This window comes from Falco punctatus (genome assembly GCF_963210335.1).
Source record: "Falco punctatus genome assembly, contig: scaffold_22, whole genome shotgun sequence".
NCBI classification, from domain to species: Eukaryota; Metazoa; Chordata; class Aves; order Falconiformes; family Falconidae; genus Falco; species Falco punctatus.
This window is the reverse complement of record NW_027660223.1, coordinates 56,839-109,634: the sequence shown is the minus strand read 5'-3', so window position 1 is coordinate 109,634 and position 52,796 is coordinate 56,839. Positions and strand designations below refer to the sequence as shown.

Below are 52,796 nucleotides of genomic sequence, written 5' to 3'. Positions count from 1 at the left end.
CAGCACCTTCAAATCTATGTCCTAAGAGCGAGCTTGGGGCTGAAAAAAAGCAGCCCCTGAAAGGTGAACTATTCCTTGCACCTCTGTGTGATAAACACGGCAGGAGCTAGAGCACCATACCCATCGCCTCTCAAGAAAAGGAATGGGAAGGGAACAGATGACACAGCCTGTAATCATTTGCAATGATGTATCTTAGTGCTGAGTTAAGTTCTGCACCCTCTGCAGCAGACTCTGGCTCCCGGGAGGACTCAGAAATAGTTGTTGTTCTCCTGCTGCTAGCAAAGAAAACGGGGTCCCTCTGCCAAACTGTCAGGCACAAAGAAAACCAGTGCATAAGGAGTAAAGATATGGTTAAAGTGAACAATCGCATCCAAAACAAAGGAAGAGGAGGGTTCTTCACCCACTGTGTAGTTAACCTGCATTAATGACATTAACTTATGGAAACCACAGTGGATGCTAAATGTTTGCACAGCTTCAAAAAGGGACTCTAAAAATCAATTGAGGAAAAGGTTACTGAGGCCTTTTCTGCTTAATGGTACAGTAATGCCAAAGACACTGTTGGAGCCAGGACAATGAACTAGAGACACCTCTCATCTTGATTCTGCTGGGCAGAATGTTCTTAAAACTGCTAAACTAGAAGGTTGGTTAAATACATTGTTTTTCCATTTGAAGGAAGCAGATAACCTATTTCAGTGATTTATGGTGCTGCAGAGATGGGCTGGCAGCTATGGAGGGAAACCCTGGGGACGGTGTTTTAGTGAAAGGACGCTTGTCTTTTCTTGCTACAGAATAGCTGTGAAATGCAAAGAAGTCCAGTCCAGCTCTTTGGAGGGAAGTAATGCCTTCTCCACAAAGGCGGGTTTGATTCTTGGTGTGTTTTTACTGATTAACACCTTGGGTTGGGCTCAGAGCTGCTCCCAGTCACTGAAGTGACCCTTCCCCCTTCGTTATGTACCACATTATATTGGCTCTCGCCGTGTGGCATCTAGAACTCGGTGTCACCCCGTAACAAAGAAAAGTGAACATGTCAACAGCCTACTGAAACAGATGGAGCAAAAGCCTTTTCCACAGCAGGGTATATGTATCAAAGTGCAGGCTCAGAAAACTTGCAAAGGAGTGCCCAAAGGAAAACAGGAAAACAGACAGAACTCCAACACACTCAGAGGGTAAGTTGCCAAGAAACACCTGGAAATCATCGTGATGCATTTTAGCACAGACAGATTAAGAAAGAAGTTGTTTCCAAAGTCTCACAGAGGACAGGAGGTGCTGACAGACAAAGGTGTGGTCAGAGCAGCAGAAGTCAGCTTGCACTTGAGCCTGCCTGCTTCAGGCTTACAGCTGACATGCAGCCGACAGGCTACGCCAGCCTGGAGGTTTGTATCACGCACCCAACTGACCTTGGGCTAGCTTGAGCCTGATGACGTTTGGCTCAGGTGTGCTGTCTATCTCTACGCTTTACACGCACACCAAGCCTCAAAGGTACAACAGTGGAGATGCAGGCCTGGATGACCGTCACATTTCCCAGAGAGCAGACTATGCCAATTGTTGCTAATGAGCGTTAGCATAACAGTGTTTCATCCCTGTGGAACAATCCCATGGGAATGCTTTCCAACATGTTCCTGTACATAACTTTACAACTGGCACATTAAAGTTCCATATAAAGATATGAAAGCTGAGAAGTTTGCTAATTATTTGTGATACCAGGAAGTAATTGAGCAAGAACTCTCGATTCTGTGTTTTAAACAAAAGCTTGTCTTCTTTCAAGGTGGCATCCGACCTTTTTTCTCAGCTTCCTGACAGAAATACTTTATTCCTTACCTAAATGTTTGAAACTGATGGGCATTATGAGTTGAACTATTAATTAGCACCATGATCTGGAATCTAGAAACTACCCTTTGAAGTGAGCAACAGCTCTTCAAACTCTACCATCAGCTTTTTGATGAACACCTGTGAGGGAAACAGCTTCTTAGAGACTTGCAAGCTGAACCAAATTCTCTAGAATGGATCCCAAGTACTTTTTGTGTCCTCTTATATCTCTCTAATCTGTGGACGTTTAGGTTTTTCCTTCAGTTACTAGATTTGTGAAGTTTTTAGCCTCAGATACTCTGCTGCTTGTTTTTCTCATGTGTTTCAGGACACGTATCAGACTGGTACAATGTATTCAGTGATCTGAGACAAAGAGTTCAGACTTCTACACTAACTTCATCAGTTTGGTGGGTTTTGCCCCTGGAACTTCCATAGTTACCTCCTTACTCAGTGTTTCCTTCACAGCACTGTCGCCCTCCAGCAAACACAGCTATGGACTTAATCTCAATATTGTGACATCCAGGTTTCTGGCACAACTCCCAGAACTTCAAGTTTTATTTACTTACATAATTTATACCCTTTCCCACATCAGAGTAATTAGCATAAGTGTATCTATAGAAGTGTGTTGGTAAGTACACTAAGAGGTTGTACAAGTTTAATATTTTAACTGAAGGAACAATGGGGTACTTACACGGCAGGCAACAACTAAATTCTTCTACTCTCCGCTTCCTGTAATAGGTAGTTTCAGAGTAGCTGTCGCCGTAATCTCTGAGAAAACGTAGAATCTTTCTTACCGAGAGAGTTGCCTGTGTCTGAACCGTGTCTTTTCCTGGAGAAAGATTTTACAGATGAATCTGTCTGTCCTACAGATTCGTTCACAGGCTCAGCTCCTGAAGTGAATTGTCTCTCTTCTGTCTCCGATGTCCTGGGTTCACTTTTAACACTAGTATTCTCCTTAAAAAAACACAACACAACATCAAAAGAAATAAAACCAAAGATCACTCAATGTTATCTTATAATAAAACTAATATAAAACCAATAAAACAAAATAAAAGCTATTCTTCTCCAAAATATCCTCTTATATTCATATCCTCTCCAAAATATCCTCTTATATTCATATCCTCTCCAAAAGGGCATCTAACAGGTGTTGAACACTGCCTAGACAGTTGACGTAGTAAGTGTTTTTAACTCAGAATTAAGGCTGCTAAATTGAAACAACCTCTTACAAAACACTGTATTAAGCAAAATATGAGATCAGAAAACTAGAATACACAAAGTTAGGGTACATGTCCCCACAGTGAGCTTTGCCCTCAGGTATCAAACTAGCTGTAAGAAATAAGCTGGAAGAAATACAGGTGCGCTCATTGTTACCAGCACGTCTATTAAAAAGAACAGATCTAGCTCAAAGAACTGGTTCTGTTCCGGTATTTGAACTCTGATTCTGTTTTGGTATTTGAACTGCGATTCTGTTCCGGTATTTGAACTCTGATTCTGTTCTGGTATTTGAACTCTCATTATGTTCCGTTATTTGCACTCTGATTCTGTTCCTGTATTTGAACTCTGATTCTGTTTCGGTACTTGAACTCTGAGTCTGTTTTGGTATTTGAACTCTGATTCTGTTTTGGTATTTGAACTCTGATTCTGTTTTAATATTTGTTTTAATATTAAGGTAATATTGGAAATCCGTGCTTTAGTTGGAAGACTGAAAGTTTTGATAATTTGGAGTCTATCCGTGTATGTAAGATTAATACTTATAGGATTATTTTTACATTTTTACTTTTTTGATGTTGGCAATTTGAAAACATTTCTGTATAATATGAATGTGGGTGTGTGAGCCATATTTTCAGCAGACTGTCTCAGCAAAGGCTCTTTCAGTTATTCACCAGTTTCCTCCTCCCTTTATTCTTTGGACTTTTAGGTACCTCTCACCTGTGCTGCTGTTTTTAGCTTCAGGAAGGAAAAGCTTGCATGTCTCCCCAAAGCCGAACTGTCTCCTTACCCAACTCTTTCCTTGTGTTTAGATCTATATTTCCGTATCTAGCACCTAACAGATTTCTCATAAGAGTGTCCCTTGCAGAAAGGCACCTCATCAGAGACAGCTTAGGACTGGCATCTGCTTGTGGAGGCTCTTTGCTTATTTATGACACTTGATCATTCTTCACATTGCTTGCAAACTGGAAAAATTCTTCTGCGCCTGTGTGCAGCCTGTCCTCTAAGGCAAACAGGTGGGGATGGTGCAAAGGAGCTGCAGAACCCACCTGCAGAACTGAGGGAGAATTGTGATGTAAGGAGAAGGGATGTGAGTCCCAGGGGACAATGAGAAAAAGGGTGGTCTTGGGGACATTCTGAGCAAGGTTGTCCATCCTGTGTCAGACCTCAAGGGACTGCGTTTCCTACCAGTCCAGACCTCCTCAGGAGATCCTCTGCATCATTATCACTTGGAGATTGCTGCTAGAACCTCCCCTCTAACCTAAAAAGTAGCAAAATGTAACCTATGAAATAAAATATAATTATTTTCAGGTGCACTTTGAAATCTCCTTTATCTACATGAATGGAACAGATTCAATTAGCTGCACATGTTTGAAGACTTGAAGGAAATGACAAAAAGGCAAATACCTTGTGAGGGCATTGGGGGCTCCTGCCATGAACCTGAGCTACTGAGAGCAGACTGAACCAACCACTCAAGGAATGTAAGTCAGAAGCAACACTGAAAATACCTTCAAACATTGATGGGTCCCGCTGAGGGCCATTGCTGACAAAGCGTCCCCATGGACTCGTTAGAGGAGCTAATTACAGGCCAGAACTGCAGGTAGGCAAAGGCACTGTGTCGGTGGCTGTAATGCTGCAAAACACATTTGGATTTTTTTTAATGAAGCAGAAAGACCAAGCCCCAACCCTTGGAAGCTCTTGGAGAGCAGAACAGAAGACCCTCCAAATCAAGTTCCATGTCACAGGCCTAGATGACATGGGCAACTGCCATTGCCAAGTGGACAAATCCCTCAGCCCCCAGTTGGGCCATTCAGCCTTGCCAGCCCTGGGCCATCTCCACTGCAAGTTGCCCTACACTGTCCATGTGGCACCTCTTTCCACTCTGGGGGTTGGACTCTTCCTTGCCTTCCTACCCAGCACTCACACCCTCATTTCTCTGCCTTTTCTGAAGTTTCTCCCCTCATCCCTGCTTGTTCCTTGAAACTCAAAGCCATGGGCTGATCCAGGCTCCCTCTGGGTGAACTCTGGCATCAGAGGGCAACCCACCAAGGGACATTTCTTTTTCCTCACATCCAATCTTACCCTTCCAAGCAGCACTTTGTGCAGGTTTTCTCTTCCTGCCGCTATCAGGAATCACTCCCTTATCTCTGACATCTCTGACAGCCCCCTTCAAGCAGGTGCATGCTACTACTGTAGTGCCTGAGGATCCATTTTGTCGGTCTCAAGAAGCCCAGCACCTTCAGACTCTCTCCACAGACTCCAAACTCCATCCAGGCAGGTATCCTCCACAGCCTCTCCAGTTTTTCCCCACTCCTCCAGAATAAGAAACCTCAAAGCCCAGGCACAGATAATCTGGATGTGGCCACAACAGTGCTCTGTCAAGGGGGATGATGCTGAGTCAAGGGGGATGATGCTGAGTCAAGGGGGATGATCAATCCCTCTTCTGAGTGGCCACCTATGGTGAAAACCTCCAAAGAATCACCAAAGGAGGACAGACAATGGCCAGGGAGGAAAGGGAAAGGAGGGGTGGGCTGCTTGCGTGGGAGGATACAAGGGTAGTCAAGGAGAAGCAACTGTGCGTGGGAAAGGTGGGGAAAAGGTAGGAAAGGGTGAAGAACAGGAATCAATAGGAACCAGCCAAGCAGCCCTGCATCTGAGCAGCAAAGCTTGGAGTGGGAAAGGAGCATTGCAGGTCATCCGACCAACTTTCTGTTAGGCTTCAACAGCCGCTGGAAACCTGAGTGATTTCCCTCCCTTCATGAAGGCAAGAACCATGGTGGATGGAGATCCAGAATCATTCATGCTGGAAGGGACCTCCCGAGGTGTCCAGGCCTACATGCTGCTCAGAAAACGATCAGTTATGGGGTTGAAGCAAGTAGCTCAGGCTTTCCTTCAAGTGGGGCTTGAAAACCTCCAAGGATGGACATGGCACAAGCTCTGTGGGACATCTGATCCACTGCTTGACTGTCTTCTTGGGGAAGGACATTGTCTTCCCTTGCTTCAGCTGATGCCCATTGGCCCTCACAGTCGCATCACGCACAACAGGCAAGAACCTGGCTGCCTTTTCCTGCTGATATGACCCAAGAAGATATGGGAAGGCTGTTATTAGGTGTTCCCAGACCTCCTCTTCTCCTGATTTCCACCTTTCAAACAAATAAGGCCCACGGCATCCTGGGCTGCATTAGGAAGAGCACTGCCCAAGGGTTGGTGGAGGGGATCTTTCCTCTCTACTCAGCCCTGCTACAATTTGTCTTGCTGACTTGCCCTTGATTTCTACTTTACCAGCGTCACCCATACTTGACTGAAAGGTGCCGTCCACATTTTTCACCATTCCTGCCTTGTCTTTCTGTTCAAAACAAGTCCAGCAAAGCATTTCTGCCATGTTGGTGGGGGATCATCTTCCACTTTCCAATCAACCTAACCCTTGAATTAAACCTATTTCTCTAGCGGTCTAAAGGAGATATCGTTCTCCTTCTAATCTTCATCAGGAGGTTGAGAGGATCTGAGCAGAAGACCTTTGCACATGGAGGAGTTAGTGATGAGTGTCACAGAAAATCTGAGCAGGCCTTTGCTGTGCTCATGTACCTCTTGGCCTTCAGGCTGTGCTGTGCTGAGTGTGTCCCTGGGTTGCAGAATAAGCCATATTGGAAGAAGGAATCTGCAGGAAGATGCTGGTGAATGGCCAACCTCACGCCCTTACCTTTGTCTGGGACTGCAGTTACCAATTCCCAAGTGAACACCTCCTCTTAGAACACGAGAAGTGATGACTAGAATGGGTTTCCCTGGCAGAAAACACTTCAAGAGCTGACAGGAGACAATGTGGGATAAGCCTTCTGCAGGCAGGATCTGCACCACTTGCTGCACCACTCTCCCAACGCTGGAAACTCCGTGTTCCCGGCCTCGGAAGGGACGGCATACAGCTGACACGGTTGTCTCTGTGTGTAGAGAGTTTGCTCTAACCAAGGCCATTTGAAATGACACTTTGTCTCAGAGTCCAAGTGCCTTTCTTACTGCAGCCATAACCAGCTGGGCTGCTGATGGCCCATCCCCCAAGGAAACTGGACAGTCCAGGGACCTCAAACTCACCTTCATGGCCACGTGCCTCCTACTGGCCTATGAGCTTCCCAGATGTAATGGGTGTCATAATGACAGCCCAGATCATCAGCCTTCTTGTGGCCTTGGTTACTCCTTGGTCAGCGGTTCCTGAACTGGAGAAGGCAGTGATAAAGAGATGCGCAGCAATGGAAGAGATGGGCAAGGACCCTGCAGGTGCCATGAAGGCTTTGCAGGAAGAAGTGTGAGGAATAGCCCCTATAGCTGTGCAAAATGGAATGGCATTAGATATGAAGCTGGCGTCTGAAGGCAGAGTCTGTGCTGTTGTTAATAGCAGTTGTTGCATATACGTAGATCAAAGTGGGAGAACTTCTACAGATACAAAAAAAGATTTGGAAACATCCTAATATTTGTCATGAGTCCCAGGAAGTTCACACCTTCTCTGGAATTCAAGACATTGGGAATACGCTGACGTGCTGCTTTCCTGATTTACAGCTCTGGGTTAAGAAGTTCATCCCCAGATGCCTTTCTCCTCTTCCTCTGTGATCACTCCAATCCATTCTACCGATGTAGCTTCTGCTTTAAGGTTCAGAGAGGAAAAGTTGGACTGTCTTTCAGTATTGTCTCTAATATTCCCTATGGGCAACTCTTCAGTTGTGGCAATAGACCTCATGGGGATCTGCTTGAACTAACAATTATAGAGCTGAGAAATGTATTTTTTATTTATTAATTTCTATAACACTCCCCCCCCCCCCCCCCCGATATGTAATCCCTCTTTTATTCCTGTTTACACCCCGTTCTCTAAGGAAAGCAGGCAATAATTACTGCCAAGAACTTGTTATATTCAGCTGCAGAGTTGGTTGAAGAAGTCTGATGTCAAGTGATGTAAGTGCCATGGGGCTGAGGAAAAAAACAGTGGGGCTGGAGAGCTGAGGAGCAAGGCTGTCCACACAGTGTTTAGCTCCAGGGACTGCTTTTCCTACCTGTCCACACCTCCTCAGGAGACACTCTGCATCAATAGCAATTGGAAAAGCCTTCTATCACTTCTCCAAAGTGCGCATTACCTGCCTTCCTCTTTCACTGTATGGCTGAAACCTAACTCATTAAGTGTAGGAGCCAAACTTGAAGACCAGATGTCCCTGATGGAAGAGATACGGCTCGTAAGGGCTTTCTGCCTCGTAATGAGCCCAGGGTGTCTGTGGTGCTGTGAACTGCAGGTGTTCAGAGGAGATTGAAGAAACCTCTCAAGAACACCAAGTCAGAGGCAAAGCCCACAGCTCCTGGAAGCGTTAATGGGCCCCGCTGTGGGCCATGGCCGAGAAAGCCTCCCCATGGCCCTGTTAGAGTCCATCCTTGGAGGCTGTGAGTGCAGGAAGGCAAAGGTGCTGTGCAGGCAGCTCTGCTGCTGAGCAAAGCCTTGGCTTGCTTGATGAAGCAGAAAGGCCAAGCCGTGACCTGCAGCCTGTGGGGAGGTCAGTGCTGTCCGTCACAGAGGGCTCAGGGCTCTTCCTGGAGACCATGGAAGGTGGGCATCCAATGCCCAGTGAAGGACAGCAATGGCACAGAAACTTCCAGCTTCCCGGTGGGGCTGCAAGGAGGCAACGATGCCCCCGTGCCGTGAGGACATCATGTCTTGTCATGGCCCTCAGAGGCAGAGACAGCTGCCTCAGCCAAGGGGACACAGACCTGGGTTCTACTGGTGCCTTCCAGCCTTGCCAGTGCCCTCTGCCATCTCCACCACAGGCTGTCCTACATGGTTGGAGCCCTGCCCCTGTTGCCCTGCAGGCTGTAGGCACCATCTCGCTGCCCTGCCTTGCTCTCACCCCAACATTGCCATACCTTCGCTGAGGTACCTCCACTCTCACCGGCTGTTCCTTGAAACACAAACCATGGGCTGATCCAGGCTCCCTCTGGCTGAGCCCTCGCACCGCAGCAGGACCCCTGGAGTGACAGATCTTCCTGCTGAGGTCCAGTCTCTGCTTTCCAAGTTGAAACTTTGTGACATTTTTTCCTCTCTCCTGCTGTTTTCCACTGCCCAGGAAAGGTTTACCATCTCAGAAAATACCCTTCCCGCGGGGAATGCAGCCAGGAAGCCTTTTTTTATGCTCTGCTCTCTCACCAGAGAGAAGGAATACTCCCATGGTCTCCCAAACCACGTAACTGCTGCTGGCCTTTCAGCTTCTCCCTGGGACGTGACCAAGCCATGTGGCTGCTGCTGTCCCATCATGTCCCCAGGTGCAATGGACGTGACAACCCCTATCCCAGCCCTTCTCCTGGATGGGGCCTATGGGGTCCCTTGGCAGAGGGACTGTCCCAGCCACGTTCCTGATGCTGGCCTGTCACCTCCAGAGGCAGAACTGACCTCACAGGCCCCTCACAGCCAGGCACGTCCTCCTGCATGAGGAGTTCCTGAGACTGATTTTCCCTCCCAATACCACACCCCTCCATCACCCTCATCCTGGCCCAGGTCCTGACCACAGAAAAGCATGCTTGTTTCATCAGATTTGTCAGATATCTTTCCCGCAAGCCATTTCCCACAAGCTCATCTTCAGCTGAGCCCCTCTATTTGTGTTGACACATTTTATATATGCCTTTATAGCTCTATGGTGTTTTTTCAGGTTGGACTGACCTTTGGAGGTCATCGAGTCCACCCCTCCAGCTGAGGCAGGGTCAGCTAAATCAACATTCTCAGCAACTCGTCTAGGTAGGCTTGCGATATCACAGAAGCACAGAAACAGAGAATCATTTAGCTTGGAAAAGACCTTAAAGATCATCAAATCCAAATGTAAACTCAGGACGGCCAATTCCATCACTAAATCATGCCATGAAGAACTGCATCTACCTCTTTTTGAAACATCTCTAGGGCTGATGATTCCACCAGCTCCCTGGTTCCAATGCTTGACCACCCCTGCAGTGAAGATGTTTTTCCTCATATCCAATCTGAACCTCTCCTGGTGTAACTTGAGGCTGTTGCCTCTTGTCCTGTCACTTGTTATCTGGGAGAACAGTCCTACCCACCCCATCTACAACCTCCTTTCAGGTACTTCTAGAGAGCAGTAAGGTCCCCCCTGAGCCTCCTACGATCCAGACTAAACAACTCAAGTCCCCTCAGCCACTCTTCATCCAAGCAGGGATCCAGACCCTTCACCGGCTTTGTTGCCCTTCTCTGGACACGCTCCTGGACCTCAACGTTTCTCTTGAAGTGAGGGGCCCAAAACAGAAACATGTTGGTCGAGGTTTGGCTTCAGCAGTGCCGAGTGCAGGGGATCGATCACTGCCCTGGTCCTGCTGGCCACACTGTTTCTGATACAAGCCAGGATGCTATTGGTCATCTTGGCCACCCCGGCACACTGATGGCTCATGCTCAACCATCTGTCAACCCTCACCCTCAGGGTACTTCCCCACCAGGCTTCCTTCCAGCCACTCTGCCCCAAGCCTGTAGCGTTGTGGGGGGCTGTTGTGACCCAAGTGCAGAACTGGCACTTCTCCTGGTTGAACTTCATACAGTTGGACTCACTCGAATGGTCCAACCTGTGCAGACCCCTCTGCAGAGCCTTCCAGCCCTCAAAGACATCAGCACTGCCACCCCACTTGATGTTGTATGCAAACTCACTGAGGGTGCACTCAATCTCCTTGTCTGGATCGTTGATAAAGTTCTGAAGCAGGACTGGCCCCAACACTGAGCCCTGGGGAACACCACTCCTTATGGGCCGTCACCTGGATGTCACTCCATTTACTCCCCCTCTTGGGGCTTGGCTGTCCAGCCAGCTCTAACCCAGCGTGGAGAACACCCACCGAAGCCATGAGCAGCCAGTTTCTCCAGGAGAATGCAGTGGGAGATGGAGCCAAAAGGCTTTCCTAAGGTCCAGGTAGGCAGCATCCACAGCCTTTCCCTCATCCACTAGGCAGGTCACCTTGTCCCAGAAGGAGATCAGCTTCATCAGGCAAGACCTGCCTTTCATAAACCCATGCAGGCTGGTCCTGACCTCCTGGTTTTCCTGCACCTCCTGTGTGATGGTGCTCAGGTTGATCTGCTCCACAACCTTCCCTGGCACTAAGATCAGGTTGACAGGCCTGTAGTTATCCCAATCCTCCCTCCTACCCTTCTTGTAGGTGGGCACCACTTGACTAACATTCAGCCTTCTTGGGCCTCCCCAGTTAGCCAGCACTTTTGAAAGTCATCGCTGTGGTGAGGCAATAGAGAAACAGACCAATGATTTTCAAAGTGTTCCTGCATCACGGGATGTCCATGGTCAAGGACACAATCAAAAGCACCTTGTCCTTTCTGGGTATAAGGTTCACCGGAACCACATGTCCTCTGGGGCTGCAGAGGCATCGCTGGCAGCAATGCCTTCTCCTGCAGCACTGCACAGTCCAGCCCTGCATGTCTCTGGTCCCAAGGACAGCGTGGATTGCTCTCCTTAGGGACATCTCATTTCACCGTCACAGTGACCTCTGTCCACCACCCCAGCATGCGCTGCAGCAAAACATTTTGCTTGCGTGTGACCTTGGACACTTGGTACCCATTATTATTTTCGTTGTTACGTGTCTGAGCTTGGCCCAGGTGACACAGGTGTGGTTCGGGGTAACTGCTCTGAAATAACCTAAATCAGGGAGGGGAAGGGGAAAAGTCTTATTTAAGCAGCGTGAGGAAGCCTTAGGATCAATAACCTGACATCTTATTGGGGAATGTAGAGATCCTGTGTGTTTACATGGCCAGGGTTTGGGAGCGGTTTGGAGGTGTTTGTAGGGCTGGCAAAGGTGAGAAGAGATCAAGCGCTGACTCCATGGCAATAAATCCACTTTCATTTGACTCCAAAATGGACCAGCCCCTGCCCAAACCTGAGCCAATAAGCAATTCTAGTGGCACCTCTGTGATACCCTATGGCAGAAAGGACAAAACACAAAGGGAGAGGGGTGAGAATTATGTGAGAGAACAACCCTATAGACATCAAGGTGAGTGAAGAAGGTGGGAGCAGCTTGGTGGGATCCTGCCAGTGGTCAAGTAGCCACCCACTGACAGTCACAGGACAGCACAGTGACAATGCTGCTTTAGGTGTCTGCAGGTTCTTTGCATGGGCATTCTAGCACAGTTGACAGATAGGCCAACAGCTGTGATGCTCACCTGGATCTGAAACCCTGCATCATTTGTGTCCACCTTGGTTCTAGGAGCTAAGAAATGGTGGAGTCTCATCTCCCAGGGGGAGTGAGGCAGGAGAGCAGCAGAGTGCAGGCCCCAGGTCACACACTGGCAGGCTGTGGCCTGTGCAGAAGGAGGGAACGCTCCTTCGGGTGCCCTGGAATTGCCCCACAAGCATAAACTCCATTTTGAATGTTGGACCTGTTGGAGGCTGCTGTCCTTGCCCAGCAGCTGTGCTGAGCTCTGCCACCTGCCTTGGCACTTGGTTCCCTCAGTGTCACAGCTCTGTCTGCAACAGGACGGGCTCCAGCTGCCTCCGCATGGGCCCCTGGCTGAGGGCACTGCTGCACATCTGGGCTGAAGCCCCCCAGCTGTGGCACCAACCCAGCTCTGCCTGGACATAAGGCAGCCGGGTACCAAGTGTCCCCGAGCCCGTGGGTGCAAAGGCTTTGCTTCAGAGCAGAGACGTGGCCCGGGCAAGGGAGAGCTGAGTCTTTAGCCCTGAGACTACAAACCCAGAGCTACATGCCTGCACTGTGTGAGAGTAGCTGAAAACATCACACCCCAAACCCCCACACTGGAGATCTGAGCTGCTTTCATGTGAGCTTCCTTCTGTACTGTCTACTGAAGGGTTAACAAAAGGTGACACTCATGCTGAAAGCTTTTTTTTCTAGTAGGAGAAATTCCACTGCTGGAAATAAGTGTCTGCAGAGCTGAGAGACAAACATCAGTGACTGCACCATCCTGCTGCCCAGCAGGTTCCCCTGCAGCCCCAGGGACAGCTGGAGGGAGCCCAGAGGGGCAGAGGAGGGAGGCAGGGAGAGCTCAAAGGCTGGTGGGAGGCTGCTGAGAGCTCCCTGCTGGAGAAATGTGCAGAGCCCTTGAGCCGGTAAGTGTGTGGCTGCAGGGCAATGCCTCTGCAGTTGCTAGCCGGGTCTGCAGCAGCTGGGCCCCCCCCAGCCTGTGGGACCGTGTGGGAGCCTTTTGCTGTGGAGGAGGCCAGTGTGCTGCAGAGCAGGGCTTCCCTGCTGCAGCGTGGGAGGGCCAGGGCATGTGGGCTGCCTTGTGCCAGGGCCGGCTGCAGGGCTGTGAAGGTGGCTGTGCAGGCAGGGGTGCCCAGGGCTGTCCTTGCCAGCAGGGTCCCTGCAGCCGCGGGGGCTGTGTGCTGGGGCAGGGGCTCTGCCGCCTGCCAGGGGCAGCTCTCAGCCTGCCGGGGGGCTCCCCACAGCTCTGGGGGCGTATGGACTGAGCCCCGAGAGGGAAGGATCTCTCTGCTGTTGAGAGTGTGCTGCATGGCTGAGCGCTGCTTACAAGGATAGGTTACCCTCAGAATATGTCTGGACGAGACTTTTCGTATCGAAGGTCAGCGCAGGGATTGCTGTGATAAATCCAGGGCTCTCCTCAATCTGTTTTTTTCAGTTTTCTGTTGTTGGGGGCAGGAGAGCGAAGGCAGAAATGTTAATGGAGATCTCGAGTTTGAAGATGTCCCTGAGACTGCCAGCTGTAACTCTGAGTGATGAGGAGGTCTGCCAGGAGCCTCCTGAAGTGCCCTCAGCCACTCCTCCGCCTATGAACAGCAGCAGCAGCACCTTTGCTGGAGCCATCAGGGTCGTTCTGAGCTGCCCTTTTCCCCCTGCGGACAGGACCCTGCGCCCAGCCAGTGCCCTGACAGGCAGGTTTGTGCGGGGCCAGTGCACAGAGGCAGAGATGTGGTCTGTGAGCGCTGACAGGGAAAGACCTGGCACAGGGAGATACCTCCCACAAGGAAAATCTCCTGACATCCAGGATATTGCAAGGACTGGTAGGAAACTTCAGACAGAATTGTTGTTGAAAGGAGAATCAGAAAGCTCTCTCTGACCATGTGCAGTGCAGACCCCTTTCTCTGAGGCATCCCCCTGGCTGCTCTGCCCCCAGCAAAGCCTCTGCCCTCAGGGCTGGGGGTCCCGAGGTGTGAGCCCCCCCCTCTGCAGCCAGAGCTCCAGCAGAGCCGCGGTGCAGCTCTGCAGCCACGTGCCCCGGCCCCTCTGCAGAGCACAGGGGCTGAGAGCAGCTGCCCGGCAATGTTGGTGTGGGGGAGGTGGCGAGCAGAGCTGGGCAAGGGCAACGCTGCCCTCAGTGCCTGGCACGCTCGCCCTGGACACTCTTACCTAGACCATCAGTGCAATTTTACTTCTTTCTCTGCCTTTTGGGGTTAGTTTTATTCTCTAGCTCTTGCTGTCAGGCTCTCTGGGGATGGGTGTTTCAGCTGCAGAGTCACACTCTGACCTTGTGGGTCCTCTCCTGCAGGTGTGTCCATGGGAACAAGTGTCCCAGCTTTCCTCTCACCTGTGGGGCTGTGGGCAATGCCCTATGTGGGGCTGGGCAAGGGGCTGGCTCTCCCTCAATCTGATGCTCTTGTTAGGGCACTTGGCTACCTCCTTGAAGTTCCCTTCCAAGCAGTGAGTTGCCCTCCAGAATGGAAACCTGTCCCCTCGCACCCATTAGTGATCTGAAAGCCCCACGTAGAAGCGTAGAGTTTCTGTGATGGAGAAAACGCTGTTGGGGAGGGTGAAATGAGCTGTGTATCCTTTGCTGTGGGTGGGATGCTGAGTTCTGATGAACGTCTACAACCTTTACTGGTCTGTGGTGGGTCAGTCTGTTCTCAGCAGTGCCTTGTGGTATTTCAGGGTAACATGGGAGTGTGGCCACCATTCATCTCAGGAAGGTGCAAGCCCACAGAAACTGGGAACCAGATGGACAGACCACCTCCCCTCACTGGGCACTCACCCACAGGCAATCCTCTTGCCTCACAGACCTCACTCTGTTCCACCGGAGGGCAGCCAAAATGCTCTGCTTTTCTGACATCCGAGAATACTCAACAGGAGAGATGGGGGGGAGCTGTGAAAAAAACTAAAACTCTCTTAAAATGCCTTCACCCTTCCCGTTCCTTAGCACTGGCGCTGCAGACGCTGACCAGCCCTTCTGCGTTGGCACTGGTTTCACAGGACAAAGTTAAACACCAGGACTGGTCCCTGCCCCCACCCACTGCTGCAGAGTGGGGCTGGCTGGTCAAGAGCCCGTGGGCAGATGCCCTGCTCTTCATCGCCCACACGGCCAGCACCAAGCAGGGCTGCAGCCACACAGCTGCAGGAAGGTCTCTGAGAAAAGAGAGGGATGTCTGTGTGTGACGGGGGGATGGTCTGTGGGAAATGGCTTTGATTTTGCTTGCAGAAGTCTCCCATAAATTATCACTGTCTTTTTCTCCTGTGACAGGACCATATGCCCAGAGGCAGCAGATGTCCAACAGCAGCTCCATCACCCAGTTCCTCCTGCTGCCATTGGCAGACACACGGGAGCTGCAGCTCTTGCACTTCTGGCTCTCCCTGGGCATCTACCTGGCTGCCCTCATGGCCAATGGCCTCATCATCACCGCCGTAGTGTGCGACCACCACCTGCACACCCCCATGTACTTCTTCCTCCTCAACCTCTCCCTCCTCGACCTGGGCTCCATCTCCACTATTGTCCCCAAAGCCATGGCCAACTCCCTCTGGGACACCAGGGACATCTCCTACTCAGGATGTGCTGCACAGCTCTTCTTGATTGTCTTTTTCCTTTCAGCGGAGTGTTCTCTCCTCACCATCATGGCCTACGACCGCTACGTGGCCATCTGCCAGCCCCTGCACTACGGGACCCTGCTGGGCAGCAGAGCTTGTGTCCACATGGCAGCAGCTGCCTGGGCCAGTGGGTTTCTCAATGCTGCGCTGCACACGGCCAATACACTGTCACTGCCGCTCTGCCAAGGCAATGCCCTGGGACAGTTCTTCTGTGAAATCCCACAGATCCTCAAGCTCTCCTGCTCACACACCTACCTCAGGGAAGTGGGGCTTATTGTGGCTAGTGCCTTTTTATTCTTTGGGTGTTTTGTTTTCATTGTTCTGTCTTACATGCAGATCTTCAGGGCTGTGCTGAGGATCCCCTCTGAGCAGGGACGGCACAAAGCCTTTTCCACGTGCCTCCCCCATCTGGCCGTGATCTCCCTATTTGTCAGCACCTCGTATTTTGCCTACCTGAAGCCCCCCTCCATCTCGTCCCCATCCCTGGACCTGGTGGTGACAGTTCTGTACTCGGTGGTGCCTCCAACACTGAACCCCCTCATCTACAGCATGAGGAACCAGGAGCTCAAGGGTGCAATGTGCAAACTGATAGCTGGATGTTCTTCTGAAGCATTAACATTATGAATAGCGTTTATAATGTAATTCATCACAGACCCAGACTGTCTTCTGAATTTTTTGCATTTGCTTGTGGTATTTAATTTCTGATAAAGTGGCCATTCCCATTCTAATTTCTTCTGTGATTTTCCTTTCTGAAGGTGCCCTGCTCTCTCTTTGTCTAACAAAACCAAAGGGCCATTAAGCAACTTCAATTTTCCTGGGATTCTTCCTTCCAAGGCCTTTCTGGAGCTGCAGGGACAGTTCCTGAGTCCACAGACGGAGGGGAAAAGTTCCTGGCATGGCAGCACTGCCAGGGAACAGCAGCCCTTGGCTCTCCAATACTGTCCTCCTTCTACCTACACACTCCCCTTCTGACCCCCTGCCTTGGTGTAAGGCCTGAGTGCTCTGGCAGCTTGGTCACCGCCGTGCCGCGTGGCAGTCCTGTGAGCGCAGGCAGGGGCAGGCAACGGGCACTCTGTGACGGTGCTGGCCTCCATAAAATGTTCTGGATTTGTGGAAGCCACCTGAATGCAGCACTGCAACGTGCTTCCTTGAACCGAGGTCCCCGTGCCCATTGCTCATGACGAGGGCCATCTCCGCGAGGTGCCGAGCAGGGCGCGACACCCCCGGGCTGAGGTGCTGCCAGCCTCTGGCAGGGGCAGCAGGAGGCCAGGCAGTCACTGTGCCCGCTGCAGTGCTCTGCCTCTGCATGTGCCAGGGACGGGCTCGTGCCTCTGAGCCCCCCTGTGTGCATGAGGCTGGGGTTCAACCACGCCAGCAGTGCGTGAGGCCAGCTGAGGTGGGGACACCTCCCAGGGCACCGCCGTTCCTGTGTGTGACTGCAGGAACAAAGGCCACTGTCCCAGGGAGATTCATCTCACCCGCCTTGGGCAGGCTCATTGCAAGTGCCTCTGTCTGATCACGGCACCCTTTCTGGATGGTGCCCTCAAATGTGTCCGAGCAATCAGGGAGGTTCTGGGGTCCTGGCAAAAGGCAGACATCCAGCCTTTTGGGATTTCTGCACCCATACGTATTGAGGAAAGAAGGGGATGGTTTGTACCTGGACCTTTGCAAGGGGTTTGACTTTTTCTCCTGCAGTTTCTTCATAGGCAGATGGGTGACTTCTGGAGTGAAGAAATGGAGGATGCTGTGGGTGGGAAGTTGGCTGGGGGCTTGTGGCTATGTCTCGAGCTAGCTCAACGGCGTCAGGGAGCAAAAACCGACCTTGGGAGAGAGACACAGTTATGCTTGTTGGAAGGAAGCCATGGGAGCAGGAAGAGGAACTTCAAGATAGGGAGTGGTCTGCAGAGCTCGTGGCCTTGTAGATAAAGGGAGTTGCTGAGCTGCTGTGTCTGTAATAAAAAAAGAGCCAAGAGTGGAAAATTGCTGAGCACAGTCCCAGGCTGACACGTCAGCCCCCTGCAAAGGTGTAAAAGGCTTGCTTGATTTTAATAAAGTGTCTTCGAGGTGTCTTCGTGCCTTTGATCCGCTCCTAGAGTCGGTGCATCATACGCCACAGGGGCTCAAGGCCAGATGTCACCAGTGGTCAAGTCCTCCTGGTGGCCACTGACTCGTGGCATCTTCCAGTGCGAGCAGTTGGGCCAACTGTGTTGAATGTCTTTATTGTCTCCCAGTACAAGTTGACAAAGTGGCTTTTCAGACCCTTCTGTGGATGATGCCAAAGTGGGCAGAGCCCTTGAGCGATGCCAACCAGTTCACCCTGCCTTCAGCAGGACAGCTGGACAAGGGCATTTACAGGGGCCTCTCCCAACCTGAGATATTCTAGGACTCATCGACTCACTTCCCTGGAGAGCTCAGTTGGGATGGGATAGCAGGGGGAAGAAAGGAAAACAGAGGCGCAGAAGCAGAGACAAAGCATGGTCCGGCAGAAACAGAGCAGTTCCCCTGAGGAATGTTTCTCCACCCAAACTGTGGGTAGGAAATCCATGAGATAAATTGGCTGAGAGAAGCTTCCCTTCATCTGCTGGGTGCTGGGCCATGGGGAGGGTGACGGCTGAGGACGGTATCTCGTGGTCAGTTGTGTCTCAGGGACTCACATCCCAGCAGGAAGCCAATGGCTGTGACGGGGGCAGTGAGGCCAGTTCTGCCTGCGGAGGGGACAGCCCAACAGCAGCAATGTGCCTGGGAAAGGGGCGGTGGGGTCACCTCTGCCTGAAACAGCGCGTAGGGCAGCCCCTGACTCACGGCTGGGACACGTGCTGTTAAGCTCCATCTGCCCGTGTCTCGGGCAGGCCAGCAGAAGGCCCCTGGGTGGCACGTGGGCTGTGAGATCCCCTCTGCCTAAGGACCTGGGCTCACCCCACCAAGGGGCTTATTTCTTGCTTGTCACGTCGCTGCTGCCTGAGAACATGGCAGCACAGCAGCAGGCACACCGCTTGCTCGTGTCTATGCGAGAAGCTGAAAGGCTCGCAGCCTTGGAAGAGTCTGAGATCAGTCCATGTGTGTGTGTTTGCAGGAACAGCGTGTGAGGGTGGGCAGACATCGGTGCATGTGTGGCAAGGGCAGGGTGAGAGCAAGGTGGGGAAGCCAGATGGGTGCCTGCAGCCTGCCGGGGAAAAGCAGCAGCTGTGGGACGGCGTAGGACAGCGTGAGATGGAAGGCAAAGGGCACGGGCAAGGCTGGAAGTCACCAAGAGAACCCAAGGGTTGTCCCCTTGCGTACGGCCATTGTCTCTGCCACCAAGGCCTATGAGAAGGCGAGTTGTCCTGTGGCCCTGGGCCTCATGGCCTCCTTGCGACCACTTGCACTGAATTCTTCTCCCTTGAGTGATACTGCCCAGTGAAAGTTCCCAGTATCGGCCACAGCCTGCCACCCTGAGGACTGGCACCTGCACTCCGCTGCTCTCCTGCCTCACTGCCCCTGGGAGATGAGACTCCACCATTTCTTTGCTCCTAGAGCCCAGGTGGACAGGGGTGACGCAGGGTTTCAGATCCAGCTGAGCATCACAGCTGTTGGCCCATCTGGCAGTGGTGCTAAAATGCTGATGTAAAGAACCTACAGACACCTAAAGGAACATTGTCACTGTGCTGACCTGTGAACATCGGGGTCAGTGGGTTGACCGTTGGCCTCCATGAGCCCACCAAGCCTCTCCCTCACTGCCCCCCCTCCTTCTTCACTCACTTGGTGTTTGTAGGGCTGTTCCTGTGCCCTGTTTCTCACGCCTCTCTCTTACAAATGCTGCACACTGTGTTATGTCCTTTCTTCCACTGGTTTTTCACAGAGGTGCCACTAGAATTTCTTATGAGCTCAGGGAAGTAGCAGGTCCATTTCAGAGCCAGCTGAATGTGGCTTTCTTGGCCATGGGGCCAACTCTTGACCTCTTCTCACCTTTGTCAGCCCTACAAACCCCATGACCGCTCCCAAACCCTTGCCATGTAAACCCACAGGGTCATTAAAGTCCCCAGTAAGATGTGAGGTCATTGATCCCAAGGCTTCCGCAGGCTGGTTAAATAAGAGTTTGGCCCCTTGCTCTCCCTGATTGAGGTTCTTTATGTCAGAGAAGAGACGCACTGGACCTCAGCTGTGGCACCAGGGCCAAGATCAAACATGTAACAAAACCAGCGGGTACCAAGTACCCAAAGTCCCATGCATGCTAAATTTTGCTGCAGAGCATACTGGGGTGGTTGGCAGGTGGCACTGTAACGGTGAAATGAAATGTCCCTAAGGAGAGCAAACCCAGCTGTCCTGAAGACCAGAGGGACAAAGGGCTGGGCTGTGCAGTGCTGGCAGGAGAGGACATGTCTGTCTGTGTTGTCTCTGCAGCCCCAGAGGACCTGTGGTGCAGGTGAACCTCATGTCCAGGGAGGACAAAGTGCTTTGGAAAGTGTCCTTGGCTATGGACATCTCATGACCCAGGAACACTGTGAAAATCGTTGGTCTGTTTCTCTAATGCATCACCACAGGGGTGACTGCCAAGCGTCCTGTCTAAGTGGGGAGGCACCAGAAGCCTGGGGGTTAGTCAAAGTGGTGCCCACATGAAGGAAGCGTAGAAAAGAGGATCCTTCCTAGGACTGTTAACCTGATCTTAGTGCCAGGGAAGGTTGTGGGGCTGATCATCCTGAGCAACATCCAACAGTAAGCACAGGACAACCAGGACGTCAAGACCAGCCAGCATGGGTTTGTGAAAGGCAGGTCCTGCTTGACGAATCTGATCTCCTTCTGGGACAAGGTGACCTGCCACAACTTGAACACTGTGTTTCTGGTTTGGACCCCTCACTTCAAGAGAAATGTTGAGGTGCTGGAGCATGTCCAGAGAAGGGCAACAAGGCTGGTGAAGGGTCTGGAGCCCCGGTCTGTTGTAGAGTATCAGAGGGGACTTGGCTTGTTCAGTCTGGAGAGGAGGAGGCTCAGGGGGGACCTTACTGCTCTCTAGAAGTACCTGAAAGGAGGTTGTAGATGGGTGGGCGTAGGTCTCTTCTCCCAAATAACAAGTGACAGGATAAGAAGCAACAACCTCAAGTTAGACCAGGAGAGGTTCAGATTGGATATGAGGAAAAACATCTTCACTGCAAGGGTGGTCAAGCATTGGAACAGGCTGCCCAGGGAGATGGTGGAATCACCAGCCCTGGAGCTGTTTCAAAAATACACAGATGCAGATGGTTCAGTGATGATTTACTGATACTCAGGTTACGGTTGGATGTGATGATCTTTAAGGTCCTTTCCAACCTCAATGATTCTCTGTTTCTGTGCTTCTATGGTATTGGAAGCCTACCTAGACGAGTTGCTGAGCAGGCTGCTCTAGCTGACCCTGCCTCAGCTGCGCAGTTAACGGTCAGTCCAACCTGAAAAACAGACCATAGAGATATAAGAGCATATATAGAATGTGTCAACACAAATAGAGGCGTTCATTTGAAAAATGTTTCTCCACTCAAATGGATTGCGGGAAAGGTATTTGATAAATCTGAGAAAAACAAGCCTGCTTTTCTGTGGTCGGGTTGTGGGCCATGAGGAGGGTGATGGAAGAGTATAGTATCAGGAGGGCACCTGGGTCTCAGGAACTCCTCATGCAGGAGGACGTGCCTGGCTGTGAGGGGCCTGTGAGGTCAGTTCTGCCTCTGGAGGTGACAGGCCAGCATCAGGAACGTGGCTGGGACAGTCCCTCTGCCAAGGGACCCCATAGGCCCCATCCAGGAGAAGGGCTGGGATAGGGGTTGTCACGTCCATTGCACCTGGGGACATGATGGGACAGCAGCAGGCACATGGCTTGGTCATGTCCCAGGGAGAAGCTGAAAGGCCAGCAGCAGTTACGTGGTTTGGGAGACCATGGGAGTATTCCTTCTCTCTGGTGAGAGAGCAGAGCATAAGAAAAGACTTCCTGGCTGCATTCCCCGCGGGAAGGGTATTTTCTGAGATGGTAAACCTTTCCTGGGCAGTGGAAAACAGCAGGAGAGAGGAAAAAATGTCACAAAGTTTCAACTTGGAAAGCAGAGACTGGACCTCAGCAGGAAGATCTGTCACTCCAGGGGTCCTGCTGCGGTGCGAGGGCTCAGCCAGAGGGAGCCTGGATCAGCCCATGGTTTGTGTTTCAAGGAACAGCCGGTGAGAGTGGAGGTACCTCAGCAAAGGTATGGCAATGTTGGGGTGAGAGCAAGGCAGGGCAGCGAGATGGTGCCTACAGCCTGCAGGGCAACAGGGGCAGGGCTCCAACCATGTAGGACAGCCTGTGGTGGAGATGGCAGAGGGCACTGGCAAGGCTGGAAGGCACCACCAGAACCCAGGTCTGTGTCCCCTTGGCTATGGCAGCTGTCTCTGCCTCTGAGGGCCATAACAAGACATGATGTCCTCACAGCACGGGGACATCGTTGCCTCCTTGCAGCCCCACCGGGAAGCTGGAAGTTGCTGTGCCATTGCTGTCCTTCACTGGGCATTGGATGCCCACCTTCCATGGTCCCCAGGAAGAGCCCTGAGCCCTCTGTGACGGACAGCACTGACCTCCCCACAGGCTGCAGGTCACGGCTTGGCCTTTCTGCTTCATCAAGCAAGCCAAGGCTTTGCTCAGCAGCAGAGCTGCCTGCACAGCGCCTTTGCCTTCCTGCACTCACAGCCTCCAAGGATGGGCTCTAACAAGGCCATGGGGAGGCTTTCTCGGCCATGGCCCACAGCGGGGCCCATTAACGCTTCCACGGACTGTGGGCTTGGCTCCTGACTTGGTGTTCTTGAGAGGTTTGTTCCCTCTTCAGTCACCACCTGAAGTCCACAGCACCACAGACACCCTGGGCTCATTACGAGGGAGAACGCCCTGACAAGCCATGTCGCTTCCATCAGGGACATCTGGTCTTCAAGTTTGGCTCCTACACTTAATGAGTTAGGTTTCAGCCATACAGTGAAAGAGGAAGGCAGGTAATGAGCACTTTGGAGAAATGATAGAAGGCTTTTCCAGTTGCTATTGATGCACAGTGTCTCCTGAGGAGGTGCGGACAGGTAGGAAAAGCAGTCCCTGGAGCTAAACACTGCATGGACAGCCTTGCTCCTCAGCTCTCCAGCCCCACTGTTTTTTTCCTCAGCCCCATGAGACTTACATCACTTGACATCAGACTTCTTCAACCAACTCTGCAGCTGAATATAACAAGTTCTTGGCAGTAATTATTGCCTGCTTTCCTTAGAGAACGGGGTGTAAACAGGAATAAAAGAGGGATTACATATCGGGGGGGGGGGGGGGGGGAGTGTTATAGAAATTAATAAATAAAAAATACATTTCTCAGCTCTATAATTGTTAGTTCAAGCAGATCCCCATGAGGTCTATTGCCACAACTGAAGAGTTGCCCATAGGGAATATTAGAGACACTACTGAAAGACAGTCCAACTTTTCCTCTCTGAACCTTAAAGCAGAAGCTACATCGGTAGAATGGATTGGAGTGATCACAGAGGAAGAGGAGAAAGGCATCTGGGGATGAACTTCTTAACCCAGAGCTGTAAATCAGGAAAGCAGCACGTCAGCGTATTCCCAATGTCTTGAATTCCAGAGAAGGTGTGAACTTCCTGGGACTCATGACAAATATTAGGATGTTTCCAAATCTTTTTTTGTATCTGTAGAAGTTCTCCCACTTTGATCTACGTATATGCAACAACTGCTATTAACAACAGCACAGACTCTGCCTTCAGACGCCAGCTTCATATCTAATGCCATTCCATTTTGCACAGCTATAGGGGCTATTCCTCACACTTCTTCCTGCAAAGCCTTCATGGCACCTGCAGGGTCCTTGCCCATCTCTTCCATTGCTGTGCATCTCTTTATCACTGCCTTCTCCAGTTCAGGAACCGCTGACCAAGGAGTAACCAAGGCCACAAGAAGGCTGATGATCTGGGCTGTCATTATGACACCCATTACATCTGAGAAGCTCATAGGCCAGTAGGAGGCACGTGGCCATGAAGGTGAGTTTGAGGTCCCTGGAGTGTCCAGTTCCCTTGGGGGACTGGCCATCAGCAGCCCAGCCGGTTATGGCTGCAGTAAGAAAGGCACTTGGACTCTGAGACAAAGTGTCATTTCAAATGGCCTTGGTTAGAGCAAACTCTCTACACACAGAGACAACCGTGTCAGCTGTATGCCGTCCCTTCCGAGGCCGGGAACACGGAGTTTCCAGCGTTGGGAGAGTGGTGCAGCAAGTGGTGCAGATCCTGCCTGCAGAAGGCTTATCCCACATTGTCTCCTGTCAGCTCTTGAAGTGTTTTCTGCCAGGGAAACCCATTCTAGTCATCACTTCTTGTGTTCTAAGAGGAGGTGTTCACTTGGGAATTGGTAACTGCAGTCCCAGACAAAGGTAAGGGCGTGCGGTTGGCCATCCACCAGCATCTTCCTGCAGATTTCTTCTTCCAATATGGCTTATTCTGCAACCCAGGGACACACTCAGCACAAGAGGTGTGGCCAAGAGGTACGTGGAGCACAGCACAGGCCTGCTCAGGTTTCCTGTGACACTCATCACTAACTCCTCCATGTACAATGGTCTTCTGCTCAGTATCTCCAAACCTCCTGATGAAAATTAGAAGGAGGACAATGTCTCCTTTATACCGCTAGAGAAAGGGACCTGTACTTGAAGGCCTTGGTTGAAGGGAAAGTGGAAGATGATCCCTGACCAACATGGTGCAAATGCTCTGCAGGACTGTTTTTGAACAAAAAGTTGGCAGGAGTGGTGAAAATTCTAGACGACAACTTTGGGTCAAGTGTGGGTGAAGGTGGTAGGGTACAAAGCAAGAGAGGTCAGCAAGACAAATTGTAGCAGGGCTGAGTAGAGAGGAAAGATAACCACCAACAACCCTTGGGCAGAGCTCTTCCTAATGCAGCCCAGGATGCCGTGGGCCTTATTTGAAAGGTGCAAAGCCAGGAGAAGAGGAGGTTTGGGGACACCTAATAACAGCTTTCCCATGTGGTCTTGGGTCATATCAGCAAGAAAAGGCAAACAGGTTTATGCCTCTTGTGCATGATAGGAGGATGAGGGCCAATGGGCATCAGCTGAAGCAAGGGAAGACAATCTTTCTCCCTATGAAGACAGTCAAGCACTGGAGCAGATGTCCCAGAGATTTGTGCCTTGTCCATCCTTGGAGCTTTTCAAGACCCACTTGAAGGAAAGCCTGAGCTACTTGCTCTGACCCTGTCGCTGATCCTGCTTTGAGCAGCACATTGGCCTGGACATCTCCTGAGGTCCCCTCCAGCATGAATGATTCTGCATCTCCATCCACCATGGATCTTACCTTCATGATGGGATGGAAACCACTTAGGTTCCCGGTGACTGTTGAAGTTAAACAGAAAGTTGGTCAGATGACATGTGACTTTCTCTTCCCACTCCAAGCTTTGTAGCTCAGATGCAGGGCTGCTTGGCAGGTACCCCCGAACAGCCCTGATTGATTCCTGTTCTTCACCCTTTCCTTCTTTGGTACTTCTTTTCCCATGCACAATTGATTCTCATTGACCACCCTTGTATCCTCCTGTGCAAGCAGCCTGCCTCTCCTTTCCCTTTCCTCCCTGGCCATTGTCTGTGTTCCTTTGGGGATTCTGAGCTCTTCACCATGGGAGCGCCTACCATGGTCAGCAATACCGTTGAAGCTCTGCCTCCCTTCATTATCTGTGGCGTCCTGCAGTTCCTTATGCTGTTACCTTGCCAGAGGCACCACGCGTCAGGGTGAGCCATGTCCATGCACATACCAAAGCTGGTCCAAGTAGCAACTTCCAAAACACTGCGATTGTGAAATTGGGACCTCAGAGGTTTTCCAAGTAGACATGGTCAGCCCTTTAGCGGGGGCAGAATAACCGCACCTATGAGGGCACCTGAGTGGCTGAGGTACAAACCCAAGGAGGAGAAGGACCTGAGTATTATGGGGGATGCTTAGGAGCTACTGGTGCATGCTCAGCACATCTAAGGCCATCTGCATGTGGGGCTGAATTAGGGGGTGCGTGGCCACTCAGACAAGGGATTTATCATCCCCCTTAACTCAGCATCATCACCCCTGACACAGCACTGTTGTGGCCACATCGGGATTGTGTGTGTCTGGGCTTTGAGTTTTCTCATTCTGGAGGAGTGGGGAAAAACTGGAGAGGCTGTGGAGGATAACCTGCCTGGATGGAGCTTGGAGCCTGTGGAGAGAGACTGAAGGTCCTGGGTTTCTTGAGACCGGCAAAGTGGAGCCTCAAGGCACTACTGTAGTAGTGTGCACCTGCTTAGAAAGGGAGTGTGAGAGATAAAGGAGTGATTCCTGATATCGGCAGGAAGAGAACAACTCCACAATGTGCAACTTGGAAGGATATGGTTGGATGTGAGGAAAAAAACTGTCCCTCTGAAGCTCTGAGGGTTGCCCTCTGATCCCAGTGTTCACCCAGAGGGAGCCTGGATCAGCCCTTGGCTTTGACCTTCAAGGAAGAATCAGGGATGAGTGCAGAGTCATCAGTGAAGGCAGACAAACAAGGGTGTGAGGGCTGGGTGGGAAAGAAAGAAATGTGCCAACCCCCAGAGTGGAAAGAGGTGCCACATGGACAGTGTAGGGCAACTTGCAGTGGGGATGGCCCAGGGCTGCAGCAAGGCTGAATGGCCCCGCAGGGGTCTGAGGCCTCTGTCCCCCTGGCAATGGTAGTTGCCCGTGTCATCAAGGTCTGTGACAGGAAACTTGATTTGGAGGGTCTGTTCTGCCTGTAATAAGTAACTAAGGGTAATTTGCTGATCAAATGGGCTTTTAACAAAAGGAATGATCTTGCTGCAACAGATTTGAGAACCTTCTGTCTGGCGAGAAATGAGTTAACTGTTTACCGTGAGGTTGAGAGATGTACCTTCACAAGGCCAATGTTAAACCATAATCTCATGTTACTATGACAACCTTTGTCTTCGTCTAGACCTTAGTGTAAAAATAGATTAGTTTTGTAATATACAGCTTCTTGCTACGGGACTGAGAGCATAACTGTTTGCTTAAACCGGCTTTGAAGCTGAGAATAAAAGGGCTGTGTTACTTGTCAGAATTTGCGAGCCTGGATGGAGCTGCGCCTCCTCGGCCGCCCAGCGCGCTGTTTTTGCTTTCCTGCCTTAATAAATACTTAGTGAATTTATTTCAGACTCTAGTTATTTCAAATTCAACTATAACAGGCCCCAGCATCATCCATGCTGTAGGTGTGTGGGTCTCTAGGCACAACCATAGACAAAGTCTAACCTGTCCATGGACCTTGTTGAATCAAAATTTTCAGGCTTACATCCCAGTTTGATTCTTGATGGGGTAACCAATGAAAGGACTTCATGGCCCTCCTAGTCCTAGGGCCTTTCTGCTTCCTTTCTTCTCATCCCTTCATCAGTTGATGGGAAGAGGGGAAGGAAGAGCAGGTCAGGCATCTGGGTGTCACAGACTGAAAGGGGGGAGCTAAACTGTTACCTTCAGCTCTTTCCCAGAGGCCTTAAATCTTCCATAGAACTGGAAAGCACTGACATTCTTCCACCACCCACTTTTAGCAAAGAAGTTCATACTATCCAAGCAGAGCATTTGTTTGCATTCTGTTTATAGCTTCAAGCACCCCATGATGTGGAGGCTGGTCATTGCGTTATCTCCTGCCAAGAACATTCTTATTTCCACATCTGACGATTGCCTATCACATTCCTGCCAGGCACCACAGCTCCAAGACTGGCTTCATCCTCCTGACCACCTCCCCGTTGGGACTGGCAGGTCACTAGGAGGCTCCCAAGGCCTTCCCTTGTGCAGGCTGAACAAGGGCCTTGCCCTCAGTTTTCCCTCCCAGGAAAGTGTTCCAGCCCCTGAGCATCTCAGTGACCCTTCACTGAACTCACTCCCAGTCATACACATCTTCCTTGCTGTAGTGGCTTGTCTCTGGCCAAAAGCCCAGCAGCCACCCAGCTGCTCCCTCCCTCCTTCCCTCCCCAGTCAGGGCCCAAAAATAAACACAGTCACAGACAGGTGGTCTAACAAGCAATGAGTAGGGGGCACAATCACTTCCCGCCCTCTCTTGGCAAGGCACCTCTTCATACGCTCCAGGGCACTGCTGGCTGCCTCTGCTACCAGGTCACGGGGTGGGATTGTGTTTTGCCTTCTGTCCCCCAGCACCACCAGGGCCTTTTCTGCACAGACACTGCCCAGCCAGGCAGGTCCCAGGCCCTGCAGCTGCAGGGTGTTAGTCCATGCGAGGGAGGTGCAGGCTCTGCCCTTGGTCCGTCCTGCACCTGTGCAGCCCCTGACAGGGCGGCCACCCCACCTGCCAGGGTTCCCCTCCATGGCATCCCTAGGGCACAGGGATGGTCCTCGCAGTTTGGTGCCACCGACAGACACTGTGAGAGTTGCCTCCACTGGATTATCTTTACAGCTCTTGAAGTGTAAGCAGGAGAGTCCCCTGTGCTGCCCACAATGCCCCAGTGTGTCCCAGTGGCCTCCAGGTGGGGTGTGAGCCCTTCCCCACTGCTCTCTCAGCCTGACCATCCCGCTGGTGTTTTACCCATCTCTTTCTGTACGCACACAGAGTGTCATGGCCTCACTTGGGCAGAAGAACTCTGATGAAGACCATGACAAGAGTTTTGCTGAAGCCGAGGGAAATGACATCCACTGTGGAGCTCCTCACGCACAACTGCAGGCTGTCAGGTTGGCGAGGCAGGATTTACCCTTGGGAAATCCACCTGGACAGTTACCCGCTCCGGTGCCAGGAATGTCACCCAAGGGGACTCTAACTGGTGGCACACCCCTCACCATGGGGGTTTGTGCAGCCTGTGGTTCCCCGAGCTGCACTTACGGACTCCTTCCAAGACAGTTGCAACACTTGCTTGTCCTTTCTCACAAGAGACCTCTGCCTATAAAAGGAGCTTTCAAAAGCCATACTTCAAGGAAATACTGATTTTATACCAGAACTTCACCATCATTATTACAATTATACCAGGTCCTTATTTTCCCCCATCTTTAACATATTTGCACCTGAGCAGGAGACAGTGACGACTTCTGAAGTCATCTTTTCAGCAGACTGTCTCAGCAAAGGCTCTTTCAGTTATTCACCAGTTTTCTCCTCCCTTTATTCTTTGGACTTACAGGTACCTCTCACCTGTGCTGCTGTTTTTACTTCAGGAAGGAAAAGCTTGCATGTCTCCCCACAGCCGAACTGTCTCCTTACCCAACTCTTCCCCTGTGTTTAGATCTATATTTCCGTATCTAGCACCTAACAGATTTCTCATGAGAGTGTCCCTTGCAGAAAGGCACCTCATCAGAGACAGCTTGGACATGGCATCTGCTTGTGGAGGGTGTTGGCTTATTTATGACACTTGATCATTCTTCACATTGCTTGCAGATTTGAAAAAGTGTTCAGCACCTGTGTGCAGCCTGTCCTCTAAGGCAAACAGGTGGGTGAGGGTGCAATGGAGCTGCAGCACCCACCTGCAGAATTGAGGGGAGAAGTGTGATGTAAGGAGAAGGGATGTGAGTCCCAGGGGACAATGAGAAAAAGGGTGGTCTTGGGGACATTCAGAGCAAGGTTGTCCATCCTGTGTCAGACCTCAAGGGACTGCGTTTCCTACCAGTCCAGACCTCCTCAGGAGATCCTCTGCATCATTATCACTTGGAGATTGCTGCTAGAACCTCCTCTCTAACCTAAAAAGTAGCAAAATGTAACCCATGAAATAAAATATAATTATTTTCAGGTGCACTTTGAAATCCTCTCTCTTATCTACATGAATGGAACAGATTCAATTAGCTGCGCAGGTCTTGAAGACTTGAAGGAAATGACAAAAAGGCAAATACCTCGTTAGGGCATTGGGGGCTCCTGCCATGAACCTGAGCTACTGAGAGCAGACTGAACCAACCACTCAAGGAATGTAAGTCAGAAGCAACACTGAAAATACCTTCAAACATTGATGGGTCCCGCTGAGGGCCATTGCTGACAAAGCGTCCCCATGGACTCGTTAGAGGAGCTAATTAGAGGCCAGAACTGCAGGTAGGCAAAGGCACTGTGTCGGTGGCTGTAATGCTGCAAAACACATTTGGATTTTTTTTAATGAAGCAGAAAGACCAAGCCCCAACCCTTGGAAGCTCTTGGAGGGCAGAACAGAAGACCCTCCAAAGCAAGTTCCATGTCACAGGCCTAGATGACATGGGCAGCTGCCATTGCCAAGTGGACAAATCCCTCAGCCCCCAGTTGGGCCATTCAGCCTTGCTGCAGCCCTGGGCCATCTCCACCGCAAGTTGCCCTACACTGTCCATGTGGCACCTCTTTCCACTCTGGGGGTTGGACTCTTCCTTGCCTTCCTACCCAGCACTCACACCCTCATTTCTCTGCCTTTTCTGAAGTTTCTCCCCTCATCCCTGCTTGTTCCTTGAAACTCAAAGCCATGGGCTGATCCAGGCTCCCTCTGGGTGAACTCTGGCATCAGAGGGCAACCCACCAAGGGACATTTCTTTTTCCTCACATCCAATCTTACCCTTCCAAGCAGCACTTTGTGCAGGTTTTCTCTTCCTGCCGCTATCAGGAATCACTCCCTTATCTCTGACATCTCTGACAGCACCCTTCAAGCAGGTGCATGCTACTACTGTAGTGCCTGAGGATCCATTTGGTCGGTCTCAAGAAGCCCAGAACCTTCAGTCTCTCTCCACACACTCCAAACTCCATCCAGGCAGGTATCCTCCACAGCCTCTCCAGTTTTTCCCCACTCCTCCAGAATAAGAAACCTCAAAGCCCAGGCACAGATAATCCAGATGTGGCCACAACAGTGCTCTGTCAAGGGGGATGATGCTGAGTCAAGGGGGATGATCAATCCCTCTTCTGAGTGGCCACCTATGGTGAAAACCTCCAAAGAATCACCAAAGGAGGACAGACAATGGCCAGGGAGGAAAGGGAAAGGAGGGGTGGGCTGCTTGCGTGGGAGGATACAAGGGTAGTCAAGGAGAAGCAACTGTGCGTGGGAAAGGTGGGGAAAAGGTAGGAAAGGGTGAAGAACAGGAATCCATAGGAACCAGCCAAGCAGCCCTGCATCTGAGCAGCAAAGCTTGGAGTGGGAAAGGAACGTCACAGGTCATCTGCCCAACTTTCTGTTAGGCTTCAACAGCCGCTGGAAACCTGAGTGATTTCCCTCCCTTCATGAAGGCAAGAACCATGGTGGATGGAGATCCAGAATCATTCATGCTGGAAGGGACCTCCCGAGGTGTCCAGGCCTACATGCTGCTCAGAAAACGATCAGTTATGGGGTTGAAGCAAGTAGCTCAGGCTTTCCTTCAAGTGGGGCTTGAAAACCTCCAAGGATGGACATGGCACAAGCTCTGTGGGACATCTGATCCACTGCTTGATTGTCTTCTTGGGGAAGGACATTGTCTTCCCTTGCTTCAGCTGATGCCCATTGGCCCTCATCCTCCCATCATGCACAACAGGGAAGAACTTGGCTGCTTTTTCTTGCTGATATGACCCAAGAAGATATGGGAAGGCTGTTATTAGGTGTCCCCAGACCTCCTCTTCTCCTGATTTCCACCTTTCAAACAAATAAGGCCCACGGCATCCTGGGCTGCATTAGGAAGAGCACTGCCCAAGGGTTGGTGGAGGGGATCTTTCCTCTCTACTCAGCCCTGCTACAATTTGTCTTGCTGACTTGCCCTTGATTTCTACTTTACCAGCGTCACCCATACTTGACTGAAAGGTGCCGTCCACATTTTTCACCATTCCTGCCTTGTCTTTCTGTTCAAAACAAGTCCAGCAAAGCATTTCTGCCATGTTGGTGGGGGATCATCTTCCACTTTCCAATCAACCTAACCCTTGAATTAAACCTATTTCTCTAGCGGTCTAAAGGAGATGTCGTTCTCCTTCTAACCTTCATCAGGAGGTTGAGAGAATCTGAGCAGAAGACCTTTGCACATGGAGGAGTTAGTGATGAGTGTCACAGAAAATCAGAGCTGGCCTGTGCTGTGTTCATGTACCTCTTGGCCTTCAGGCTGGGCTGTGCTGAGTGTGTCCCTGGGTTGCAGAATAAGCCATATTGGAAGAAGAAATCTGCAGGAAGATGCTGGTGAATGGCCAACCTCACGCCCTTACCTTTGTCTGGGACTGCAGTTACCAATTCCCAAGTGAACACCTCCTCTTAGAACACAAGAAGTGATGACTAGAATGGGTTTCCCTGGCAGAAAACACTTCAAGAGCTGACAGGAGACAATGTGGGATAAGCCTTCTGCAGGCAGGATCTGCACCACTTGCTGCACCACTCTCCCAACGCTGGAAACTCCGTGTTCCCGGCCTCGGAAGGGACGGCATACAGCTGACACGGTTGTCTCTGTGTGTAGAGAGTTTGCTCTAACCAAGGCCATTTGAAATGACACTTTGTCTCAGAGTCCAAGTGCCTTTCTTACTGCAGCCATAACCAGCTGGGCTGCTGATGGCCCATCCCCCAAGGAAACTGGACAGTCCAGGGACCTCAAACTCACCTTCATGGCCACGTGCCTCCTACTGGCCTATGGGCTTCTCAGATGTAATGGGTGTCATAATGACAGCCCAGATCATCAGCCTTCTTGTGGCCTTGGTTACTCCTTGGTCAGCGGTTCCTGAACTGGAGAAGGCAGTGATAAAGAGATGCGCAGCAATGGAAGAGATGGGCAAGGACCCTGCAGGTGCCATGAAGGCTTTGCAGGAGGAAGTGTGAGGAATAGCCCCTATAGCTGTGCAAAATGGAATGGCATTAGATATGAAGCTGGCGTCTGAAGGCAGAGTCTGTGCTGTTGTTAATAGCAGTTGTTGCATATACGTAGATCAAAGTGGGAGAACTTCTACAGATACAAAAAAAGATTTGGAAACATCCTAATATTTGTCATGAGTCCCAGGAAGTTCCCACCTTCTCTGGAATTCAAGACATTGGGAATACGCTGACGTGCTGCTTTCCTGATTTACAGCTCTGGGTTAAGAAGTTCATCCCCAGATGCCTTTCTCCTCTTCCTCTGTGATCACTCCAATCCATTCTACCGATGTAGCTTCTGCTTTAAGGTTCAGAGAGGAAAAGTTGGACTGTCTTTCAGTATTGTCTCTAATATTCCCTATGGGCAACTCTTCAGTTGTGGCAATAGACCTCATGGGGATCTGATTGAACTAACAATTATACAGCTGGAAATGTATTTTTTATTTATTAATTTCTATCCCACTCCTGTTTACACCGTGTAAGGAAAGCAGCCAATAATTACTGCCAAGAATTTGCTATATTCAGCTGCAGAGTTGGTTGAAGAAGTCTGATGTAAAGTGATGTAAGTGCCATGGGACTGAGGAGAGATATCACCGGGCTGGAGAGCTGAGGAGCAAGGCTGTCCACGCAGTGTTTAACTCCAGGGATTAATTTTCCTACCTGTCCGCATCTCCTCAGGAGACACTGTGCATCAATAGCAACTGGAAAAGCCTTCTATCACTTCTCCAAAGTGCTCATTACCTGCCTTTCTCTTCCACTGTACGGCTGAAACTTATCTCATTAAGTGTAGGAGCTAAACTTGAAGACCAGATGTCCCTGATGGAAGCGACATGGCTTGTCAGGGTGTTCTCCCTCATCGTGAGCCCAGCGTGTCTGCAGTGCTGTGGACTTCAGGTGTTCAGAGGACACTGAAGAAACCTCTCAAGAACACCAAGTCAGGAGCAAACCCCAAAGTCCCTGGAAGCATTAACAATCCCCGCTGAGGGCCATGACCGAGAAAGCCTCCCCATGGCCCTGTTAGAGCCCATCCTTGGAGGCTGTGAGAGCAGGAAGGCAAAGGCGCTGTGCAGGCAGCTCTGCTGCTGAGCAAAGCCTTGGCTTGCTTGATGAAGCAGAAAGGCCAAGCCGTGACCTGCAGCCTGTGGGAAGGTCAGTGCTGTCCCTCACAGAGGGCTCAGGGCTCTTCCTGGGGACCATGGAAGGTGGGGGATCCAATGCCGTGTTAAGGACAACAATGGCACAACAACTTCCAGCTTCCCCATGGGGCTGCACGGAGGCAACGATGCTCTAGTGCCATGAGGACAACTTGTCTTCTCACAGGCCTCAGTGTCAGAAACAGCTGCCATAGCCAAGGGGACAAAGAGCTGGGTTCTCTTCAGGCTTTCCAGCCTTGCTAAAAACCTTTTCCATCTCCACCGCAGGTTGTTCTACATGGTTGGACAACTGCCCCTGTTTCCGTGCAGGCTGTAGGCACCATCTCGCTGCCCTGCCTTGCTCTCACCCCAACATTGCCATACCTTCGCTGAGGTACCTCCACTCTCACCGGCTGTTCCTTGAAACACAAACCATGGGCTGATCCAGATTCCCTCTGGCTGAGCTCTGGCACCGCAGCAGGGCCCTTGGTGTGACAGTTGTTCCTCCTGACAGCCACTCTCCATTTTCAACATGACACTTTGTGAAATCTTTTCCTCTCTCCTGCTTTTTCCCACTACCCAGGAAAGCTTTACCGTCTCAGGAACCCCCCTTTATGCAGGGAACCAACACTGTTTGCTTTTTCTGGTGGTCTTTCCACTTACCACAGAGAAATAATCGCCACATGGTCTTCTACACCACATGCCTGCTTCTGTCTTGTCATGTCCACAGGCAAAATGGACATGACAACCTGTATCCCAGCTTTTTTCCTGGAGAGGTCCTAAGCTGTACCTTGGCAGAGGGACTTCCCCAGCCACATGTTCCTGTTGCTGGCCTGTCACCTCCAGAGACAGAGCTGGCCTCACAGGCCCCTTCACAGCCATGAACTTCCTCCTGCATTAGGGGTTCCTGAGACTCAATTGCCCTCCTAATACCATACCTCTCCATCACCCTCCTCCTGGCCCACCACCTGACCATAGAAAAGCAGGCTCGCTTCTTCCTGATTGATCAAATACATTTCAGAAAAGTAATTTGAATGGAGAAACATTCTTCACATGAACTCCTGTATTGGTGTTGACACAATTTATATATGCTCTTTTAGCTCTATGGCTTCTTTTCAGGTTGAACTGACCTCTGGATATCACCTAGTCCAACCCCCATACTAAGGCAGGGCGAGCTAGACCAGCTTTCTCAGCATCTGCTCTAGGTAGGCTTGCAATGTCATAGAATCGTAGAAACAGAGAATCATTTAGGATGGAAAAGACCTCAAGGATCATCAAATCCAACTGTTACCTCAGGACGGCCAATTTCATCACTAAATCCTGTCCCCAAGCACTGCATTTATATATTTCTGACACACCTCCAGGGCTGGTGATTCCACCGCCTCCATGAGCAGCCTCTTCCAAAGCTTGACCACCCTTGCAGTGAAGATGTTTTGCCTCATGCCCAATGTAAACCTCTCCTGGTGTAACTTGAGGCGGTTTCCTCTTGTCCTGTCTCTTGTTATCTGGGAGAAGAGACCTATCCCCACCCATCTACAACCTCCTTTCAGGTATTTCTAGAGAGCAGTAAAATCCCCATGAGCGTCCTTTTCTCCACACTAAAGAACCCAAGTCTTCTCAGCTGCTCATCAACATACCAGGGCTCCAGACCCTTCACCAGCTTTGTTGCTCTTCTCTGGCCATACTCCAGCACCTCAAAGTTTCTCTTGAAGTAAGGAGCCCAAGACGGAAACATGGTGCTCGAGGTTTGGCTTCAGCAGTGCCGAGTACAGGGGATCGATCACTGCCCTGGTCCTGCTGGCCACACTGTTTCTGATACAAGCCAGGATGCTATTGGCCTTCTTGGCCACCCCAGCACACTGATGGCTCATGCTCAACCATCTGTCAACCTGCACCCTCAGGGTACTTTCCCACCAGGCTTCCTTCCAGCCACTCTGCCCCAAGCCTGTAGTGTTGTGTGGGGTTGTTGTGACCCAAGTGCAGAACTGGCACTTCTCCTGGTTGAACTTCATACAATTGGACTCACTCAAACAGCCCAACCTGTGCAGATCCCTCTGCAGAACCTTCCTGCCCTCAAGGAGATCAGCCCTCCCACCCAACCTGATGTCGTAGGCAACCTTACTGAGGGTGCACTCAACCCCCCTGGCTGCATCATTGATAAAGTTCTGAAAGAGGACTGGCCCCAACACTGAGCCCTGGGGAACACCACTCCTTATGGGCCGTCACCTGGATGTCACTCCATTTACTCCCCCTCTTGGGGCTTGGATGTACATCCAGCTCAAACCCAGCATAGAGAACACCCAGCCAAGCCATGAGCAGCCAGATTCTCCAGCAGAATGCTGTGGGAGATGGAGCAAAAAGGCTTTTGTAACGTCCAGGTAGACAGCATCCACAGCCTTTCCTTCATCCACTGGGCAGGTCATCTTGTAACAAAAGAAGATCAGTTTCATCAAGTAGGACCTTCCTTTCATAAACCCATGCTGTCTGGTCCTGACCTCCTGGTTTCCCTGCACCTGCTGCTTGTTGGTGCTCAGGATGATCAGCTCCACAACCTTCCCTGTCACTAAGATAAGGTGGACAGGCCTGTAGTTATCCTCCTTTCTGCCTGTCTTGTAGGTGAGCACAACTTGACTAACCTTCAGTCTTCATGGACCTCCCCAGTTAGCCAGCACTGTGGAAAGTAATCGCTATGGTGATGCAATAGAGAAATAGACCAATAATTTTCAAAGGGTTCCTGGATCACAGGATGTCCATTGACAAGGACACAATCAAAAGCACCTTGTCCTTCCTGGACATCAACTACAGCTGAACCACATGTCCTCTGTAGCTGCAGAGACATCACAGCAGCAATGTGCGGCGAATGAAGAGACGGGAAGCAGCTTGATGTAAGCAACTGTCAATTTATTGTACAGAAGCACGAGTTTATATACACTTTCAGAAGCTGCGTGTTTTAAACAGATTGGTTCTTGAAGCTAAGCATTCAGACTAGGCAATCCCTGATTGGTGGTTAACTGCCATCAATTAACCTCAAGGTGTTACCTTTCCTTGGTGCCATCCTTGGCGCCATCCGTCTCCCACTCCTCTGTGCTCTGTAAACATGTCTCATCATGTTAATCGTTGTCCAGACAAGCTCGAGCACATTCCCCTCAGCTAACTGATTGCCACGCATGGTCCTAGTTTCCAGCCCGCTCCTGCATCTCCCCCTTCCTTTTGCACAAAAGGAACCTTTGAAACCGAACGAGTAAAAACAAGGTATAAGTAATAGAAAAATAAAAAAGCAACTAAGACATATCATCTGTGTCAAAATAACCCACTGTCTCTGTTCTGTACAATTTTACAATTTCCCCTTTTTGTTTTTGAACAGCTAGTACCAGGCTTGCCATGTTCTGCAGGGCCCTTGCAAACATGACAGCAACCAAGGCAATAGCAAACAAACAATACTGCCAATTGAGTGAATGGATGCCAAAAAGGCTGACATTTTCAAAGATTTTCATAACATGTTGCTGCAATGGGGCGCCTAAAATCCACGCAGCATGTACCATCAAAATCCTCACAGCCACGTCCTTGAACCAACAACAAAAAGCAGTGGCAATTTTGACTCACATGCTTAACTGCCTACCAAACAAGGTGATTTAACTCTTTAATGCTTTCCCTGCTGTTACTCTGGATAAGAGAAGGACCGCGGCGACAAGTTCCCATCATAGCCTCCTACTACATTAGCATCTACAGAAAGACAATTATCGACATTCAAAGTGTAAACAGTATCATCTTCTTTTGGATTAACATTATACATAGGTGGAAGAGCACACCAAACAAGAACTGGTTCAGTCAAAAAGTTCGAAACATAGCATGCCTTCTCTGAACATACCGCTGGGGTCATTCCCTTCATTCCCTCTCTTCTTTATGCAAAGAGAAACACTTTTACCATAACAGAGAAGCCCCTATTTACATCTCTGAGCCCGGACACAAACTGCAGCTGTATGCTCCACCAGGCTCAGGGCAGGAATCATTCATGCAGTTACATAGCTATATATCTCTACAAGCATGCAGACACCTATGAAACACTAGATAACCATGTTTATCTTTCCTATTCTCCTTCATAATACCTATCTGTTCTCTCATCTCTTGTTAGGTCAAATATTCTCCATCTTCCTCTCGTATCTCTCTCTTCAGACATTCTCTATCCTCTTTTTTGCTTGTTAATTGCGACGAGGCAAAGAGGGTGTGTAGCTGGGTGACCATGACCTGCTTTATGTTACAATCAACTAAACACTGAATACAGGAAAAAAAAGATATGGGAGACATAAGGCAAACATCAATAAGGTGGTTAAAGATAATTATAATAAATCCTGTAATACTTTTGAGTCATGGCCCAAAGTTTCCCAGCCGTGAGAAGAGACCAAAGGCATCCCGCCCCTGGCTCTGTTGCAGATCTTTGGTTTAAGGCTTTTGAGTTTTGTATACTTTTGTAAATTAATTCACAGTGGTCACTCAGATTCACGTCACACATCCTATCAAAGCCTTCACACTTGTGTCCCTGTGCTAATAATAAAAATCAATAGCAACTCGGTTCTGTAGCAACATATGATGGACAGAATCAACATCTGTTAATAAGCCAGAAAAAAAAAAATGGTATTTGTAGTATTACTTTGTTTAGCAAGCTAGCAGCCTAATTTACTAAGCAAGTTAAAAGCGTGTACTATTCTTACAGAAGAGATTAGAGAAGCAAAAATGTATTATGCTGCATTCCAGAACTCAGCCTGAGAATTACAGTCTGCTGTGAGTTCTGCTTTACAATCATTTGACACATGTTGGGGTTGCGATTGTGAAAGTTGCCCATTTACAATTTTCATTGGCATTATCACAGCTAGTTGTTTTAAAAGCAACCCTTGAGCTTCCTGATGTTCGACTTGTTGCAAAATATTCTGAAGCCAATCAATCAAGTTAGTATTAAAGTTAGTGACTCTCTAGGACCCCGCAACACTGTGGCAAGACTCCCGCATCCGGACTGCCTTAATAGCCATCTCATTCAGTTGCAAACAGTTGTCCCTGGGATACCTTGCCTGAGTCACAGAATCGGGACAGTTATTTTCTCCAGCCAACGGCTCATAGTTAACAGCAATTCCCCGATTAAAGTTTTCAGTCAAGGCCACTACACGTAGCTCACAAAAATCAGATAACCACATCATATACTATATCAGTTAGTACCATACAAAGCAATAACTTCCAATCATGCAGTGTGAGTGTATAAGGCTCTGCCATCACTTCAAGAAGGGACACAGCAAATGTATTATGAATCCTCCCTTCCCGCTTGCATTCCTGCCACCAATCCCTCAGACCCCCTTTCACCCTCCCCAAAAATATAATCAATGCATCAGGAGAGACAAGGGGGTGGGGGAAAGGTCTGGCTCCTTTTCCAGATCTATAGGACCTGGATCAAAAGGTTTATCAGTGTCAATAAAATCATTGTCCGAGTTGTCCTGTTCCCGTGCTTGGTCCTGTGTTGTGAGGGTCGCTGCAATCAGTGACAGAAGCTTTGGGGGCAGAGGTGTGGACGGAATCGCCATCGCTGACCGTGTCTTGAGAAGAGTCGCGCTGTCCGTGGAATTTACAGCTTCCTCTGGTTTAGCACCATTAGTAGAATTAGTCCACACTTGGCAAAGAGTAGTCAGAATTTGCCACCAAGATGTTAAGTGTATTCCCGACACGGAGTTCCCCTCCGCAGCAGCATCATACAATTTTCTACTGACCACTTTCATTTCTTTCGAAGTCTCTAAAGTTTCTTGACTGCTCGCCTGTCTCAATGAGTACAGGTTTCTAAAGCTTCTTAAAACTTCTTCAAATATTTAAAATCTCTAAAGTTTCTTGGCTGCTCACCTGTCTCGATGAATACAGGTGTTATCCTCGGGGTTTAGGTTGTCCGCCTGGTCCAGACAGCAAGACAATCGTTCAGCCAAGCTGTCTCCTCCGGAACACAGCCCTCTTCCATGAGCTGTCTTTTTTATCGACCAGTTCCGTCCTTATTCTTCCAAGGCTTCGGAACACCACCATAGGGGTCACCATTTGAGGAGATTGAAGCACGGACTCCCGGATCTGACTAGAAGACTCTTTATGAATCCATATACGTCTCTTTCTGGGGATGAAACCTGATTCCCCATTACGGATTTCCCACAGCTCACCTCTCAACTCCGGAGGGATTTCTGGCCGGCTTCTGCTTCCTTTCAGCAGATCATTCAAAGTTCTGTGGGATTCGCTGCATGTCGCTCAGACAGGCGATTCGAGAGCCCTTCACGTCAGATCCTTAAACGCATCACGTCGGGGTCACCAATTTGCGGCAAATGAAGAGACGGGATGCAGCTTGATGTAAGCAAATGTCAATTTATTGTACAGAAGCACGAGTTTATATACACTTTCAGAAGCTGCGCGTTTTAAACAGATTGGTTCTTGAAGCTAAGCATTGCATACTAGGCAATCCCTGATTGGTGGTTAACTGCCATCAATTAACTGCAAGGTGTTACCTTTCCTTGGCGCCATCCTTGGCGCCATCCGTCTCCCACTCCCCTGTGCTCTGTAAACATGCCTCATCATGTTAATTGTTGTCTAGACAAGCTCGAGCACATTCCCCTCAGCTAACTGATTGCCACGCATGGTCCTAGTTTCCAGCCCGCTCCTGCAGCGATGCCCTCTCCTGCCAGCACTGCACAGCCCAGCCCTGCATCTCTCTGGCCCCAAGGACAGCATGGATTGCTCTCATTAGGGACATCTCATTTCACCTTTACAGTGACCTCTGTCCACCACCCCCGCATTCTCTGCTGTAAAAAACTTTGCTTTCCTCAGACCTTGGACACTTGTTACCCATTATTACTGTTTTTGTGATATGTCTGATCTTGGCCCTGATGACACAGCTGTGGTCCAGCGCACCTCTGCTGTGAAATAACCTAAATCAGGGAGAGGAATGGGAAAAAGTCTTATTTAAGCAGAGTGAAGAAGCCTTAGGATCAATAACCTCATATCTTCTTGGGGAATTTAGAGATGCTGTGGGTTTACATGGCCAGGGTTTGGTGGTGCTCACGGTGTTTGTAGGTCTGGCAAAGGTGAGAAGAGATCAAGCGCTGACTCCATGGCAATAAATCCACTTTCATTTGACTCCAAAATGGACCAGCCCCTGCCCAAATCTGATCCAATGACCAATTCTAGTGGCACCTCTGTGATAAACCTAAGGCAGAAAGGACAAAACACAAAGGGAGAGGGGTGAGAATTATGTGAGAGAACAACCCTATAGACATCAAGGTGAGTGAAGAAGGGGGGTTTCAGTGAGACAGAGGCTTGGATCCCACCAAGACAGAGGTTTGGTGGGACCCTGCAAGCCAGTGGTCAAGTAACCACCCACTAACAGTCACAGGACAGCGCAGTGACAACGCTCCTTTAAGTGTCTGCAGGTTCTTTGCATCAGAATTCTAGCACATCTGCCAGAAGATGCGACTGGAGATGCGACTGCCGGCACCACTGTGTCTGTTTCTGCAAGCCCCCGTGGCGGCAGCGCTGCTCCCACAAGAGCAATGGGTTGCCCTGCCAGTGAGCAGCTGGTGGGGTGCAGGGCTGGGACAGCCCTGGCGTACCCCTTCATCTGAAATGTTCAATCTTTTCTCTATCCATGGTTCTATCTATGGAGCTCATCCATCCATCCTGCAGCTGGGACTGCATCACCCTCAGGGCCTGAACCCAGTGGGGATGGTCTGGCATTGGGCACCGCTGGCACCCACAAAATGGGGGGTAGGGGTGTCTGGTACCACAGTGGGTGTGCTGGCAGCTGGGGACCGAGTCTGGCTGGAGAAAGGGCGCAGCAGGGACCCCATCAGGTCCAACAAGTGCTGAGTCCAGCCCCTGGGGAGGAACAAGCCCAGGCCCCAGCACAGGCGGGGGCCACCTTGCTGGAAAGCAGCTTGGCAAAGAAGGTCCTGCTGGGCTCCTCAACGAGCTGCCTGCTGGGCAGGGGGTCTGTGCCCCTTGCAAAGCGGGGATCCGCTATGTATTGAGACCCCACGGTGAGTCCGTGCACCACAAATAGGAAGGCATGTTATCCCCAGGTTGGCATTTCAAATGCCTAACAAATGGGGTATGGCCTTGGTCCCTTGAACGTTTCTCGTCCAAACCAGATAACAGAGTTGAAACATGGGAAATAAATCCCCTAGCTCATCCCAATACTCCCCTCAGGAACTGTTCATGAACAATTTGATGTGAGTCGTGAAATAGAACCACGGTATACCCCAGAAGCGCGAAGCCTTATTCCAGGCACGTGTTCTTGTTGGGGTTTTCTGGCACCAGGGTTTAAACCTGGAGATCCCACCTGTTATGAAAAAACTACCAGTCAAGGAAACACATTGCAATATGCAGTTTTGCTTACCCACAAAACAAAATGGAATTTTGTGTGGGAAGGGAAAACAAACAAGCTACCACCCATCAGCACGCTCCACCGGTCAATATCCAGCCCCTCAGGGTCCGTTCTGGGCATGTTCAGATGGGAAGATGTACTTTGCACTAACTACTTCCTCAAAATGATTTACATATGCATAAGGCACTTGCCTATGTCCCTTTGCTCCTGGGGGGTCTTTAATGGGGTCTTTGGAGAGCGCTGGTGGTCAACAACTTGGTGAACTTCAGATGAACTTTCCTGGGGCACCTGCACTCTACTTGTTCTTATAGAACTTCATTTCTTCTCTGTGCTCTATGCTTTGGAAGGCAACGCTCCGCTACCCCACTTCCCTTGGCCACTGCTATAGCGCAGCTGCCTCAGGAGGCTTGCCACCCCTTGGTGAGCTAATTCAATAGGTGGAGTTAATCACTGCTGTAGCTGCAGCCTCTCCTAGTGATCCTTTATAACTTCACCCCATCAGCGAGGAGAAGCGCCCAGCTCTGCCGCTGAAGGGCAGAGCCCCAGCAGGGCCCCAGCCCAGCCCAGGCTGCGCCTGCCCAGCTCCACATGGCTGCTGGGAGGCTGAGGGTGGGCAATGGCAGCTCCCAGCATGCCACGGGAACAACATGGCTGCCCTGCAGCACCGGGCCTACAGCTCCCAGCATGCCCTGGGAACAACCTGGCCATGGGGCTGTCCCCGGCCTACAGCTCCCAGCATGCCCCGGGGCACGCCTTCTCCCAGCAGCCTCCCCAGGCAAGAGAGGGGAAACACCAGCCGTCCCCAGGGGCAGGGGTCAACAAAAGCCACCCAAGCGAGTTGGTGGCCAAACTGGATGCCTCAGGGTCAGGGTTTGTCTCGGCGGGTAGATGAAATTCCTTGGCAGTGGACCTGTCAGAGCCCAGGTGCTTTGCTCCACGAGTCTCACGTGCACAGCCCTGTAGCTGAGAAGAGTGGCAAAGAAACCCTGCGCAATGGACGGTGCCAGCCACAGCTGTGCACGGGCAGCTTCCAGCCCTGGGCAGGAGTTTCCTCCTCTGGCTGTGCGGCGCAGGGAAGAGGTGGGAGCTGTGCCGGCGGCCAAACAGCCCTTCGCCAGCAGCACGTGGGGAAGCCCAGCGGCAGCCGCCTGCTGGCTGCAGGGGAGGTGGTGGCTGCGTGGCCACCGTGTGTCCCCGTGCAGCCCCGTGTCACAAAGGGGCAGTGATGCGACACCCACCCGGAACTTGTGACCTCACCTGGCCAGGGCTGGACATCCTGAGCAGCGGGCCAGTTGGGCCGAGCTGCCCGTTGGGACAACTCCTTCTTGAGCTACTTGCGTGGCTACCTCTCTCTAAACATTTCTCCTTTCCTGCTGACCCCTCCTCACCTTCCACCCTCTTTCAAAGGTAAGTTGGCTTTGACTTTTGGCACAGATCCTACAGGAGGTAGATCGGGAATAAAAGTGGAGGCCGCTCTCTGCCTCCCAACCTCTAGGCTGAGCTCTTCCACCCTTCTAGGCTGGCCAGGCAGGCGCTATGGGGAGCGTTCCTCTTGGCTAATTCCTATGTCTTTCCCATCGCCTAGGCTAGGAAAGTAGGGAGGGGGCAGCCCGAGGCGTTGGGCTCAGCGTAGCCTGACCCGAAGCCCACCTTGACTGGTGGGTCAGGAAGGGAGACCGGAAACACAGCCCAGCAATGGCAACCGTTAAAGGAGCGGCCAAAAGGCAGTCACTCCTGCAGACAGGGTGGGCAAATGTGGGCTGGAGAGCCAGAGGGCTCTGCTGCCAACAGTCGCTACAGGCAGTTCAAACGACCACTGGAACACGTTTGATGGTGACTGCTGGCCTCTGGGTTTTTTGGTGCTTGAATGATTTTCTTGAGCTCCGCTTCTTTCATTGCAACCAGGTGACGGGATTGGAGCTGATCTTCTTTTTCTGGACTGCGTCCGGACATCCTTTGTCAGCCAAAGCTTCCCGCTGCGCTGCTGAGAGGAGCGATGGCCGCAATGGGGAACAACTCCTGTGAGTAACGGTTTCACCAGCAGCCTTGGCCTTGGTGAATCCCCAAATGCAGTGGGCACGGCTGGTGTTCCATCCCGCAACGTTGCTGTAGGGACAACCTCAAGGGAATTCTGGGGCTTTTCCTGAGAGCAACCAGGCCTACCCAGGGTTTTTGTGCAACAAAACCATCATTTCCCTGCAGTCGTTGCCGAGGGAATGGCTCCACCACAAAGGATCCTCTTTCCCCCGGAGAAGATTTGCATGGGCTGGCAGCAAAGGCAGAGAGCTGGAGCAGGCCTCTACAACCTGGGCAACACGTGCTTCCTCAACTCCGTGCTGCAGTGCCTGACGTACACCCCACCTCTGGCCAACTACCTGCTCTCTTGTGAGCACAGCGACTCCTGTGAGTACTTTCTGGAAGATCTCCTTGTCAGTCTGTTGGGCACTTCCCAAGGACCCCCAGAACCTGCCGCTGGATGTAGGAGAAAAGCAGCCCTTCTTTCTCAGCCACCGCCAAGGGGGTGCTCTTGGAACACTCAAGCCTACAAGCCGCTTGGCCTATCGAGGCGTGTTTGCTGTCACAAAGACGCCTCTTTCTAGTGCTGCCCGTCGTTCCCTATTCCTACATATAACCTACATATTTGCTGGTTGCACAGAAAACTTCTGTCAGCGAGGCATCCCTCTCAAGCATGTTTTCTGTGTACTGAGATGTCGTGGGCTTGCTGGGCCATTGGCACCTGGGGACGACTAGGAGACTGTCCTAGCAGAACTCCAAGGTCTCCATGAGGTTTCCCATCACAACGGCTCTTTGACTAACCTGACCAGCTTGCTTCCTTCCCTCCCTCCTTCCCTCCCTCCCTCTTCAGGTCAGCAGGAAGGCTTCTGCATGATGTGCATCATGGAAGCGCACGTTAACGATGCCTTGTCCACCTCAGCCTGTGCCATCCAGCCCAGGGCCGTCATCAATGCCCTCTCACGTAAGTCATCTCAGCTGCTTTGACGTGCTATCCTCTGTTGGTAGAGGACTGAAGTACTACCTTCCTCTTGATTAGGAATAGGAGGGCATTTCACGCTTGGCATGCAGGAAGACGCCCACGACTTCTTACGCTGTACTGTCACTGCCATGCAGACAGCTTGTCTGGCTGGAAGCAGCGCGTAAGCACAAGCAAACGACCTTTCAATGTTGCCCAGCGTTTTGGCCTCCTTGACGTACCCCATCAAGGAAAGCCTATGCCCAGGGCTTTCAGGCACAGGAAAACTCTTGGAGGAGATAACTCTCTGCCTTACCATTTCCTTCCAGCTGGGACATCTCTTCTCAATATACTACCATCGTCCATCAAATATTTGGGGGCTTCCTGAGGTCCAGAGGTATGTTTCCACAACTGTTGCTCTCCTTACACTTGCCTGTGCCCTGCCGTGTGTCTGTGAGAGACAGCTGAGCGTGGGGCTGGCTCGAGTAGGGATGAAGAGCATAAACGGGCACGGTCAATCGACTTCGCCTGTCGCTGATCATTTCCGTTTGCCTTCCAGTCACGTGCTGCAGCTGCAAAGCAGTTTCCGATTCCTACGAGGCCTTCCTGGATGTGCCTTTGGATATCGCAGTAAGAGGGTTTCTCACTGGGCTTCAAGTCATCCCAAGCTCCTTGTGGCTTCCCAGAATCTGTGCGGCTGGCTTTGAAAAGTGCACTGTGAACACAGGAGAGCTGTGGGGGTGGTGGGAAGTGGTATGGGTGGTGTCTTCCTGCAACGGCCGTGGCAGTGGACTCCTTGTAGATGCCAGCTTTAAAGCTGGACAAGCACGCATTATCCTCTCTGCACCCCTGAGGGACTCTCAGCCACCTTCTCTTTGCCCTCCCTCAACACCCATCTGGCTCCCAGGCTGATGGCTCGTGTTGTTTTCATTCCTGATGACCCTGCACACCATCGGTATCTGAACTGAGCGGTGGCACGGTGAGGTAGCTCTTAATAGTGCCGGCCGGGAATCTCTGGGAAGGGAGGGAAATGTTCGGCATCATACCCTCTTTCTGCCTCCCTCTGGCCAAGGTTTGCAGGGTCACAGTGGATCTCCTCAGCGGCAGCTCCCTGGATCTTGTGGGCAACTCCTCCTGAGTGCTTGGGCGAGGGCATTTCCACCAGCTCAGAGCTCTCCTTTCTCACCCCTCCAGGCAGCCTCATCTGTCACCGCAGCTCTGGAGGACTTTGTCAAACCCGAGCAGCTGGCTGGTGAGAACAGCTTTCGATGTGACAGGTAAGAGGATGACTAACACCAGGTTAAGACTTGTAGCTGTGTGGAGATGCTGCGTGTCATCGAGCCTCAGGAGGTTCCATGCACAATCAGGAGGCACAGCTTTTCTTTCTTCCAGCCTAATGGTTCTGAAGTCATGAAATGGCGTGAGGACGTGTGAGGTGGAAAAGGTTGTCTGGCCGCCGTGGGGCAAGCTAGGGTGCATTTCAGCGCTTTTCTCTCTGCTTGCTTTCAAGCTGTGGCAAGAAGGTTACCGCCCTCAAGAGGTTTACAATCGAGCGCGCGCCCAGGGTTCTCACGCTGTGCCTGAAACGCTTTGATTTCTCTGGCAAGAAGATCGGCAAGGTGTGTACGCAATTGGAGGGCCACTTTCTTTCTCGTCGTGGAGCAGGAGATTGCCTAAAGCAGCACGCTCTGTCACAAGCTGTTCAGGTGGAGCTTTTGGTGTTCCCTTCTGGGGAGAGGAGAGCTCCTGTGGCAAGGCAAGCACATGCTCTGCTGCGACAGAGCTGCTCTGGCCGAGAGCAGTTTCCTGCCACCCAAGGCGTCACCTGCTGCTTCAGGGACAAGCGAGTGTTGATGAGCCCCAGAGATGTATTTCTACACAGCTGGGCCCCGGTCTTGCCAGGCTCTTTCACGTCGTATGCCAGGATCCCTTATGAGCCATCTTGGTCTCTCCACAGTTTGTGCAGTATCCCCAGTACTTGGATCTCCAGCCATACATGTCTCAGGGAGCTGCAGAACCGCCCCTCTACACCTTATACGCTGTCCTGGTGCACAGCGGTGGCAGCTCCTTGGCAGGACACTATTTCTGCTACACAAAGGTAAAGAGCCACTTCCTTCATCTCGGGGACTATGTGTGCTGGGGAAGGCAAACTTTGGCGGCGCTCTTTCTGGCAGCCAAGGTTCTGGGGGAGAAGGTCTCCTGACCAGCTGGATGGGATTTGCGTTGGCGGACTCTTGCTTGTGTAGTTTTCTGCCTGTGTCGTTCGGGAGAAACCATGCAGTTCATCTCCACATGTCCTTGCCTTTCTTTGACAGGCCAGCAATGGACTCTGGTACCAGATGGATGATACGTCTGTGGCTTACTGTGACCGCAACACAGCTCTCGGGCAGCAAGCCTACTTACTGTTTTATGTCAGGTAACAGCCAGGTCTAACAGGTGTTCAGAACACGTTTCCTTTTCAGGGTTTTGCTGTTTCTCTTCTGATCCTCCTGAGTTGTTCCGTCCCAGGAGGCAATTACTACCCGCACCACTCAGGGCTGTCGAACGTGACCTACCTGCCGCCAGTCCTTCCCTTCCCTTGCTGGGCTTTAGGCTGCTGCCCCCATGTAAACCGCTATTTGTCTGCTCTCTGTAGGTGGCTGATAGAGAGCAGAGTCCCTAAAGGGGCCTACAGGGAAGATGGGGGGGTGGGGGTGGGGAGGAGGACAGAACTCCTGCTCAGGGAGCGTAGTGATAGGGTGAGGGCCATTAGTTTTCAACTTAAGGAACGTAAATCTAGATTTAATGTTAGGAAGAATTACTTTATGGCAGGGGTGGGGTGACCGTGGAAGTGGTTGCCCAGAGAAGCTGTGGATGCCCCCTCCCTGGAAGTGTTCCAGGCGAGCTTGGACAGGGCTTTGAGCAAGTCGGTCTAGTGGAAGGTGTCCCTGCCTGTGGCAAGGGACATGACCTAAATGATCGCCAAGGTCCCTTCCAACGCAAACTGTTCTGTGATTTTACGATTCCACGAAATGGAGGCCATAGTGGGTATGAAGAGGAGGTCTTGCTGTGACAGGGGCAGAGTTGGTGGGAAGACCCCAAGTGAAGTCCCCATTTGTAGCCTGACATGTCTTCTCTCTGTCATACAAACCGCTCCGAGTCGATGAGTGAAGCCCAGTGGAGGTTGCAAGAGCAGCCCTAAGTGGACATCACTCTTTTTTCTTATTTTCCCCAGATGCTCTGATGGGAAATCTAGTCAACAGGCATCAATGTCACCAGCACCATCATATGCCCGCTCCTTCGGTCAGCAGCAGGGTGGCAGGCAGCAGGCAGACCCTGTGGGACCACGGGATCAGCCTGATTGGACTAAGGTAACTCTGGGGAGGTGGGTCAGGGCAGCAGATGGACAGCGGGTTTCTTTCGGGGGTCTTGGCATTGCTCTCCTTGCCCCCACACACTGCAGCTTTCTTCAGAGCCACCACGCTGCTCCGTCTCAAAGCATCGCCCCTAGATCCAACCTACTTGTGTGCCTTTGGCCCCTCTGCCTTTGCAGCCCTCCAGGAGGGCCTCGGGGAGGTCTTTAGTTGTCGCCTCAGAGAGCTCTGGAGGTTTCCCACTGCTCCATCCCCTCCAGAAGGAAAGGACAGGACCTTTTCACAGCTCTCTTGGCAGGATATGGCGACGGGCATGGAGGACTCTGCAGAGGACAGCAGCTCCTGGCCAGGCGGGCTCAGCATCACCTCCCATGTGGACACGCCCTTGCATCACTCCTGCGTCTGTAGGAGGCTGGAGTCCTGCACTAGAGCTGCATGCCCACAGCGCCGTCCACCATTTGACCATGTGCTGCACACTGCGCGAGAAGACAGCCACCAAGAGGAGCACCGATTCAGCCCTTCTTCCCGCTGCCAGAGGAATGGGTCCAGGAAGAGAACGCGGAGCAGATCCCCGCAGCGCAGAAATGATCTCCACAGCTGCTTCGTGGAAACCACAGACTGCAAGCGCTCCACAGGGAGGAGGAGGAGATCTAGTCCTCCAAGTTGTCACCACACTCCCAGGGATAACACAGCTCCAGGGCCCTCCAAACGCAGCTCCCAGTATACTCCCGCACCCAGGGCTGCTCCCAGGGAACAAACCCTGCCAATGCAGAGAGCGCGGAGCAGATCCCTGTGGCACCGCTATGATCTCCACAGGCAGTTCACAGAGTACCACCCCTCAGCAGCGGGGATGAGAACTGGTCCTCCAACACAGGACCGTGCTCCCAGCAACAACAGAACGCAATGGCCTTCCCACAGTAGCTCCCACTTGGCTCCCGCACCCAGGGCTCTTCTGGAGCAAGCCCTGCTCAGGCAGAGAGAGTGGACCAGATTCCTGCGGACATGGCTAACATCTCCGCAACTGGTTAAAAACACACACCGTTAAAACAAAACACACTCCTCAGGCCTATGCCAAGGACGAGCTGCCACCAATGAGGTTCATCTTCCACAAGGCATCACCATGCAGGAAATCTTCCAGACGAAAAGGAAATGATAAAATAAAGACATATCAAGAGCTGGCTAAAGGCTTAACTGGGCGGAGTAGTGAAGGAGAGGCAAGCTTTTAACTGCCTGAATCTCCAAGAAGCAAGTGGAGTGTTGGGAGGTGTCTGAATGATCGAAGAGTAAGGGGAAGGGAAATCTAGCAGGCAAGCGCAAGGGCTTCTGTGCAGATGGGCTGCTGGAAAGGGGACTTCAGACGTGGCGTCCTTGGGCATGAATGTATCTGCACGCTTTGGTGGTCCATTCTAAGGGGGGCTAGTAAGGAGAAGGGTGACACCAGAAAAAGCCCAGGGCTGGGACTGCCAGGTGGGTAATAAATATCTCTGAACCTGTGCAGACCCAAAGCTCCACTGCAGGCTGGCCAGCAGGTCCCTAAGGAAGGGATCCGTCAATCCAAGGAGCCAGTGAGCCACTCGGGTCTCCAGCCATCGGCAGCTCCAAGCCACCTCCAGGGGCTTGGAGACTCCAGGGGCGATCACCCAGAGGCAGAACTGAAACCCATCGCTTGGCAATTACAGCCTGCCTCTTCAGGGGAAGCACTTCTTGTTTCCTCCAACCCTTCCTCCTCCTGACGGCATCCTGTCCCACCATGCGGAAGGGCTCTTCTTAGAGATGTCTCTTTTGGGTTGGAATGCTGGAATTCAGAGCCTGCCTTCCTTGCAAGGAAACATGCCAAACACTAGAAGGCTTCAGGCCACTTTGGAGGCTACGCTCTGGCTGCTGAGGGAAGCAGGTTGGTTTGTTAGCTTCACCTTTGCCGGGGGCTGTGATGTGCCTGGCCCCACCATCCCAGCACCAGGACCACCCAGCCACCCTCTTGAGGCTCTGGGAAGGCGGGTGATATTTCCTTTACTGCGCCAAGTAGCTGACACAGGGTTCAGTCATTCCCTCTTTCTTGGCAATGCTTAGGATGGGCTTCAAAGAGGTTTAGTAAAACATTTCCCATCAAAACCCCTTTTGACAGAAAATGGCTTTTGGGCACGATGCAAACTCCTGTGGAGAAGAAAAGTTCACATCAAACCTGCTCAGCCGATGTGAGAGACCTTCATGAGAAACCAGGAGTTGTTTTCCTCCTCCCAACATTTTTGGCAAGGTACTGCTGATGCAAAAGGCTCTGTGTTTTCAAGGTGGACACAGGTTTGTGGTGGAAGTAATGGAGACGTTTTCATGTACTCCTGGGCCAGGAATCACTTGCGAGTGCTTGAATCTGACAGCAGCAGCGCCCAGGCAGAGCTGGGAGCAGCCCCTGGCGACTTCTCTTGGCTTTATGGCAGTGTTTGCAGCCCCAGCACACGTCCCCTGGCCCCTGCAGAGACCAGGCAGGAGGCTGTAGGGAAGACTCCCACCGATGGCTTTTGCCTCCAGGCTGAAGCGCACTGTCCCAGGCTCAGGAGCCGCCACCTCCGCGCTCCCCTACCCCATGCTGGGGCAATAAGGCAGCACTCCTCCTTCTACAGAACAACACCCCAAGCTTACGCCGAGGATGAAATGCCGATTTCCTCCTCATGCAGGTTTCTCCCACGGCTACAGGCTGCCACAGGGCTGTAGGGTCGACGTTCACAGGTGTCTCGAATGCCAGCACAAGTGTGGCTTTTCACAGGCAACACTGCAGGGAGATTTCTGGAAGGGTGTATCAAACCACACATATTCATTTGCCTTTCGAGTCTATTATGCCGAGGACCTGGCAAGGTCACTGGTTTTGCACAGCAGCGGAGATGCTGACGTAGCCACATGAATCCAAGGTCCAGGGGCTTGAGAGGAACAAACCTCAACATCTCGGTGCTCACCAGAAAATCAAAGGAGCTGGCAGTGAGACGGCTACATGAAATTGCATGGCAGAAATGGAGAGGCAGCAAGCTTTGGACCAAGGAAGCAGCTCTCTTTGCCCGGGGGCTGTAGCAAACTGCCGTGTTTCCTCCCCAGAAGCTTCCTCCGGTCCCCGCACTGCTCGGCACTGAGCGCACAACGTTGCACTGCCAGTAGCACCAAAGGCAGACAAGGGGACAGGAGCAAGGTGTTACAGTCAGTCTGGGGTGGGAAGACAGGTGCGAGCTGACCAGGGCAGGAATCGTCACGGCCCTTGACAGGGTAAGTCTCGGCCAGCAGGGCAATGCAGAGGAGGTCCTGGAAGTGTCTCCTAGACCTGGCACATGTCACAGCTGAGAGGACCTGTCCCGATGGCTCTCCTGCATTTTCTGGTGTGGGGCAGAAGACATGCTCCAGGGCAGGACTTGCCTGCTGCACCACGGGAAGGACAGAGCATGGTGGACCCCTCCTCCCGGGGCCGGCTGCAGGGCTGTGAAGGTGGCTGTGCAGGCAGGGGTGCCCAGCGCTGTCCTTGCCAGCAGGGTCCCTGCAGCCCAGGGGGCTGTGTGCTGGGCAGCGACTATGCTGCCTGCCAGGGGCAGCTCTCAGCCTGCCGGGGGGCTCCCCATGGAGATGCGGGGAGAAGCTGTGCATCGCATCCAGGCAGGTTTTGAATGTCTCCAGAGAAGTAGACTCCACAGCCTCTTTGGGCAGCTTGTCGCACTGCTCCAACACTGTCAAAGCACTATAAAAACTAGCTGGCTGCTACAAGGCTTTTACCATCATATGCCAGGTTAACCTCAATAAGTAGTTCCCACGCCTTGCCCCGGCACAGCCACCAGTCCCCTACAAGGTTTCAGAAGTTCATCTACGGGCCATGCTCTTTCTTCAGCCTCTTCAAGCCAGTCCACCCTGCTTCTCCCGGGGCCTCTCCTTGTCTCTCCACCATCTTGGGAGGGGAGGGAGGGGGTGGGGGGTGGGGGGCGGGTGCAGGAAGCAGCCACAGCTGCACATTGTCCACGTCAGCCGCCAACACACCACCCCTGAAGCATGCCCACAGCTGTACGTTATCAATATCATTGACCTGCCTTCATTCCTCTATAATTCCTCTACAATTCTCCCCCAGGTTTTTCTTTTCTTTTTTCTTTTTCTTCTTAACATGCCATTGTATTTATTTACGTATTTAACATGTATTTAACAATCATCACAACATTTTCAAAATAAACTACTCATACAGTCCAGACAACTTGTCCCTGAACTCTTTTGTTCTTCTTTGTTGAAACATGTTTTACAAGTGTATAGGATTTGACCTGTGATGTGGTGTGCTACATTCTCAACTCTGGTGGGATCAGGAGGACTCACGGACACGGAATACTCATTTGAAACTGGTGGGAACATTGATAATGTATGTTAAGAAGAGTGATTGTTGTGTACGTACCCATTTCCCTGAATATACTC

The 52,796-nt window shown here is 51.3% G+C and overlaps 2 protein-coding genes across 2 annotated transcripts; both read left to right on the top strand.

Annotated features, from left to right (window-relative positions):
- Nucleotides 1-14,300: 14,300 nt before the first annotated feature.
- LOC308057517 (olfactory receptor 14A16-like) lies at nt 14,301-16,761 on the top strand. The gene has a single exon (XM_080411598.1). It carries the CDS (start codon nt 15,397-15,399, stop codon nt 16,423-16,425), a length of 1,029 nt encoding a protein of 342 aa, XP_080267724.1. The 5' UTR covers nt 14,301-15,396; the 3' UTR covers nt 16,426-16,761.
- Nucleotides 16,762-42,533: 25,772 nt separating this feature from the next.
- On the top strand, nt 42,534-47,724 carry LOC308057563 (ubiquitin carboxyl-terminal hydrolase 42-like). Its single transcript, XM_080411642.1, has 6 exons — nt 42,534-44,646; nt 45,348-45,415; nt 45,578-45,648; nt 46,213-46,295; nt 46,529-46,641; nt 46,956-47,724. Exons 1-6 carry the CDS (start codon nt 44,264-44,266, stop codon nt 47,219-47,221), a joined length of 984 nt encoding a protein of 327 aa, XP_080267768.1. The 5' UTR covers nt 42,534-44,263; the 3' UTR covers nt 47,222-47,724.
- The last annotated feature ends 5,072 nt before the right edge of the window (nt 47,725-52,796 follow it).

Excerpts from the sequence above, each read along its gene's own strand:
- LOC308057517 (XM_080411598.1), top strand. The coding sequence starts at position 15,397 with ATGGCTTTGATTTTGCTTGCAGAAGTCTCCCATAAATTATCACTGTCT.
- LOC308057563 (XM_080411642.1), top strand. The coding sequence starts at position 44,264 with ATGGCTCCACCACAAAGGATCCTCTTTCCCCCGGAGAAGATTTGCATG. Across the intron at positions 45,649-46,212 it reads ATGTGCCTTTGGATATCGCA|GCAGCCTCATCTGTCACCGC; the intron begins GTAAGAGGGTTT and ends TCACCCCTCCAG. Across the intron at positions 46,296-46,528 it reads AACAGCTTTCGATGTGACAG|CTGTGGCAAGAAGGTTACCG; the intron begins GTAAGAGGATGA and ends CTTGCTTTCAAG.